This window comes from Monodon monoceros, unplaced genomic scaffold (assembly GCF_005190385.1).
Source record: "Monodon monoceros isolate NGI ecotype Baffin Bay Population unplaced genomic scaffold, NGI_Narwhal_1 Super_Scaffold_22, whole genome shotgun sequence".
Classification (NCBI taxonomy): Eukaryota; Metazoa; Chordata; class Mammalia; order Artiodactyla; family Monodontidae; genus Monodon; species Monodon monoceros.
This window is the reverse complement of record NW_021703779.1, coordinates 93,955,965-94,017,305: the sequence shown is the minus strand read 5'-3', so window position 1 is coordinate 94,017,305 and position 61,341 is coordinate 93,955,965. Positions and strand designations below refer to the sequence as shown.

Here is a 61,341-nt window from a genome sequence, read left to right as displayed (position 1 = left end):
CCTGCGCGTCCAGAGCCTGTGCTCTGCAGCAGGAGAGGCCACAGCAGTGAGAGGCCCGCGTACAGCAAAAAAAAAAAAAAAAAAAAACGAAAAATAAATACCAAACTCTAGTTAATGATATGTATGTTCAAGTTTTTAATGGGGAAGAATGATGTCTACAATTTACTTTGAAATGCACCAAAAAGATGGATTAATTGATGGACAGAGAGATGGATGGAGGAAAAGATGGAGAAATGCATGCTAATGCAAGTATAGTTAACTGTTAACAACAGAATATAGGTGGTGGATATATGAATATTCATTTTAAAATTCAAATTTCATGTATGTCTAAACATTTTCAAAATAAAATGCTGGAAAATGCAAAATCAGCATTATGTGCTGAGAAGATCTTGGGCAGGGGTAGGTAGGTGAGGGGAGAGGAGTAAAGGGATCATTGTTCAATGATATATTATTAATAAAATAGAAAACCAAGGAAAAGCGTCAATGTTTTGCATGGCCTAAAGAGAAGAAAGAAGGGAGATGAAGATGAGGAATTTCACTGTAGACAGACTGAGTCTGAAATAAAAGTAAGAAAGCCAAGTGAAAATGTCTAGCAAGTAGGTAGAGGCCAAGGCCAGATAGATTCAGAAATCATTTACATAAAGTTGATAATCAAGTTTTAAGGAAGGGAAGAAGAACAGAATGGAGTTGAAGATCCTGGTGACTACCTTAGGGGCTGAAAAAACCCAAAATAGAATAGAAAAGCAGCTAGAAAAATTAAGGGAATGTTACCGAAAAAAAAAAAAGTATGAATAAGCTACAAACAACTTTCGACTACAATTCTCTTTTGAGATACACTGCTAAACTGAGGGGTAACAAAAAACTTCCAATGGAAAGCTACTCAGTTTAATTAAGGAAACAACACATGGCTGAAATCCAAGGCAGATCAGAGCCCCCCCACCCCAATTCCTCCCCCCCAAACCTTTTCCAATTCTTCAAAATTCAGTTGGAATCTTAAATATCAAGAATGCAACAATTTCATGCACTTGTGGTAGGCATTAAATAAAAGAAATGGAGAAAATTGTGTTATCAACTCCTGCTTTTCAAGAGAAATTATTGAGAGCAGATATCCAGTTGAGAATCTTCTTCAGGGCAGACATGTAGCTACCTTAGAAAAGCAGCGTGAGTCAGCTCAACCATACACTTCTTGATTATGCAGAAGATATTCTCAGCTTTCGGTTCCTTCCTTCCTTAGTCATTTACCTAGCATTATGCTCTCAAGTCAATTTCCATTTGGTCCACCACCCTACCCTCATTGGTCAACCAAAGAGAGATATGCTCTAAAATTTAAAATTAAAAGACCAAAAAAAAAACCAGACCTAAATAACCCTCACCCAAGTCTCAAAATCTACTTACCTTGAGGCAGATCACTGCCACATGGATCACAGGAATAAGGTGGAGGTAGTGATGGTAAGTTTGAAGTGTCTGTCACCTCAAGAGAAGAAGGAGGAGGAGGTGGTGGTGGAGGAGGTGGAGGTGGTAGAGTGGCAGCCACAGCAGGAATAGGAGCAGCCAGGTATGGATAGGATGCTGAAGCAATCACTAAAAAGGAAACAAAACAAAGTAGCAATGTACAGCTGTAACATCTTATAAGCAGTAGCTCGTCCTCTATTTCTTCTGTGTTCCCAATATGGTCAAGCAACTCTGAGTCTTATGGTTTGACTTAAAAACAAAAACTTAGGGCTTCCCAGGTGGCGCAGTGGTTGAGAGTCCGCCTGCCAATGCAGGGGACATGGGTTCGTGCCCCGGTCCAGGAAGATCCCATATGCCGCGGAGCGGCTGGGCCCGTGAGCCATGGCCGCTGAGCCTGTGCGTCCGGAGGCTGTGCTCCGCAACGGGAGAGGCCACAACAGTGAGAGGCCCGCGTACCGCAAAAAAAAATAGAAGGTAAATTGCACATATTCTTTTAGACATGCCAGTTGAAAAGTAGGAGTTCATTACAAGTTATTTTGAGTTAAGGAAATTACTTGACATTAAAAGGAAAAACAACTGTAAACTACAGAGGCTTGACTACCAAGATTTTGAACATCAGCTAACATGTACATAAATAAATACTACTAAAGCAAAATTTTTACTGAGCTTAATACAAAGTTAAGGATGTTTTCAGCCATCTGCCAAATCACAAGATGTAGAAGCTAATAAGAGAGACTAAATTGCACAGATTACAGATTTAAGCAGTCCTTGAAGGTTTCTACTTGGTAGCATCAGAGGAATATAGAGAACTCTAAATCCTAACAGTTCCGTTTCTAAGGACCTACAGAATCTAAAACAGACAGGCTAGATGAACTATCTTATCCCTTTAACTTTCTATAACTGTTACTATAGTTTAAAAACCACAGTCACTTAGGAGTTTCACAGTTTTTGACATAAGAAATTCAAATACAATTATGTTTAAATATCAATACATTCCTCTATGATGATAAAGGCAGCAATGTGGTTCCAACCTAGTGAATATAAATTATCTCCACATATACATACTATCTTACATAAATTTGTTAAATTTTTTGATACCAACCCTTCAAGTTTAATTGAACATTTTAGCTGACTTAGAAGTTCCAGTACTCAATTTTATCACTGTGTTGCCTGCATTATAATTTTACCCCTGAGAAGTATAGAAAGTTTGGGCTCATTGTTCAATAAAGGTTTAAATTTGGAGTTTTAGAACACTTAGTTTAGTAAAAGAACAGTCCACACAAGCTGAATTTGTTATTCTGGTAATTTAGCAAGAGGAATTTAAGGCCAAGCATTACAAGTAATCCACATTGCTTTCATTCACCAACAAAAATACTAACAACACATTTATTTATAGCCTTTATACAACTACAGGCTAATAGTAATAGGAAATCTAAACCTTAGGGTGATTTAAAACTTGATAACCAACTCTTTTGGGGTGATGAAACTGTTCTCTTGATTGTGGTGGTAGTTACACAATGTTATGCATTGTTAAAACTCATAGAACAGGGCACCAAAAAATAAATTTTACTGTATCTAAATTAAACAGTAAATTTTAAAAATTTGCTCAAATAACTTTCGAGTTTTGGAGTTTTGTCATGCATGTAGAAATCTCCACTTTTACAGTTTTAGAAGAGGATTTAATTTTTAGAACATTTCCAAATGCTCTAAAGATTCATGGATTTGTTTTCTATAAAATAATGGCTTCAACAAAGCCACACTCTTACTCCTTTTAAACTAGCACTCAAATCACACCATTTTTTTCAAAAACAACTGGAATAAGTTCAATTATCTAAAAATAGTAGAATGTGATTACGATTACAAGGTAAAAACCAAATACTAGACATAGAGGTAGCTAAGTAAGTTCTCCTGGGCCTGAGAGAATCAAGCACGGAAGAAATTTGGAGGTTACTTTGAACTCAACTTTTTTTTTTTGATAAATTACATTAAAATTAAGAATTTCTCTTCATCAAAAGGTACCACAGGAAAAATGAAAATATCAACAAAGTGAGAGAAAATATTTACAATACATATAACTGGTAACATATTAGTATCTAGGACAAACCTCCGGTTTCATTTGTCATGATTAACATATTGGGCGCAATAATTCTTTGTTGTGGAGGCTGTTTTAGCATCATCCCTGGCCTCAACTTATTAGATGCCAGTAGCTCTCCCCTGCCAAATTGTAGGACCACTGAAAATGTCTGCAGAAATTGTCAAATGTTTCCTAAGGGGCAAATTCTCCTCCAGCTGAGAATCACAGATCTAAACTAAGTGAAAAATGAAATAAGTCAGACAAAGACAGATACCCTACATCAGGGGTCCCCAACCGGTCGCGGCCTGTTAGGAACCGGGCTACAGCAGGAGGTGAGCAGTGGTCGAGCGAGCGAAGCTTCATCTGCCGCTCCCCATCGCTCCCCATCACTCGCGTTGCCGCCTGAAGCGCCCCCCCACCCTCACCCCCGTCTGTGGAAAAACTGTCTTCCGTGAAACCGGTCCCCGGTGCCAAAAACGTTGGGGGCCAATGCTCTACTCTACATTATCACTTATATGTGGAATCTAAAAAATAAAACAAATGATTATAAAAAAAAAAAGAAACAGATTCAGATATAGAGAACTAGTGGTTGGTTACCAGTGGGGAGTGTGAAGAGGGGCAAAAAAGGGGTAGGGGATTAAGAGATACAAACTACTATGTATAAAATAATCAACAAAGATATATTGTACAGCACAGGGAAATATAGCCATTATTTAGTAATTGAACTCAACTTTTTTTTTTTTTTTTTTTGCGGTACGCGGGCCTCTCACTGTTGTGGCCTCTCCCATTGCGGAGCACAGGCTCCGGACGCACAGGCTCAGCGGCCATGGCTCACGGGCCCAGCCGCTCGGCGGCATGTGGGATCTTCCTGGACCGGGGCGCGAACCCATGTCCCCTGCATCAGCAGGCGGACTCTCAATCACTGCGCCACCAGGGAAGCCCTCAACTTTCTTTTAAAATGCATATTATAATACGTTCCATAAGAAAAAGCTTTTAAAACTTCCAGTTGCTCTAGAGATGCGTGAGCATCTAATTCGCAGACTTAACAGGGCTCTATGGGCTTACCAGGTACAGTTCAAGTGATGGACCCAGAACAATGGAAGCAAACTTTTCTAAAAGTGAATGGAAACCAATGAAATTCATTCAGAAAGCTTATTTCCTTGTCCATGCAGCTGCAGTCTGCTTCAGGACATTTCAGAAGAGAACGTGAATATACATAGTAAGACTCAGCTTCTCTAGAGATCAAAGGGCAGGGCCAGTACTAAAGTGCAGTAAGGTGCAAAATTTAAAGGGCCACCAAATTAAAGCAAAAAAAAAATTCATGATGACTAAAATACCAAAATTATAAAAGATAGGATCTAAGCTTGCACTTGCATGACCACAAGAGTGAGTGCCTCACTCACCTCACCCTAAGCCTGGCCCACAGTTCCTATCTTTTAAAAAAACTTTGATACTTTGTTTATCATGGATTCTTTTTTGCATTAGTTTTGTTTATTTTAATAGTGCATTAAAGTATTATTTATCTTGAGCACTGTGGGGTTTTTTTTGATACTCCCTTAAATTTTGTACCCAGAGCAAGTAAGTCACTAGCTCTGGCCCTGGCAAAAGACTTGGAAACAGTTACCAAAAAACTCAGTTAACAGGATTTAATGCCTATGAAGACAATCATAATAAAAGCAATCATGGCATCTAGTTACCTGGCAGATAGGAAGTGACTTAAAGGAGGACGGGATGGGGCTGCCAGACAGACAAATGAATAACAATGAGAAACTTGAGCTTTATCTAGAGGACAGGAACGACAAAGAGCAACTAAAAAGTAGCCATTACTTATTAGAGTTATAGTTGAGGTTCACAAGTGGCTCAACAAAAAGTAAAATGAAGGCCGTATACATTTTTAGAAGTATCTACAAAAAAACATAAATCTGGCATTTAAAGGGTAATCTTTCAATGATTCTACATAAATGGGGTATTACAATGCTTGATTTCACCTGTCACTTGTTTTTTTAAGCTCAGACATCTGCTGGAAGCAGATAGCCAACATGTTCCCCTACAATTAGCACAAGTAGTAAAACCAGTATCTACATTAACATTTCCAATGAAAAATTTCTGTGGTCATTAATGAACATATATTGCATGTTTTGTTCCAGGCACAGTGGCTAAGTTCTTAATTTTTACATTATAAATAAAACAGATACAGAAAACAAATCAAACGAATTATTTTCAGGTGGACACTATCCAGGTTAAGAAAGAAAACTTTGCCAGCCATTTCAGAAAACTTCCATGCACTCCATCACAATCACCACCCTTACCCCCACCATAATCAACCACTATCCTGACTTTCATAGTAGTCACTTCTTTGTAGTTTTAAGTGTTTTGTCACCCAAATGTGCATCCCTACACAGTTTTTAAAAACTGTATCTTGAACCTCTTTTAATCTATAGGTCCTTTCTCCATCCCTGTCATTTCCTTTCAATTTGTCTTTTGAAGACCCCCTGACCTGTTGAGTTTCCCAGTCTGCATTTTGCTGATTACATGCTCATGGTGCATTTCAATGTGTTCTTGTATTTCCTGCAAATAGGCAGCTAGATCCAGAAGACTAGATCAGACTCAGGATCGATTCCTTTGGTAGTCTATAGGTAATGTCTCACTATCTTTGCAATCTTAGCAGCTACTGCTGTTTAATATGCATCCGTTCAGTAACGACTGCAAAATGATTACATTCTGCCACTTCTTTTTCACTGATTAGAATACTTATAGAAATATTTCCCCTCATCTACTATTTAGTTACCCCGTATTATAGTTCATATAAGAAAGGCAGGATAAATACTTGATTCTTTCACTTTACTGTCCCGTTTTCAAGAACGTAAACTGGTTTCCTAACATCCTCTTAAGACAACCAATTCTTTTTTCAGTTATGTATTCTTTTCAGATTATTTTCCATTATATGTTATTATTAGATATTGATCACAGTTCCCTGTGCTATACAGTAAATCCTTGTTTTTTAATCTATTTTATGTATAGTTGTTTATATATATATAGATAGATAGATAGTTGTTAATCCCAAGGGAACCAATTTTTAAAATATCATCGGAACTTTTAAATATATTTGACATGTTCCAAAATCTATTGCAATTATCATTGTTGAAGCTCAAACTGTTCTATCTTTGGCCAGTGGGAACCTCTTCAAGATGGCTCGTGAGTCCTTTTGACACGACCCCCAGTACCTGTTGATAGCTTCCTTGCTATCTAGCATGACAAGATGATCCAGGCTAATCTTGAACATTTCCTGCCCAGACCTGGAACCAGAAATTTCTCCATAAAGCTCTTTGTTTCTGTTTGAGTGAGAAGCAGCATTTCAACGTCACAAACTGAGTGCTAAAGATACTCATTGTTTCTGGGCCTTTTCAGTGGACAGAGCTAGGAAATACACAAATTTAAAGATAAAATACCTCAAGTTCATACTGATACTTCTAATTCAAATGTGATACCATAAAAGTTTCTCCTTAGCCTTTTTTAGTACATGTGTATTACCTTTCTTCCATACTAAGATCCCAGTTTGCAAGGACACAGAGGGATAAAACTGGAATATCCCATACTCATTTGTTTTAGCCAACATTATAGTCTCTGAATAACAATCTAAGTATCTAGATAAAAGAACCTGATGTGTTTATTGAAAGCATTAAAAAATGCTTGGCACATGGTCTCTCAATTCTCCCATTTTTAAAAATAGCTATACTGTACCTATATTGTTCAAATATAAGGCTTTACATAGTATATCATCAACCTCTCAGCCCTCATTTTGTGCTAAGTATATATTTAATACTTACAATCAGGTCTTAAGCTAATGTCTTTTATTGTTTTGGTGGTCTAAAAGTCAAAATCATTCTCCAATACACTCTGTTCCTCCAATACAACTTCCTGATGGCAGAAATATTCTGTATCTGTGCTGTCCAATACAGTAGCCACTAGCCACGTGTGGCTTTGAGCACCTGGAATGTGGTTAGTGTGACCGAGCAACTGAAGACTTATTTTACTTAACTGTAATTAATTAAAATTTAAAGTGTCATACGTGGCTAGCCATTACCTTACTTGACAGCGTATCTTTATTAGATTCTTCAAGAAGGGCTCATGCAAATAATATTCTCTGAATTCTTATACATTACCCTTTAAGCCTGAATATGTTTGGCTGGATATAAAATCTTTGGTTCACATATCCTCATTATCTTAAACGTTACTCCATTTTCTTGTAGCATGAAGCATTGCTGTCAAAGTTTGACGATTATCGTTTTATTTCCTTTATACTCCATAGGCTCTTTTTCTTTAAAGCCCAGTTGTTTTACTAGAATATCCTGGTGTTGGTTGCTCTGGCTCAATATTCTGCAGAGCACTGTTTCAGTATGTAGTTTTAAAGTTTTTTAATTTCAGGAAATTTTTCTGAATTATAGTTTTTAGTATTTATTCTTTTCCCTTACTTTGGTTTTCTTCTTTAGGAACTTCTATCAGTGTTGGATATCCTTTGCCTAACTTCAATATGTCACTTTTGAATCTTTCTCTTCGTTTTTTTTCATTTTAGATTTCCCCCCTTTCTTACATCTTTCTCTTAAAGCATTATCTGTTGTACATACTTGGTCATGTTCTTTATAGTTTAGTCTTCATTACCGAAATGACTTTCTTCCATTTCTAATGCTTTCCTGAGTTCTGTCACCTCATCCGACTTTTTCTAATCCTGATTTGTTATTTTTTAACATTTTGTGTTATTTTATTAATGTCTTTACCTCATTTTGAAATAGCTGTTGGTTTAGTTTAAGTTCTGTTTAGTGTGCACATTCTGACATGCTTTTACTGTCTAACAGGGATACTATTCTGTTTTCCTCTTAAAACACCTTTGTATGCAACCTTAGTGCTTTTCTTTCATTCATTTTTTTTAACATCTTTATTGGAGCAGAATTTCTTTACAATGGTGTGTTAGTTTCTGCTTTATAACAAAGTGAATCAGCTATACATATACATTCATTTTTATGTGAAATTATTTTTTATGAACTCTAGAACGAGACGAAATACAAGAAAGCTTTTCTAACTTCTTAGGGATCTCTATTGTTTTTGTAGTGTTTAAAAACATGACTGCTTTCTAGGATTCCTTGGCTCTGTTCTCTCAGCTTTAGTCTGGACCTGCTCTTTCCCTATCCTCATCAACTTTGATTCCACTCCCAGCAGTTTCTACCCAGTGAGGAATATTATCCTAAAAGGTAGCCCTGCCAGGTCAGTTTTCAGAGTTCTTAGGGGCAAAACTGTTCCAAGTCCTTTAGTCCCTTTACCATGTACCCAAAGCACTCACCTAGTATTGGAGAGGTCAAATCCCTTCCCAGTCTTAGCTGTTCCTTCCAAATTGGCTGCCCCACTGTCCAGTGAATTCTTATTAGTTCTTTTGGGGTTCTTCTGTTCTCAGGTCCATCAGACAACATCCCCGATGCTTCCGTCTTATTGCTCCCACATTGACCCTGACAGCATGCACGTCTTGTGACTGATGGTTTGTCCCTACCTGCTTAAATTTGGGGGTTCATGGGGAGACCTTGTCACCTAGTTTTGTTGTTAAACATTGTCCCATGGGTTTTGGTTTTGCTATTTCCATTTTTATTTGGGGACGCAGACTGAAAAGCTATGCTGTTGCTGCCACCACTTTCCCAGAATTCTGCTGAAAATTTTAAATTATATTAACCCAGTGGAATTTCACAACCACTTCATAAATTGGTACTATCAGTACCTCCAAGCTCACAGATAAGAAAGGTTCAATAATTTGTCCAAAATTACATAGCTAGTAAGTTGTAAAACCAAGATTCTAACCTGGATCTCTTAAATTCTAGAGCCAAACTTTTCAGGAATTAATTCTGTGAAGTGTGAAATACCTTTACCTTAATTTCTGTATAATAAAACTTAACTTGAAGTTTAAGAAACTAGTACAAGTCCTCTAAATTTTCAATGGGGTTAGCAAAACAACAGCTATGAAATCATACCAAAGCTAAATTTGCAAGAAAAAAAATTGAAATTTAATACTGGAGATTAAAGTAATCTTATCTAATCACTAGAATTGTTGTATGGGCATGTTCATGAATAGAAAAAGGCTTCCAAAGTAAGGAACCACTAATAACCTACCTGGCCTGCCTTGTGTAGGCGGAGATACAAATAGAGGCTGTATAGCATTCTGTGAGGAAATTGAAGCGGTACTACTAGCTTGATTAGCTGCTGCACAGTTCGGTAAGACTGGAGCTGGAACAATATTTGCACAGGAAGCTGCAACTGCTGCAGAATTCACCATCACCACCTGTAAGTGTGGAAGAAAGTTTAGAACTCTAAGTTTGGTTTCACAAACAATATTGGTCTCTTATCTGATCCTAAACTTCAGGAAATAGTATTCTAATAACTAAAACACCAAGAAGCCAATATTTATGTAAACCTAATACAGGAAGGTTATTTCTTTTAGAAGACCCCAGATGACTTCGAGAGATTTACTTTTTTATTTTAATATTTTTCTGGAAAGGTAATACATTAATATGATTCAAAAACCAAGTATAAAATTGTATACAATGAAAAGTTTCCTCCAACCCCTGTCCTCCATCTGCCTAGTTCCTCTCTCCACAAACAAGTAACCTCTGGGTTTCCTGAATACTATCCAGAAATTTATAGTACATATTTATTTTTACATGCATATATGTTTCCCCACACACACTTAAAAAAAAAAAACAAACAGAAAATGTTCTTTGCTTATTTTTTTTTTTTAACTTCGTGAGACTGCAACTTCTCTGATTAGGCCATGGCACCGAATACAGGGCTGTGCACAGAAAGATGTTCAATAAATGGTAACAGATTCTTCTTCATGAACACCCTGTCCTCACCGTAGTCTCCATTTTCTTATTACCCACTGCAATATGGCTGCTACCCTCTCTGGTTCTCAGAAACTGTATTCAAAGTCACAGTGGTCTCCATGGCAACAAATCATAGTAGACTCTTGTTAGTCCTTATGTTGCTTTACGGCTTGGCAGCAACTGACACTTGACTATTCCTTGAAACATTCTCTTCCTGGGGCTTCCATAATAATACACTCTCCTGCTTTTCCTCCCTCCTTGGCTATTCCTTCTCTACCCATTTTCTAAATGGTGATGCACAGGCTCTGTTCTAGATGCTGTTCTCAATCTCTTCCTTTTTCCAGGATGATCTTATTTACTCCTACGGTTTCAGTTACCTTTCTGATGCCAGCTTCCCATTCTGTAAGAAAGCTTTACATTTTAAGTTTCAGGAAATGGCACAGACTTGACAGGTAATTTATATTAACTCACTCATTATATAAGAGGTTCAGAGTAGACTGAGTAGTCCAATGCCAGCACACAGAACAGTGCCTGGAACACAGCAGATGCTCCATCAATTTATTAATAAATTTACTAATTATTGTGCCAGGCACCAGGAAGTACAATAACAATTAACATAAGAATATAAGCAGCTTCTTTGAAGTATGACGAAGGGCAGAGAACAAAAAGAAAAAATTCATTTTCTTCTGTTTAGGCCACTGCAACTGACTGTAAAATAAAACTATAAAGATTACCTTCTGGGGGTAGTTGTATGAGGTAACTGTATCATGAGGAGACATAGAACATGGTCTTCTATCCTGAAGAGACTTTAATGAATACAGAAGTACAAATAAGGGGAAATCAAGAAATTAAACAATACATCAATAAAAGATCTGCTTTGTTTCAACATCTCCTAAAGATAAGTGAAAGTGATCTGTCCTAAAAGTATTCAAATTTGGAGGTGACTACTATGATAATGCTCCAAAAGGTATCACTCTAGTGCCTGACTTAGGTGACTGTTCTATTTCCTAGCTACAGAAATCCTGATCATATCCAACTCTAGTCCCAATGTAGATACTAAAATGTAATGGAGAATTGTAATTTAAACACTTTCTCAGTGTCCTCTCTTGCCTTAAAAAGCTCAACATCAGTAGGGCCAGCAACAGTGTTGCTAAAAGAAAGCATTCCATCAAAAGGAACAGCTTGGGACAAGGGTGGATAACTGGTTGGTCAGCTGCATCCTACCTAAGCAGGATGTAGTATAATCCAAACGCCATTCCCCTTTGGCTCAAGACCTTGTCTTTGTGAAAGTAACAATGATTTTAAAAGGCTCAGAATTATGCATGACAGACTGTCATGACAGAAAAATAAACTAGCAGCAGAAGCTGGTAATAAGGACACAGAGGAAATCAGGTGAAATAATCACAGGAAACAAGAGGAACCACATTGGGACAAAGACAAGCCCAACTTAACATGGACCTAAGAGTGCATGTTTCGAAAGTCTGTGTTGAAGTACAGCCCAAGTACCGGCCAAAAAGCAAACTTTAGCCCTGGCTCAGAAGGCCCAGTGTGAATTCTAAACAATTCTAGAGAAGGATTTAGGTGAGAGTTGGGCGTGGAATTAAGAAGAAAAAATGTTCATAGTTTCCTAGAAGTTTTGTGCCTGGAAATCTTTAAGTCCTGCATTGCTCTTCTCCCCTCAGAATGCTGTGAAAAAATTACTTCGAAAAATTACTTAGAAACTTGGTGACTGGAGAGTGGGAGTGGAGCATGTCATGAAGAGATTGAAACCTACTGGGGATGTATGATAAAGTAAGTTCAGAACAAAAAGGAACACGTGACAAGTGAAATTAAAGGGACAGAAAGAAAGTGTCTACTCCTGTCATCCCTGAAGGCGAGATTTTTACTTGCTTTTTCAACTTGGGTGGCTATTTCAAGAAATGGTGTAAAAAGCATGTGATATGAGAATAGTAATGACAGAGTGAGAGGAAAAACTATTTCTCTAGCAGGGGCAAAGGAAGGAAAGGAGAAATAATGGGAAGAGAATTATATATCACAGTTTTCATCACCTTCCTAAGATGTATTGCCTAAACAGTAAAAACAAAAATTCAGTACATGAAGCTATCAAAGTTAAGATTAATCACAGAGAATAGAGGGTAGTCATTCAACTTCCTCACAAATATTCCAGCTCTCCTCCTAGGTACATGGGTAGGTTGCTCTTCCCGGCCTCATCTAATTAGGTATGGGCACGTGACTTGTTTGGACAATGAAATATGAGCAGAAATATTGAGAGCCAGTGTTTAATTTCCCTATCTTCAGCTCTGCCAAGGTGACTGTGAAAGTACATGTCCATCAGCCTGGGTTCCTGAGTGACTCTGATGAACAAAGGCCTGCTACCAACTTGCACTGGACCTATAACATTAGCAAGAACAGCTGTGTTAAGCCGCTGAGATTTTGGTGGACTGTTGCTGCAGCGTAACCTAGCTTGACCAAAACAGTAATTGGTAACTAAAATTAGGGTGCTGCTGTAACAAAAACCTAACTTGAGAAGGAGATTATGAATTTGTAGCTCTTAAGGGAAGAGGTTTGGAAAACAGAATGTTAGTTTTGTGTGTTGATTACTGCTGGCAGAGTTTAGCAAGGTATTTTAAGACAGATGTGTACAGAAAAGTAGTTTGTAGGCAGGAATGAAAGGGAATAGAGTCCTTGATACTAGGACTTGTAGGGTTTGGAGAGGCAACTGCTTCAACTCAAAACTCTAAAAGATAAAACTGATAAATGCTTTGAACAACAAAGAGAAGTTAAAACTCGGCCTTGAAGGAAGACTCAAATCATTGTTAAAATATGATTGCACTAAAGTATCTCAAAGCAAGAGTCCCATTAAGGATATAACACCCAATGAATCCTTGCAGTTGGACAAAATGGCTCATGGAAAAGTATTCAAAGGTATGGCTCTTTTCATCAATGCCTGATAAGCTAAAGGTATTTGCAATCAAGTAGAGACAGGGATAAGAATGCAAAGAATTATAGCAAATCTAAGTAGTATATTTATAAAAAAAGAATTGTCAGTATGGCTATTGGCAAATGAAACTAATAGGAATCAGAGAAGCTGCACAATAAATTACTCACATAGCCAAAGAAACCATGAGCAGAACTAAAACTATCCAACTGAGATAAAACCACCCTTGGGCCCTCAATTTTCAATGAGTAAGAAGCAGGCTGAGAAAGGTGCTCAGTTGCCAAGAGGGATTATTCTCCAATGCCTACTACTTCAAATATAGCCAAGGAAGGAAGGGCCTTGGAGTAATCAAGAGCCCCAGAAAACAATGAACCAGGGAGCCTCTCCAGGGAACAGTCCCCATGCCTAGGCTAGGCTGGGGGCCCTCAAAATGTCTGTCCAGCATGATGTCAGAATTGCTATGGGCCAGTAACTGTTTCTCCCATTTTCCCTGCATCTGAATGGGAAGTTCTACTGCAATTTTTCAGTCCCTGCTCTACCACTGGAAATTGGGTATGTAGGGGGTAAATAACTTTGTATATTTGGTTTAGGCCTCCAGATCAAGAGGAGCCACATCTGGACCCAATACAAAGAGTACTACACACTTCCCAGAAACCTTGGGCTCTGAGTTTAATCACACTGAAGGGGATTTTGGGGTTGCCTCTCCTGAGGTGGAAGGAAGTATTTTGCCTGTGGGAGTTTCCACTGAATGTTGTAATCCTTAGTGCTGTTTGTTAAAATATTTCCAACTTTTTGACTTCTAGGCACAGAGAAGTTAGAGCCTTCAAGAGAAACATGCTCTGGCCGATGATGAAAAAGAAATGGAGGGCTTCCCTGGTGGCGCAGTGGTTGGGAGTCCGCCTGCCGGTGCAGGGGACACGGGTTCGTGCCCTGGTCCGGGAGGATCCCGCGTGCCACAGAGCGGCTGGGCCCGTGAGCCATGGCCGCTGAGCCTGCGCGTCCGGAGCCAGTGCTCCGCAATGGGAGAGGCCACAGCAGTGAGAGGCCCGCGTACCGCAAAAAAAAAAAAAAAAAAAAGAAATGGAAAAGAAAGTGATATGTGTCATCTCCAGGTAGAAACTGTAAGAGCCAGTGCACCATTCACTACCTTTTGTTTCCTGCCTTAGCAATCATGGATGGAGCTTCCATCAGCTTAAGTCCCTAAGCAGAGCCCTCCTGCAGACCTCCACTACACATGTAGCATAACCAAGAAGTAAACTCTTGTTATATTAAGTACCTGAGATTTATGGCCCATTGTTACTGTTAGAAAGATCATGATAAAATCCTCTAAAAAAATCATCATCGCCAATGTTCAAATTTCCTCTTGTATCAACACATATTCGGAACATCTCTAGGATAATTTGTAGAAAGGGGTGTGATCTTGGATGAGTTAATTTCTGGGCCTCAATTTCTTCATCTACAAAATGGGAATGATACCCTAATACCTCATAGGATTGTTCTGATTTAAATACATTTATATGTATAGCACTCAGAACAGTGTTCTAGTACACAGGAGCTATATGTGTTTGTCATTATTATTAAATACCTACCAAGTTTGCTGTAGATTCAGTTGTGCTGTAAACACCTGAAGTTTCATAGTCTTGTTCTAGAGGATATAGACAAAGTAAGAATAATGAGCACTATTCTATAGTTTGAAATTTTATAAATAATGAATATCAGATTTTACCTAGATCTCACTGACCTGAAGGATAAATATATTCTTCATGATATCCCCCTAGAAAAAAAAGACAGAAAAAGTGTGTTTATGTAGGAATTCTTGCTCAGAGAACCAGATGGCCAGCACTTGCTTTTTCTCAAGTTTTATGGATATATGTTCAAAACTAAAATGTATACATCCTTGAAACAAGTGATTTGAGCTTTCATACTACTCAACAGATATTAAAGCCAGAGACTGGCTGTAAACAGTACAAATTTCTCCTTTGAAAATTCCCTTAGTTCTTAAGAGTTCAGACAGACGTGAAAAACCCACTTGTGTCCAATTCTGGTGGTAGAGTATGGTGATTAACTTCACTGACTCTGGAGTTAGGACTGTCTAGATTTGAATCCTAATTAACTATATCACTTTAGGCAGGTTATTTAATCTTTCTGTCTTAATTTCTTCACTGTAAAACAGGGTTAACAGTACCTAGCTCATAGTGGGGTGAAAAGAACATAGCATGATGCTTGGCATATAGTAAATGGTGATTATAAAGTAATCTGAGTATAATAACCAGTAGTTTGCTTAGGTGAACGTTAAAGGAATATGGCACGCTTCATCTGTTTTTCAGCCTGATTCAGGTAAATAATACATTTACAATCAGTTTGTTCTCAGAAGATGGCTTAGAGGACTGAAGTACTTTGCTCTAAGATTGCTACACCATTGAAATTCAGAGAAAGTCAATCTTCAACTGGACAGTTTTCCAGCAAATAACACCCCAAAGGTCAAAACTGGATTGATTCTTAAACATGTCACTTATCCAACACACATGCAGGTAACCCTCCAGACAACAGGATTTAAGGTGAGAATGAATATTTGGTTACTCTGAATATGCCACTATAGGTGAACAGTACATATGAAGATACCCACTGTGCTAAAAGGAAAAGTAAAAGGGTCATCCTGAGTAAAAGAGCAGAGAATACGCATACTCAGGCACAGGCATGCACACTAAGTTCTTAGAAATATCTATATTCTCCAACATAAGTAGCAGAAAGAATATCACAAGAAAATACGTTGACCAGTAAGTCAAATCATTCAGACTGCCTCTTACCTCCTTAATCCACCCAATTCCTCCAGAATTGTTTCAGTAGGCATATTTCATTTTACAGAAAAGTGGTAAAAAAATAAGCACACCCAATGATGAGAGGCACTCTAACAACTATAAAGGTCATGTATACATGCTTTAGAGTCAGATAAACCCAAATTCAAAATTGATCTCTGCCAGTCACAAAGGACCACATATTGCATGATTCCTTTTATATGAAATGTCCAGAATAGGCAAATCCATTAAGACAGAAAGCAGATTGATGGTTACCTACCACTAGGGGCAGGGGGAGGAGATGCTGGGGGGATAATGAGGAATGACGGCTAATGAGTACAGGGTTTCTTTTTCTAAAATTGATTGTGGTGATGTATGCAACTTTGTGACTATACTAAAAACCACTGAATTGCACTTTAAACATTGAATTGTACACGTTAGGTTAACTGTATAGTATGTAGATTATATCTAAATAAAACTGTTATAAAAAAGATTAAATCTCTGCCACTTACCAAAGGTATGACTTTGGCCATGTCCTTTACCCTTTGAACCTCAATTTCCTCATATAAAAAATAAAGAAGGGCTTCCCTGGTGGGAAGAATTGGTTAAGAATCCCCCTGCCAATGCAGGGGACAAGGGTTCGAGCCCTGGTCCAGGAAGATCCCACATGCTGCAGAGCAACTAAGCCCGTGCGCCCCAACTACTGAGCCTGCACTCTAGAGCCCGCGCGCGCCAACTACTGAGCCTGCACTCTAGAGCCCGCGCGCCCCAACTACCGAAGCCCGCACACCTAGAGCCCGTGCTCCACAAGAGAAGCCACCGCAATGAGAAACCCATGCACCATAACAAAGAGTAGCCCCAGCTCGCTGCAACTAGAGAAAGCCCGCACGCAGCAACAAAGACCCAATGCAGCCAAAAATAAATAAAAATAAATTAAAAATTTTTTAATAAAAAAATAATAAAGATACCACATTCCTCAGAGTGATAAAATATTATATTAAATTGTAAATATAGTTGCTTAGTACAGCACACGGCCATTAGAACTCAATGAATAGTAATGTTTATAGATCAAGTAGATTTCTTTGGGCAACGAAATTATTTCACAGCAGTCTTGTAAAATAAGAGTCACATGAAAAGCCTAAAACAGTTATACAAATGGTGAGGACAACATGAATAGTTCCTCACTAATAAGGAACAGATATTTTCCATACTGAAATCTCACCAAATCAAAACTCACTGAAGACCTATGCAGAGAGCTGAAAGTTTTAACAACGTAGTGGCCTACAGAAATATTAGTCTGTCTTTCTGAAAAATACCAAGACATCTTCAAAAACCTAGCAAGCTCTGATACAAGAACTGATAACTCTTTCAAAATGAGTTGCCAGACAGAGTGAGACCACCCCCCCAAACCAAAACTTTAGCCCTGTTGTGCTAATACCACAAGAATCATCTTTTAAAAAAATATTTAACTGGAACTGACTCACCATTGTCATTCTGGCCATCACCTTCCTCTGAATTCAGAGCCTGTTTGCCTGAGCTATGTCCTCGCCTTGCAACATGGTATCTCGAAGTAGCAGGAACCATTGTAGAGGGCCCTCCATGATTCTGTACCAAAGAGATACACACATACACATGCAGTTCTCCCTATATAGTCAGAGAAAGAGCTATAAATATTTTAAATTTACTTTAGAATCAAAAATATGTGAGGAAATAATGATCAAGAAAACAGAACATTTTAGCCCATACTTATATAGGCAAGATTATTTGTCCACCTCTACTCCTCCTCTATAAGAACAGCTTAAAAACACATTCTCTGCAATTTTTAAAAGCTCTAGGATGAAAACTCATGTTTTCCAGGAGGGGCTTTATTTGGTCATTTGTAAAACAGCTAAAATGTATCCATATTACCTTCACTTAAAAAAGTACAATAAAAAAAGTAAATAGCTTTTTGAGTAAAATTTTGACCTACTTACAGGTAAAGTTGGATAAGCAGTCTCATCCCCTTCTTCAACTTCATAAAAAGTAATGGTTTCTTCCAAGCCCCTGGGTATCTGTCCATTCTCTGGAACAAAGCTAAACTGGCACTCCTTATTCATACAATGCATCTGGCGGTGACTACGTCTAAAGGAACTTTAGTTTGCAGAATGAGAAGGGGAAAAAAAGGTAAAATATGGTAGTAACTTGTTTCTAATTTCTAAATAACAGTTCAAACATCTCAATGTTGACACTTTAAATTTTAGTCCATATATTTACTGCACAGCAACAAAGTCAGACTCACTCACTTTCTCTTTCAATACTTAAAATTCACTTACCGAGATCTATAAGAGAAGTTATCATAGCTCTGGCAGCACCTTTTACCTGGGCCAGGGTAGAAAGCAACTTTAGGGCTTGCCATGTTGTGCCTGTTTATAAAGCGAGGTGAATCTCTAAGAATAAAGGGGGGAAAAAACCAGAACTCTTTATTTACTAGTGCTTGAGTAGTCAGTCTTTGTAGTTAAATAGAACTAACATATCCTTCTAAAAATGACCAAATAGAAAGAGCTTTGCTTTCCTCACTACTGACATTAGGCCTATTTATTTTTTTAAATTGCAGTATAGTTGCTTGACAATGTTGTATTAATTTCTGCTGTACAGCAAAGTGATTCAGTTATACATATACATACATTCTTTTTTTATATTCTTTCCCATTATGGTTTGGCCTATTCGTTATTGACAGACACAGTGCCATATACATGGCACTTAGCTTGATGGCATTCTATCTTCTAGGATCTCTTCAACTGCTCCATCATATTTTCCTAGACTATGAGAATACAAATCTTCAATCAATTTGACAAGAATTTAAGTATACATCAGTTCCATCCGTTACGCTCCCTTCAGGCAGAGATTATAAAAGAAATCTAAACTATTAAGATATTTCTCAATTCTACTGTAATTCTGCCCAGGAATTATTTCCAATGTCTAAACAGAGATGTACATTATCTTCAAAGTCAGTTAAGACCTACCTGGGCATCCCATATCCCCGACCTTGTCCCTGAGATGAATGTTGAGGATGAAAATGTTCATTAGACGTAACACCGCCAGCTGTCTGTGAGTAGTGCATTGGAGAATCATGCCCATAACGCATACTGTGCTGAAGCCTGGGTGGGAGGAGGGGGTCTCCCCTGCTGTAAGCCATAGTCATATAAACCTCTTTCCCTCTAATTTTCTTGAACATCTTCCTCCGTTGCTTCATGTCCATCTCTGACATAGCTTTCAAGCAAACAAAGAAGCAATAAGCTTCAAAACCAAAGCAAAAGGTCCAGTGTCTCCCACAAATGTCTAAGACTCTCAGATGTTTTACTTAGGAAAACCATATGAATACAGGGAAGGAACTTCTGTATTTTCAAAGGATGTACTAGGTCTTTCATTCAGAAGGGCAAAACCAGCAAGTAACTTCTGTATCAATGGACATCTCAGCACTACCTTTAGTATAGGCAACTTTGGTCATCAAAACATAGAGTCAGTCATCCAGTCATCTACGTTACTGTTATCCAAAAAATTATATCTATTAATAGACATATTAATACGGCTGCTTCCAGCTTCTCTGGCTGCTTCTATGAGGTGTTTTCCTAGTTCTTTGAGAAATCTTTTCCTTCAAGTTTTAGAATTTAAAATCCACTCCACCTTAAGCTTAAACAAAGTCACCTTAACAGTAGTTCTCAGCCAGGGACAATTTTGCCCCTCCCTTTCTTGAAGCACATTTGGCAATGTCTGGAGACATTTTTGGTTGTCATAACTTGGAGAAGGATGCTGCTGGCATCTAGTAGATAGAGACCAGGGATGCTAAGCATCCTACAATGCACAGGAGAGCTCCCTACAACGAAGTATTATCCATCCTAAAAAGTCAGTAGTGCTGAAGTTGAGAAACTCTAACCCAGAATAAGACTTAATGTTCCAGCTTTTTTTTTTTTTTAAGTGCAATGTAGGTAAATACAAGAGGAAAATAATAAAACCTTCAGCATACAAACCCATTTCTGGGACACAGCCCCAGGAAATTTTCTGGTAACCTCTTCCTTTCCTACTGGGTATAACATTCCCGGCAGGACCAGGTGTCACTTGTGTAACTGGTTTTAGGTTAGCCAGTGGAACAACATACCTTAAACGTAAAGATACCACCATTAAGCCATTGCAACACAGACTTAATTGCCATTTGATACATATACCTGATCCCTCCTGCTTCATTTTCAAGTGTTTTCTACTTAAACCTGTTAACACTAGCTTCCTCATTGAGGTTTTCTTTTTATGTTAAAAAACCTAAGAGCAGTTTGTACAATTTCACAGCTGTCTGTAGCACATATCATGCTCAGGAGGAAAGACTGTGGTAGACTAATTTACAAATATTTGTTGCCTCTCCTTGAAGAAGGATTATATTTTCTCACCCCATTGACTTTAGGCTTAGTTATGTAACCTATTTTGGCCAGGAAAATTTGAGCAGATGCTTTAAAAACCAGCACACAGTTTGTCATGTTTTCATTTCTTCCCTGCCTGTGATCCTGGCAGCATATGTCTGGATAGAGCCGTTGTCAACCTGGGTCCCCTTTGCTGACCTACTATGAACATGCTAAATGAGCAAGAAATGAACTTTTAAGTTGCCAAGAGTCTTTGGTTGTTAGGGCAGCATTACCTACTTTAATGGTTCTCAAAGTGGACCAACAGCATTAGCATCACCTGGAAACTTGTTAGAAGTCCAAATTCTTGGGCCCCACCACAAACTTACTAAATCAAACTTTGGGGGTGGAGCTCATCAATCTGTATTTTAACAAGCTCTCCTGGTAATTCTGGGGTATGTTAAAGTTTGAGAACAGATGGACTAGCCTATCTTGATATTGGCAGAGGCTCAGTTAGCAAACTAGCTTTCCAGTTAGTATAGTTTTATATCAGAATTCTGTTGTACTTAGTATTTCTAATAAGTTGGCTACTACCCAGGATTTTGAAACTTATGCATAGGTATACTGAAATTTCACACTTCACCATATGCTTTTACAACTCACGATAAGTCATCTTAGGCCAGTACCAGATATAACTTTGGTTCTCTTACTAGCATCCTGGTAATTCTCAATATTACAAAAAGGCATCAAAAGCCAAAGATTTTAGTAATTCAACAAATTATTATATCCTTACTTTTCTGCCAATTCTTCAATGAAGACTGTTACAGAATTGCTTTCATTTCCAACTTCCTGAATATGAGCATTATAATATCTTCCGCCTGATTCCAAATGAACCTGAAAGAGGGGAAGAAACAGTAAGAAAACATCTAGTCTCGAGTCAGATCTGGCTTTTGCCAAACAAAAACACTACTTCTCCTCCCAAGTGAAGTTCAGTATTTACTTATTAAAGCAGTTGATAATCAACACTGCCAGTCCAGTTCAATGGAGGCTGCACAGGCTGAAACAGTGTTACATCTAATCACAAGTTTGTAATTAAAATTTAACCAAACATTAAAAAAATCCTAGCATTTTGTAAATTAGTTGTTGAACTCATATTAATGACTAAAACCACAATCTCAGAAAAACAAATTACTGATTCTTTAAAGAAGGAACTAACCTGACATTTGTCTCCCAAATAGTACTGTCTCCCAGCATACTCCATATAATCAGATTTTTGAAGTTCTATGAAAAGAAAATGAAGATTCAAGCTGAACCGAACTGGTTCCTTTGCTGTTTTACATCATTTCATTTTCTTATTTACTTTTACCACAGTGTTTTTGACAATGCTACCACTGTAAGCTAAAATCTGGAGGGAAAACGTCCTAAAGGGTCATTCCATCACTCTTGATGGGTTATTCTTGTGGTCAATCTAAGGAGACCTGCCAGAATAGTTCTGTGCTATAAAACACAAACAGGTGGAAATTGGGAGGTTGTAATCTTAGAGTTGGTCATATACCAACAAGGTACAGTTTGAAAGTAACACACTTCAATTTTTTTAAAAAAGGAAAAAAAACCCACTGTGTAGCTTCTTCAAAGCAATACAGTTTACCCTTGAACAGCACGGGTTTAAACTGCATGTATCCACTCATATGCGGATTTTTTTCAATAGTACTACAAGTTCCAAGGTTGTTGAATCTGAGGATGTAGAACTGAGGATACAGAGGAACTGGGAATACTGAAGGCTGACTACAAATTATATCTGGATTTTCAACTGCTTAGGGGGTCAGCAGCCCTAACCCCCACATTGTTCAAGGATCAACTGTGTTTTCATTGTGTTCCACAAGGTATTAACCTCATTCTAGATTATTAACTATACCTAGGTTCACCACCAAGGTTCAAGGAGTTGAATATGAAACATTAAAGGCTACCTTGATGGCAGAACTTTAAGACCTACTTTGATCAACTTAGTTATCTTATAAGGGGAGAGAAACAATTACTTATTTCAAGGGTTGGCAAATTTTCTCTGTAAAGAGCCATATAGTAAATATTTTACAGTTTCTGGGCCATGGGCTTCCCTGGTGGCGCAGTGGTTGAGAGTCCGCCTGCCGATGCAGGGGACGCGGGTTCGTATCCTGGTCTGGGAAGATCCCACATGCCGTGGAGTGGCTGGGCCCATGAGCCATGGCCACTGAGCCTGCGCGTCCAGAGCCTGTGCTCCGCAACGGGGGAGGCCACAACAGTTAGAGGCCCATGTACCGCAAAAAGAATAAAATAAAATTTAAAAAAATAAAAATAAATAAAGTTTGTGGGCCATACAGACTCTTGCAATTATTCAAGTCTGTCATAAAACTTTATGGACACTTAAAATTGAATTTCATATAATTTTCATGTATCACAATACACTGTTCTTTTAATTTTTCCCTGACACTTAAAATATAAAAACCATTCTTAGCTCACAGACCATACAAAAACAGGTGGCAGACTAGATTTGATTCACAGGTCATAGTTTGCCAACACCTGATCTATTCATCTATCAGTGAGGGCAGTCTTGACACATTAAACTTAAGATGAACTTATTTCCACTTACAAGTTTCTGGTACTCTTAAAGTTATCTAAAGACACACAGTCTTTGCACAGTTGAAGTCCCTGATGAACATCAGACTCTAAAAGATCCCTCCCCAGTTCTAAACCTATTTGTTTCCTCCTTTGGATGTAAATCATGTATTGAGTAGGCTAAAAAGTACCATATAAACATATTAAAGTGGGTTTTTTTATAGCAGTGGTTTGAAAACACCTCTTATTAAAAAAATTTGCAAAATTATTCTCCTAGATCTGTCAGGATTCAAAAATATCCTGTTGATGTTTCATTACCTTTTCTGCTGTCCAGCCAAACATCAAATTCTACATTACGATAGATTTCTGGATCCAGGGCTTTGAGCACCTTATAAGGGAAGAGCATCTTTGACGGATTTTCTGGAGTCTAAAACAAAAATAATCATGCTACAAACTCACCATCCTTAAGTCTTCATTCTATGAAGAAGGAAGAAATAAGGTTCTTTTCTTCCTTTTTTAAAACTATGTACATATAGGCCTTTCCTTCTTTATTAAAAGAAATAGGACTTCCCTGGTGGCATAGTGGTTAAGAATCCACCTGCCAATGCAGAGGACATGGGTTCGAGCCCTGGTCCGGGAAGATCCCACATGCATCGGAGCAGCTAAGCACGTGCACCACAACTACTGAAGCCCGCACACCTGGAGCCCATGCTCCGCAACAAGAGAAGCCCCAGCAATGAGAAGACTGAGCACCTCAATGAAGAGTAGCCCCGCTCACCACAACTAGAGAAAGCCCGCGCACTGCAACGAAGACCCAACATAGCCTAAATAAATAAATAAACCTTCATTAAAAAAAAAAGAAAAGCCACAATAAATTTTACTGTATTTTTTAAAAATCAGGAGTCTAAATAAGCAATATGCAGAAATCTAAAAGGTTATAGGTGGCAGAAGGGAAATACTGTCTAAAGCAGCCAGTAACTCAGGAGATACATAAATCAATGCAACACAGACCAGAATTAAAGATTCAGTCAGGGCTATTCAACAAGTCTCATCTTAATATGCATACAGAGGTGCAAGTGTTTCTGTACCCTAGACACCTAGACAAATCTGAAAAGGTTACTTCATTTTGGTCAAAATCTGCTACAATTTCCAAAAGAATTATCTTTTTCTTCTGCTTTCCTAGAATTTCATGGTATTCCATACTGTTTCCAAATTACCAGCACTTGGGGGCATACACAGAGATTGTTCTAGTAGTATTTGCCCTATTTAGCTAGTCTCAAACTGAAGGTCTGCTTGATATTAGACCTATACAGGTGGTAAAATTCCTCCTGTTTCTCCAACTAGGATTACTACCTATTTTCTGAGTAAAATAGGAATAAACCTTACTCTCTTTAATGACAAAAAGAAACCTCAGCATCAGAAGACTGATTACAAACTAAATATCTACTGGGTTTCTAATATTACTTTAACTTGAAAACAACAGCTTCTGAAATTTCTCAAGTGTTCAGAGTTAGCTTTGAAAAAAATTTACAATTCCATAGGAACAAAAATTCAGAGAACATTAAGCACACATTTTACATTTCAGATCAAGACTTACACGAAGGAAAACATCAGCTCTTCCCCCACCCCATATAACTAAAATGGACCATCTGACATTAACTAGTTTAAGTTATGATACTGCAAGCCAAGATTATGAAAATTCTTTGCCCTAGAAGATCTCAAACCTTTGCTTCTTCTGTTCCTTGATTGTACCCCTCTGGTATATTTTCAACATTGCAGCAGGCACCCCACTCTTCAGTCCTAATTGAAAAGATTTAGAACAAAGAGCTTTATATAAATGCAGTAGCTAAGTCGTAAGTCTAATGACTATACCACCATCTAGTGGTAAAGTAGCTCAGTTCTAAAAATGAGGCAAATACATTTTCATCCCAGCATTTACATTTATGCTTCCTTTTTTTAAGTACGTGCTACAAATACCTCCTATATATTTCATACCTCCTGTGGGGACACAATCTTAAGATGGTCACTATGATCCCCACCTCCTGGTGTTCACACTCTTGTATGATTTCCCTCCAAGTTTGCGTCTAACCAATAGACAGGATGTATATCATTACACTATATAAGAATGTAGTGCCTGTCTTGCTGATCTCTCTCTCTTGCTGACTACAAGGAAGCAAGCAGACATGTTCACCAACCCCATGTGGCAAGGGGCTGAGGGTTATTCTGGCTGACAGCCAGCAAAAAGCTGAAGTTCTCAGTCCTACAGCTGCAAGGAATTGAATACTACCAAGAACCATGTGGATCCTTCCCCAAAGCTCCAGATGAGAACTCAATCTTGGCTAAAACCCTCATTACATTCTTGTGAGATCCTAAGCAGAAGACCCAGATAAGCTGTGCCCAGATTCCTAACCCACATAAATTATGAGATAAGAATGTTGTTTTAAGCTGCCAAGTTTGTGGAAATATTGTCATGCAGCAACAGATAACTAATACACCCTGCCTTCCTACTACTTTAGTTTCTGTAAGCCTCAAGTTCTTAATACAAATAATCAGTGCAGAATGAAGCAACTTCTACCCTGATATATATGGTTGCCACCACCCCCCCGCCGCATTCCTTAATACAGTCATCCCTCGGCATCCATGAGGGATTGGGTCCAGGACCCCTGGTAGATATAAAAATCCTCAAGTTTCTCAAGTCCCTCACAGTCAGCCTTCCACCACCCCAGGTTCTGCATGTGGATCGGGAGGGCCGATTGTAAGTTTTAAAAAACCCTCTTTATCCAAAAAAAAAAAAAAAAAACAGCATTAAACATTCAAGAAATAGAACTGCAAGACAACAAAAAGACAAGGTTATATCTGACTAGCACCAAGCCTATCTGAATTTCCAGACAGAAGAATCAGGGAGAAATATAAGACAACATCTACTTTATTATCTCAAAGTTTTTGACTAAATCTGTTCAATAATAGCTGCTTCCTCAGAGGCCACAATGTATACTCCTAGTGAGTACCAAAGGCAGACACTAGAAGCTCCTAAAACTCCCCTTTAGCCTGATTCTTTTCTAGTAGCTGGATGTGTGTGTCAAGTAACCACTTTGAACCTCAGTTACCATCTACAAAATGATGGTGCTGGTTTAGAATCAGGTTTTTTTCCCTCAAAGTGTGGTCCATGGCCTACCTCTATCAGAATACTTGGGTGTACTTGTTTAAAAAGTAGATCCCTGGCCCTACTCTGACCTCCAATTTTGAAGGGAGGCCCCCAAATCTGCCTTTCTAACAAGCGCCCTAAGTAATTCATATATAAGTTTGAGAATCATGTGATTATAGTTCCAAAGTCTCTTCTAGCAATTAAAAAACTGATTCTGGAGTCAGACTTGAGATATGTGTCAGGAGGGGGAAATTTCCCCCCTACCCGTCTTGAGTTCTTGTGGCTGGACTAATAATAAAATTGACACAAGACAGGTTAATAGGAGAAAAACAAAAAAACTGATTCTGACTTGGACCAAACCCCCAAAGCCTGAGCATTTCGCAATGCAACATATCTTTTGGTAAAACTTCTCTTCCCCCATTAAAAAACGTATATCCCTGTACATACAAGCATATATACATACATACATGTGTGTGTATATACAGTTGGCCCCTTCATTTCAGCAGGTTCCACATCCACAGATTCAACCAGCCACGGATGGAATTGGTTGAATCTGTGGGCGCAGAACCCATGGATATGGAAAGGGTCAACTGCACATACTACACTGTTTTATACAAGGGACTTGAGCATCAAGCATTTTGGTGTTTGCAGGGGTCCTGGCACCAATCCTCCACAAATGTCAAGAGATGACTGTGTATAAATATACTAAGTCATAAGCTTGCCAGGTCCCTTCCACTTTCAAATGATACACAGAAACATGATGATCTTGTAGTTGACATCCCCTTTCCCTTTATTACCTATCCTGAGTTGAACTCTTGTAGTCAATACGGACATCCCCACTGCTAGTCACAGCACTGTTCCTGTTCTTCTTGGAACCACTTCGAAACAACTTAACTGCAGTCTTCAACTCTTCTTCATCCACAACAAACACATCTTTATAGAGAATTTCATACAATACAGCTAAAGGAAAAAATGACCAAAACTCCAATTGTCAAAATAAGAATTTTTATAACAATGTGAAAATAGCTATAACCCAGTATATGAATTCAATAGGTACCAACAAAGTTTTAAAAGAGCTATTTATGGTGGGCCACTCAATTTAAAGATCGGCAACAAATCATCTGAAAGCACACCCAAACATTTATAAAGCCTTCACATGCCTTGACAAACAGCTGCACTTGACTGAAATTGTTTTGAGTACACTGAATCGTAATGACCATTACTTGAACAGCAGAGTAGAATCTGAAGAAAAGAAAAACACATAGAACAATTAAGTGAATGTTAGATATCTTACAACCATGAAATACTTCAAATTAAGTTGCTAATCAGAAATTGATAAACTAAATTTGCTTTTTTAAAAAAGTGACTTTCAGATTCTACATATGTGATATCATACAGTATTTGTCTTTCTCTGTTTGACTTATTTCACTTAGCATACATGTCAATCAAATCTCAATAAGGCTGGGGAAAAAGTGAGTTTAAAATCCAAATACAGATAAATGAAAGCTGTATTCCACAAACAGATTTTCTTGACAGTGAGTTTTTTTTTTAATTTTTTTAATAAGCGAAAAGAATCTGAAAAAAATATATTATGTACAACTAAATTACCCCACTGCACACCTGCAATTAACACAACACTGCAAACTAACCACACTTCAATTTTAAAAAGAAGACAGTTTTCCAAAATGGTTGTGCAATTTATACTTATACTAGCAGTATATTAGAGTTTTAGTTACTCCAGGTTCTTGACACAATTTTCCATCCTTTTTTATTTTTGTTAATTGTTTGGAGTTGTTTTTGTAGTTCTTTTTTGTTCCTTTCTTCTTCTTCTGCTCTCTTACGAGTTGATAACTTTCTTTAGTGTTACATTTGGATTCTTTTCTCTATTATGTGTGTGTATCTATTACAGATTTCTAGTTTGTGGTTAGCATGAGATTTATATATAGCAATCTCTCTCTATATATATATATATATTTACACATGATTATTTTAAACTGCTGATCTCTTAATTTCAAATGCATTTTATCAACCCTGTATTTTTACTCTCCTTCCCTCATGATTACTGTTTTTGACATCATATTTTACATCTTTTTTGTGTATCCCTTAATGCTTATTGTGGATATAGATATTTTACTACTTTTGTCTTTTAACCTTCTTACCATCTTTGTATGTGGTTGACTTCCAAAAAGATGTGGTACATATATACAATGGAATATTACTCAGCCATAAAAAAGAATGAAATAATGCCATTTGCAGCAACATGAATGGACCTAGAGATTATCGTGCTAAGGGAGGTAAGACAGTGACTTTTAAATGTCAAGATTAAAATCACTGCTAAGGCAACACTGTGAGCCTCAATCACATTCCTGATAATATACCAAACAAGTCCCGATTTACGAATTTGCAAAAGATGGGAACTTTTACAAATTGAGCAAATGGAATAGGAAGCCTAACACAAGTCAAACGACCCAGCTGAACTTCTAAAAATGGAGAAAACAGGTCAAATACCCCAAATTAGACTATGGGGGGAGGAATTTCATTCAATTTATTCAAAATGTTATCCACTATATTGAATAGCAATATATCAATATGCTATATAGGAGCCTTCCTTAAAGAACTGAGGCACTGAGATGGCTATAAAATGAGTTAATCTCTTAGCTGATTCCTTCAATATCTAGTTTTCTCAAACAACATTCAGAGGTGAGGCTTACTAACCAAATTATTTCAGTAAAAATGCTCCCTGGCTCCATGTGATGAAATCTGTTTATATAACAGGTCCAAAACCTTTTTGAATTTTTCTTCAAAAACCTCTGTCTTGTGTAAAGGATGTAATCCCTAGTGATTAAAAGTCTATTTCATTTTGAAGCCATCTCTGGAAACAACCTGAGGTACTAAAGACAATTCTCTGTGATCTATGAGAGGATAGTGCCACCAAGTTTCTTTGGCAGAAAATTATCCTAAGCACTCTTTTTTCTACTTTCCTACACTACCCTGGGCTAACTTCTCCCAATGAACAAGTTCTCTGACCGCAGGTCTATTATTCTTCCCTAGTCTTTTTTTGCAATCACAACTCTATCAGTATAATCCATTTCAAAGTACTGAGAGGGAGTATCAAGCTAAAGTAACCCACAATAAAGTTTAAGTTGCAAAGTTTCACCCACCCCCAAGGGGTATTTGCATTTAAGAGGAGTTCATTAATCTAAAAGAACAGTGAGCAGATTTTGAGCTGAGAAGGCTTTTGTACTTTGGACTAGAAGAACTGGGAACTCCAACAAAGAAAGGTTAATAACCAGGGGCAGTTAGTAAGGATTCGTTAAAGGAACCCAGCTAACCAGAACTGATGACTAAATAAGCAGGAAAGAAAACAAAGATGAGTATACAATTTCTCTATTGAAGTGGCAAGAAGTTCTATTTTGATTGGAAGAGGCAAAACTAAGCATGACGGCTTTCATGTTCCTGGTGGTATCTCAACATAAAATAATAATTTTCTCATACATACTTGTGGGTGGTGTGTTTGTTGGGGGTGGGAAGGTAGGATGTAATGGCAGTAAACTAGTTAAAAATGAGGCAGATCTAGATTACTGATGGGGATAAATATCTGAAAAGAACAAGTGACAGAATGTTAAGTATGAGTCCATCTACATAAAAGCTAATAAATGAATAAATACATAGAGAATGAAATTGGGATACCCACCCAAACTTAATAGCTGTTACTTTGAAGCACATGAGATTGAAAAGCATGAACAGAAACTTGACTTTTCACTCTACATTTCCAGATACACGTTTCATTTTGTTTTAAATATAGTGTTTTTCTATTCTTTCTAGATAGAACAAATTGGCTGAGTGAAAATGGCTAGTTTCCAGTAGCATTCACTTTGACACTGGATAACTATGTAAAATGCAGAATTAAGTCAGCTAAAAAGGTGAAAGGTACTAGGGTGAACATTAGGTATTTATTTCTTCAAAAATGTGCTCTAAAATATATTTTATGCAAAGCTTATTAATAATGTTCACTGCTTTTAATAAAGTCATTTTTGAAAATACAAACAATTCAAATATAAATCTTAGGAGCCTGAACTGATACAGCAACTAAGTTTTAGGCAAAGCAAGGTGTCACACAACAAAAGTACCCTGCTGCCACCTGGCTCTTCCATACTTAAATTTCAATATAAACTAACATTCGCTTTGTACATTCCCAAATCAGACATATATACAGTATCCTGTGCAATGCAAATACCCAACTGCTGTTAAGTGTTAGCTCTATATATATGTATGGATGAGACTTACACATGATATTCTCATGGCTGCACACACTAAAAAGGTCTTACATTTTTGTATTCTTATGGTTCCCAATGGGTGATGTTTTCCCCTTAATTAGCTCAAAAATATCTCTGTAAAATGTATACGACTCATTTGAAAACAGAGCTGTATAATTATAGGAACTAGGTGGTAGGAATATGGATGTTCACTATACAAATCTTATAATTTCTCTCTGTATGAAAATTTTCAGAATAAAATGTTGGAGAAAAAAATTAACTGCAGGTTTAAAGGTTCCTGGTAAAGATCTAACTGTCTAAATCTCATCTCAGACAATGCTGTGTACAGTTGCTAAAACACAACAGCTAACACGCCTCTTCCTCAAACAAGTCTGATTATGTCACACCTTTGCTTAAAAACTCTGAATTGAGTGTTTAGGGACAATTATACTAATGTCTGAATTTACTTTGAAAGACATCAAAACTTAAGATGGATTGATGAATGGATAGAGGGGTGGTTAGATATGTGACAAAACAAGGATATTAAATATTAGCAGTGGACTAAGTGGTGGGCTTATGGATGCTCAATGTAAAATTCTTTTAGCTTTTCTGTATGTTTGAAAAACCTTCATAATAAAATATTGGAAAAAAGCTTCAATTGACTATTCTGTACAATGAAAAGCCAAATTATTGGCACAGCCTACTACATCCCTCTAGCCATCTTTTCAGCACTGTCTTCCCCCCATCCAGCTACTTGGCCTCAAAGGGTCTCTTGCTTCTATGCCTTTGCATATAGTGTTTCCTCTGAAGAGACTGCCCTTTATACTTGTTAGACTCATTTTTTTTAATACTCCACTTAAATGTCACAACCACCATGAAACTTTCTAAACTCCCTAAAGCACAGTGAAGGGCTTTTTCTTATATGCTCTTTGCATATAGTTGTATTGTAAGACATATCACTTCACTGTAGTTATTTACATGTCTGTCTTCATAGCCTCTTGAGCCCTTAGAGGGCAAGGATTTTGCTGTATTAATTGTGGTATCCCCAAAACATAGTAAACTGCCTGGTACACTACAGGGGCTTAATGTTTACTGAACAAATTGGCAGTGCCATCAGTAAAATAATTAACATGCCCCAATTTATACTTACGTTCTAAGTTATCTCTTGCATCCTATTCAGTCTTTTCTATTCCTAATGCCACTTGCCTAGTTCAGGCCTTCTGTCTAGATTACTGTAATATTCTAACAGTTCTACCAGTATCTAGTCTTATCTTACCATCAAAATGCTGCCTGAATTTTGCTCCATGGTATGAAACAAGACAAAACTCAAATACTGTGTAATCTACATTCACTAATCAAATCATCTGGATAGAAGGCTTTTCTTAAAAACTTTTTGGAAGAAAAACTGTATGCTAAAAAACAATCTGTGTACCTGCTGAGAGTTCTCAACCAACTAAACAACCTCCTACTATTTTCCAAGCACCTTACTAGACAGTAGTAGCACATTGTCCCTGCACTTAAAAAACTTTCAGACTAATGAGAGAAACAGACATGAAAACATATACAAGGTGATAAACACTATACTTACCTGGGTGATGCTAGGGGAACAAAAAGGGAGGAAATAACTCCAGGGGAGGTGGTAAAGTTTCAAAGGAATTAACATTTGAGATACAAAGGAAAAGAGCATGAAAGTTGGACTCTCTGGACACATGATGTACTAAGGTTGAAGGACAATGAAGCTGGAAAGAAGGTTTGGGACCCTCTAGGTTACTGAATGTCTAGCTTCAGAGTTTGATCCTTATCTTCTAGTCAATGGAGAGTCAATTAGGGTTTTGGGTGTTTTTTTTCCTATTACAGAGGAGTGACAAGATCAGGTTTGTTCAGAAAGATAGCTAACAATACTTAGGCTGACTAACTGGAGAGGAAAAGGCTAGTTGTAGAAAAGCTTGGCTTTTAGACTGTGCTTATTTTTTCATTAATTAGGTTTAAAAGGATGATTTCTTAATGATAAGCTGGCAGCATCACTCAATTTTTTATTTTAGTAAACATTCACTTATCTTCTTACCTTGTCTTCATAGCCATTATCTGTGACATGAGTTGGAGGCCTGCCAGGATAGCGATAAAGAATGAAATCCCGACTACATGGGTAGAAAACAAAGATGGATGAGAAGAGATAATTTAGTATATGCAAGAAATAGTTATAAGAACAAAGATTTGTGCTTTTAAACTGCCTACCTTATTCATCTAAAATAACCTAAATGTTTAAGAGGATAAATATTAATTCAACATAGACAGCTAACTGTCCCTAAAGTCCTATGCATTTTTAAAATGTATCTTAATTTGAGGAAAGGAGGAATAAAGAAGATAAATTGCCAATTGTATGAATGTAAGTTTTGGAGGCTCCCATTTATTTAAAGCAGGTGTTGGCAAATTTTTCTTGGTAAAAGACCAGATAACAAACATATGGTTTTTGCAGGCCATATGATCTGCTCAACTTTGACTTTGTAGCCTGAAAGCAACCATAGACAATGCATAAACAAATGTACGTGAAAGCTTTATTTATGGACACTGAAATTGAATTTCATATAATTTTCATATGCCATGAAATATTATTCTTTTGATGTTTTTAACCATTTAAAAATTTTTAAAAAGCTTAGCCAAGAGCCATACAAAATAACAAAAAGCAGGCCAATTTAAAAGGTTGTCCCTGATTTAAAAGCAACAACTGATTAGCTGCCTGCTCGATGCCTCTTCTGTACTACTTCTTGCTGGATTTAGTGAGGGATGAGCAGACTGCAAAACAGTAACTTGAACAAGTCCCCATACAAGAGGGTTCTGATTCTATCAAGGTATATGCTACCTCACCATCCTAAGAACTGTGAAGGAGTCTGCAGATCCAACTCCTTAAATGAACAAGATTCCCACTAGCCTCTAACCCACGTTATATAACCTACAGCTTTCAGAAATGCCACTTTCGCAGTTTTAAAGACCAAAACAGAACTTCCAAAGCAGTAGAGCAGTGTTTTTCAAATTTTTCCACCATTACTGCCTCTCTAAAGAGCCTTTAAAAAAAATACGTTTCTTAATTTCCCTATAAAATTTTAATACTACAGATATACTGTATATCTGTTTTCATACTGTGACCCTTTGAAGGATCATAAACCAATGTAATATCTAATATTTGTTGTCCTCAGGAAACAATTTCTACCCTCTTGGAAGTGATATTGCCCCAATGAGCACACATGCACAAAAGGCACAAAGTTAAATACACAAAAATTCTAAGATAAGTATTCCGACTTTCTACAGGAATAGTACTAGCAGTTCTTAAAGCCCTTTATTCTTCCATTCAAACGGACACAAATGTAGAAGTTCTCCACCCTAAAATTACACCATTGACTTTGCTTAGACCACTTCATTTGACTATCAATACATCAAATCTCAAATATTCCCAATCCTAAAGGGACTTTATTAGAAACCTTACACACACACACACACACTTTCTCTCTCTTAAAAAAAAAAAGAGATCCAACTTACTTATAAATTAGAGAAAGAGCTCTTATTTCCAGATGGCCAGCACTTTCCTAAACATAAACGGTGCATAAAGTTTTTAAAAGCATTCTGTATCTAGGAGGTAAAAGTTTTTGCAAGTTCAACAATTGTTTTTTTAGATGCTTAGCACTGTTGTAGGTGAAGAATTTGTACAACACACTATAACTTGCTTTGAGGCTTGGGATACTGTGATAGTTACTTATTAACATAAACTTATTCTGAGAAAAAATTGGACCTAAAGATCTTCTTAGTTAGCTATTAAGTAACAAGGACAGGAATATGGGAGATTTAAAAGACACAATAAAAATGTAATTAGTGTAAGAATACGAAGTTGGCAGGGTATTTAGTAAATGTGTTAAGTCCAGAACTATGGAATTAATTTAATCACATAAAATTATTTTTAATATGTTTAGGAATCTTACTCCCACATAAAAGAAGGATAACTACAAATCAGGGGAATTGTTTAATAAAAAAAATAATGACCTCCTAGTAACATTCATTGCCACCCCCTCCCCCATTAAAGTGAAAAGGCTTGGGTTAGTCCTGTTCCCAAGTAGTGTATACTCTTTCACTAGTCTATAGATGATAAAATTGTTAACACACAATTTTCAATATTCAACACAAAACTACAGGTCAATTCCCAGCCTCTAAACTTTTGCAAGAACTATTTGATTCAACACAGCTGGCTACTTAAGAAAATAGACTGGGCCTAGCTAAAGTGACACAGCTGAATGATATTTAGGCTACTATTCCAAATACTCTGAAAAGATTAAACCCCCATATTTGATCTTACCTTGGGATCTCCCAACCGTTCCAGGTATTTCTCAAAAGATCCCTCCACATACTTCAAAAATAAAACAAACTTGACTTAACCAAATACATAGCATTACTGAAATCTGATTATATTGCTGTTGTTCAGCTGAACAATTATGGTATTAAATGACTACTTTGCACAGCACCTCAAGAAGATTTGTACATACACAAAAGTTGAGTGGAGAAAAGCTGGACTATAAGACTATCTCAGGAACTGGTCCTGGCTTATCCACATACCAGTGCATTTCATCAAACAGTATGCCTTTGGAGTTTCTTTTGAAATGCCAACTTAAGTAACGACAATTTTCATAAATCAAGCAAGCACAATAATTATAAGGATTTCAAATTTGACAGCAAACATGCATTTACAAAGTTAAACTGAGGAACTTTAAAAGGAATTTCACTAGTTTCAAACAAAGCACAGGCAACAAGGGAACTTTCTGGGTGATGGAAATATTTTGTATCTTGACTGCAGTGGCAGTTGCTTGACTATATTATTGCCAAAACTTAAAACACTAAACTTAAAATGGTGAATTTTATGATACGTAAAATATACCTCAATAAAAATTAAACTCAGGAAATATAATATACATTTAGTTCCATGCATGTATATCACTAGACTTAAAAAACCATGTTAATTTTTCTCAGTTCCCTTTTTAAACAGTTTTGAGGCAAAACTTACATACAATAAGCACACATATTTAAATGGCACAAATAAGTTGACTTACGTACGCACCCATGAAACAATCATGACAATCGTGATAGTGAATATATCCATCACCCCCGTAAGTTTCCTTGTGCCCCTCTATAACTTCACTAACCCCCAAGCTACCACTGATCTGCTTTCTGTCACTACATATTGACTTGTATTTTCTAGAGTTTTATATAAAGGAAATCATACAGTATGTACTTTTTTGGGGAGGTCTGGCTTCTTTCACTCTGCATAATTAATCTGAGATTCATCCATGTGGTTTTAAAATTTTACAGACATCTTTGTTACTCAAAATGTGGTCCTTGAACAACAGCAAGCATCACTCAGGAATTTAACTGCTGAAATCTGGGGCCCCAGCTCAGATCTAGTGAATCAGAATTGTTTTTTTAACAAGATCCCCAGGTGATTTGTATGCACAAAAATACTTGAGATGCACTGCTTTACACCATGGTCTTGCATTTGAAGTAATTTCACAAATAATCCTTTCCCCAGGTGTGGTGACCGCTAATTAACTTCAAGGTAATAAGCTTTAAAATCAAGAAGGCTTCATATACTTTTAAAATTCACAGAAACCTGTTGAGAAAATTAAGAGTAAACCTCGAACAGCAGGCAAATACCCATAATATAGTCAGGAGAACAAATAGTACTGGAAGGGCTAGGAATGTTTAAACAAAAACAAAAACAAACAAACAAAAAAAACAACAGCCACAGGAAAGGGCGCACTTCAAATCAGACCTCGATAAAACCTTATTTTGTTAACAAGAATTCAAATACTTCAACGTATACGAAGATGCCTTCTAAAAGTTGTTTTAAAGTTAATCATTAGTGGCAGAGCTCCAATTACCAGTTTGTCACATGAAAAAGACATGTTCAGGAATAAGTTGTTTCCTTAGAGTTAAGTTTTACAAGATTCTTCAAATTGACTGGCTGACGATCACTGTGCATAGAATTAAGAAAGAACACAAGGGGTTCCCATTTATACAAATTTAAAAATACACATTTAAAAATATTAACATAGCCAAACCCCTTGTGAACTGATTACTTGTTTAAGAAAACTGTGATATGGATAACAGTCACAATGTGACTTTTTGGGTGTGGGGGGGAATAAATAGTGGGAAGGATAAAGATTAACTTTCTTAATTTTTAATTAAAGTACAAAACAATCTAATTCTGGGAGGAGATTCAGAAGCATGCTACTAGCTAGGAGGAAGGAAGCCAACTGAAAATTAAATATTTGCTATTGAGAGGAGATTGCGGGATATAATATTCATACGTAGGTACTCAAAATTCATTTCCTACCTGCTACGTATTCTATGAGCAACTCTCCCTTGGGTATGTATTCTACTTACAGACTCAAAAGTTTGTTGATTTTCTCTCATATATGAGACACAAGCCTTCCTGATTTCCAAGTGATGGACCTGGCTGCAAAACAACTAAAAAGAAGAGAAAGACCAGCTCACTGTCAGCAGTTATTTGAAACAGAAGCTTCTAAGTTAAGACTATGAACTGGACACTCAAGTCCTCCCCTTATCCAGAACATATGTAGGAAACTGGGAAATTAAGTCCTGATCTTACTAAAATCTGTTTTTGTCATCTTTAGCGATACAGAAGAGGTATGATTCTGTCATGCCCCCCCTTTCTACTATTATAAATTTTTCCTTAGGCATAAAATTTAGAGGAAGAAGGTGCTGCTTATAAAGGATCAAGATACATTTCAAAGTTTTCTTTAACCCCGTTACTTTACCTCTTACATTCCAAAGTGGCATTTAGAAAACAGAGAAGATAGCAAAGGCACAGGAATATATTTGAACTAATCAGCAAAAGCATGCACCAAGCTAATAAGTAGAGAGACCCTGATGTTTTAAATAGGGAAAAGGGAATTTCTGTTTTGTTTGGGTGGGCTACAGGTCTTCTAGCTACAGAACTGTGCCAAATCTCAAACTCCAAAAACTCAGCATAGAGAAGATTTATTTGTTTTCCTTTTACCTGCTCCGAAATAGCCCGAAAGAGGCAAGAGGCATCCTTGGCAGTCAGCTTTCGAAACAGCCCTAAGCTGCCTAAGTATTCATCCATTGATGCCTCATTCAGAGACTTCTGGCCGCAGTACTTTTTCCATCCTTTATGCATTGTGCACAGGGGGTGGAGTTGGGGAGGGGGAGAAAGTAACACAGGTGTGGCAAGAAGGAAAAAGAAAAAGAAGGGTGCAGGTAGGAATGGGTAGCAGTGACAGGGCTTGCTTATGCAGGTATCCAGAAAGCAGCCCAAAGTCTAGGCACGAGAAGGCAGTTGGAGTCAGCGCTGCACAATCTTGGCACTTCTCAGGAGCAGGAGAAGCAAAGGGCTGGCCCAGGATAAGTCGGGACCCTGTGAAAAGAAGAGGAAGAGCCGATGCTCCTAGGAATAGAGAACTTGACTTGAGAAGGAGACGTGGGAGCGAGAAGGAACTTGCAGAGCTACCTTGTTGGGGAAGGGTGGGATTAACCCAACCAGCCCAAGGTTGAGAGAAGTATGCACAAGCAGCTGAGCTTCGGGACCAAAAGGAAGCCGAGTCTGCAGCTTAACTCAAGGCAACTGCTGCACGAGGTTGCAAAGGGACTGCAATAAGGCTCAGGTGTGAATGATGCAGCCCAACCCATATTACATTGCTTTAAGATCTCTGCCCGAATTTTCAACCAGTCTCTGCCCAAGTTCCCTGCTCCCATCATAGTTTCATGTAGATGAGAGGGAAAAAAAATCTGAACATAATTAACTAAGTAAGCTTTTGTGTTAAGACTATCTTAAGAAACAAAGAAAATGGGGGGGAGAGGGGGACTCCCTTGATCTAAAAGGGCAGAGGTCACAGTTCAAGCAAAGTAAAGGGCCAAAGCAAGTTATCTGGATATTTCAGGTATGATGTTTAAGTAATCTCATTTATTTCTCCTAAATAATAATAACCCTCTGCTGGGACCACAGAAATTAAATCCATTAGTTATGCTAGAAAACACTGATACAATTCTTGACTAATGTCTCCAAACTACCGTACAACATTTACAGAAAGACAAATTGCAAAAAGTGTCTTTCTCTGAAAATGCAAACAATGAAAATTTAAAATGAAGCTTAATGGAAGAAATATCTTACCCACAAACTTGCTAATAGGCTACATTTAAAATGCTGTGGCACCACACTAGAGGTGTTGGACATGAGAGGCATGTTTCAATGTTTGGGGCACTTTTCTGGAAAAACTGCTCTTAATTCTGAGAAAACCAAAGTAAATACGACTGTACTTTTTGTAAGGTTCAAAAACAGCACTGGTCACTTGTATTACTTGATTCCACTGTCAAGTGTTATTTAAACGCCAAAATCCAATTCCGTTCTTACTTTTTCTAAGTGTTTTAAGAAATAAATAGATCTAAAGCTGGCTTTGGAGAAGCTGCAAAATTAAGCTGCTTTCAGAATTGTTTTTCTGGTATCTGTGGCTCCAGTAGTAATCATGACTGCCTCCAACAGGAAAAGCATCAATAATCAATTTTACAATTTAGGAATGAAATAAAAGCATGGTAGAAAAAATAAAATCTTGACTTTCTTTAGCATGCCAATTTGAAATTACCTTGACTAATTTATTTTTCAAAGAAACCAAAACACTGGTGCAGAAGTTCTGAAACATGGTTTGGGAAGAGGGATCACCATCTTTGTTTAAGACCATAAATTCACTGAGAAAAACTGAATTATAGTGAAAAAGTTAATTCATTTTTGGCATTTTTTACTTGTAGAGAAAAATATAAATTCTTCATATTTATTGCTATTTATACTAAAAATATGGTATATAAAGCTTCAATCAATATTAACCCATACACTTCATTTTGAAACAGGGAATAGAAGAAGGGAAAACTGGGAGAGGGAGAGAGAATCAGAAAATAGGTGAAAGAGCAGGAAACAAAGAGAAGAAAAATTAGAGGCAGGAAGACAAAGAGAGATAGAGGAAAGGGAAAGTAAACACACAAAGAAAACACAGAAAGAGACCCATACAAATTCAGTCAATTGATTTTTGACAAAGGTGCAGGAGCAGCTCAATAGAGAAAAGATAGTGTTTTTATCAAATGCTGCTGGAACACCTGACATCCATATGCAAAATAAGAACAATGATCCTCAACCTATACCTCACATCTTCTACAATAATTAACTCAAAATGGATCAAAGATCTAAATGTAGAACAAAACTTCAAAACTTTTAGATGAAAGCATAGGAGAAAATCTTCAAGACCTTGAGTTGGGAAAAGAGAACTTAGATATGATATAATAAAAGAAAAATTGATTAATTGGACTTTATCAAAATTCAGAACTTTTGCTCTGCAAATGACACTATTAGAGTGAAAACACAAGCCACAGACTGGAAGATACACGTCTGACAAAAAAACTTTGTATCAAAAATATATAAAAGAACTCAAAAGTCAACAATAAGAAAAGAACAATACAATTTAAAAATGGGCAAAGATCTGACTACACATTTCACCAAAGATATAGGAGCGCCTAATAAGCACGTAAGAAGGTGTTTAACGTCATTAGGAAAATGCAAATTAAAACCACAATGAGGGCTTCCCTGGTGGCGCAGTGGTTGAGCATCCGCCTGCCGATGCAGGGTATACGGGTTCGTGCCCCGATCTGGGAAGATCCCACATGCCGCGGAGCGGCTGGGCCCGTGAGCCATGGCCGCTGGGCCTGCGCGTCCGGAGCCTGTGCTCCGCAACGGGAGAGGCCACAACAGTGAGAGGCCCGCGTACCGCAAAAAAAAAAAAAAAAAACAACAACCACAATGAGACATCACTACACACCTACTAGGGTGGCTATGATAAATAGTACAGACAATAACAAGTGTTAGCAAGGACGTGGAGAAACTGGATCCTAAGTAAAAGCAGCCAGATGCAAAAGGGGCATGATTCCAAAAGATATGATTCCATCTATATGAAATATACCAAAAGAACAAATCTACAGAGAAAGAAAGCAGGTTAGTGGTTGCCTAGGGTTGAGATGGGAATAGGTACTAAATGCAAACAGGCACAAAGGATCTTTTTGATGGATAAAAATGTTATAAAACTCTTTTGTGGTGACATTTGCACAACTTTGCATAATCACTAAGAATTACTGAACTGTACACTTAAAACTGGTGATCTTTTAATAGCTTTATAACATAGTTCACATACCATACAATTCACTCACTTAAAAGGTGAATTTCAATGGTTTTTTAGTATATTTACAGTTGTATATCCATCACAATTTTACATTACCCCAAAATGAAACCCCACATCCCACAACCATCAGCCTCCAATCCTTCTATCCCCACCAACTCCATGCAACCACCAATTTACTTTCTGTCTCTACATATTTGCCTATTCCGCACACTTCAAATAAATGGAATACAATATACAGTTCTGTATAACTGACTTCTTTCACTTAGCATGATGTTTTCAAGAAGCACCTATGTATCAGTATTTCAATCCTTTGTATAGTTAAGGCAGATTTTATTTATCCATTCATCCGTTGACAGACATTTGGGTTGTTTCCACTTTTTGACTATCATGACTAAGGCTGTTATAAACATTCATGTCCAAGTTTTCGTTTGGACATTTCTATTCTCTTGGGTAATACCCAGGAATGGAGTTGCTGGATCACATGGTAACTCTATGTTTAACCATTTGAGGAACTGTCACCACTTTCCACAGCAGCTGCACTATTTTCATTCTCATCAGTAGTCTATGAGGGTTCCCGATTCACATCCTATCAACACTTACTGTCCATCTCTTAGATTACAGCCATCCTATGTGGGTATGAAGTGGTATCTTGTTGTGGTTTTGTTTTGCATTCCCCTGATGGCTAATAATGTTGAGCATCTCTTCACGTGCCTATTGGTCACGTGTATATCTTTAATGAGATACTACTACATACATCTTAGAATGACTAAAATAAATTTTTTTTAATGACAATACCAAGTGTTGACAAAGATGCAGAGCAACTGAAACTCTCCTATATTGCTGGTAGGAATATAAAATAGTACAGCCACTCTGGAAAAATAGTTTAGCAGATTCTTATAAAATAAAAAAGAGTTGCCATATGACACAGCAACCCCACTTCTGGGTAAATATCCAAGAGAAATGAAAACTTAAGTTCACACAAAAACCTGTACATGAATATTTATAGCAGCTTTATTCATAATCATGATTCCTCCCAAACTGGAAACAATCCAAACATCCTTCAACTGGTGAATGGACAAACTGTGGTACATCCATACAACAGAATACTCCTCAACAATAAAAAATAATGAATTATGGATATATACAAGAACATATGTGAATTGCAGATGCATTGTGCTAAGCAAAAGGAGAGATTCAGAAGGCTACATACTGTATGACTGCATTTATATGACATACTGGAAAAGACAAAACTATAGGAAGGAAAAACAGATTGGTTGCTGCCAGTAGTTAGCATTGTAGGAAAGGGTTGACTACAAAGGGATGACAGGAGCGGATTTATGGGTGTGGTGGAAGAGTTCTGTATCTTGATTGTAGTGGTGGTTACACGATTATGCATTTGTCAAAATTTATAGAACTGTACATGAAAAATGCTAATTTTGCTGTATTTAAATTTAAAAATAAATAAAAAAAATAGTAGAAGGAACAGAATTTACAGTTGAGGAGCTCACAAAACAGACAAGGTTGGAGAGAAAAAACAAGAAAATTAGAGGATCAATTCAGGAAAGCCAATATCTAACTAACAGGAGTCTCAAAATGAGATGAAGAAAGCGGAGAGGAAGAAATAATGATGATGATGTATGGAAAATTCTAGCACTGCAGGATATGACTGTCTATATTTAGATTGAAAAGGTCCATGAAGTAGCCAGAAAAATGAAAGCAAAAAAGATGATCTGCAATGCATATAACAACATTCTAAAGCTTTCTGAGAGGAAAAACAGGTCTTAAACAAAAGATCACACATATGCATAGCAATAAACTTCTCATCAGAAGAACTAGAAGCTAGAAAACAATGAAGTTCAATATTTGAGGGGAAATTATTTCCAACCTTGAACTCTATACACCAAGCTATCAATCAGATGGAAGAGTAGAAGGCATTTTCAAACTTGAAAGATTTAAAAAAATGTGCCTTACTGTCAGAAAGCTAGTGGAGGATATCTGAAACCAAAACAAAGAAGTCAAACCACAAAAGGGGGTGGGGCACATAGAATCCTGGAAACAGAAGATTCAACACAAGAGAAGCAAAAGGAATTTTTAAGATAAGGATAAAGGGGAAATCCCAGGAGGACAGACTTTAAGCAGGACTAGATAGAGAACAACCAGTTCAGGTAAAAGAAAAGAGAACTCCAGCACAGACATAGTAAAACATAAATAATAATAAAAGTCATAGATAACCTAGCATATTTAAACATACTAGGAAAGATGGCCACCTCTGTTGGAGTTTGGGAATAGTTCTATAGAAAACTGAGCAAATGAAAAAACAGAAATGAGGTAAACAGTTTTATAGAAATGTAATCAATCAACACTTACTACATGGCTCATATGTGAATACTGTACTCAAAGAATCATAATAATGTCAACACTGAAAACAGATCTCACCATAACTGATAAACTAAATTTGTTTTTGTTTTTTAAATTTAAATATCACCTATAGACTTCCCACTGTGGAAGCAAGGGAGGAGGGAGATAAAGCCTCTCTTCCGCAGTAGGAAGTCTACAGATGATATTTAAATTTAAAAAACAAGTTCGAAAATATCACTTATAAAACATATAAAATAATGTAATATGGTTACCTACAGGAAGCAGGATTAGAGATGGGGAGGAATGGGACATAGAACTGCTGTTTCTTGTTATAAGCCTTGTAGAACTAGTTAAAATTTTATATATTTACATGTATTAAGAAATAATAAAATTAAAAATTCAATAAAGTGAGCAAGAAACAGACTGGCATAATAAACTGGGAAAATAAATGATAAGTAAAATGTTACAGCTAAAAGGGACCTCTTATTTTACAGATGAAGAAACGGGTTTCAAATAATTATAAGACTTACCCAAGTTTTCACATCCAATTGGCAATAGTACTAGAACTAGAACTATATATTGTCTCCTGATTCTTGCATAATTATTATAAAGAGGAACTGCATACTAAAGAAGAAAAGATATGAACAAGGACTCAGAGATGGTTAAGTACAAGTCATGTTCCCCAAATTAGTACAACAGGACTTTTTAAAAAAGACCTGTGGGACAATACTAGAATTCATCCTGTATATAACAGAAAGCAATTTCATAGTATTTAATAGTGTCCTTTGAAATATCTATTGCATTGAAATCCAAACTGGCTATTTTTCCACAGCAAACTACTCCAATCCTGCAAACCTCTAGAACAGTGGTTGGTTCTTAAGTGAAGGGCTTGAAAAAAGATTACCCCATGCCCAGAAATTCTGATTCAGCCAGGTCTGGGGTGGGTCCCAAGAATTTGCATTTCTAACAAGTTCTCAGGAGATGCTGATGCTGCTAGCCCAGGACCACACTTTGGGAACCAGTGCTCTAGAACAAGGTGTTCCACAAGTTATTAAGTATTCCTAAGAAGAGAGTTTCAAGGCCACCTACCATAATCCTGTCTTTGAGGTTCATATGCCCATTAGCAATACTGAAGGAGTCAAGAAATGCTAAAGTTACCTGCTTAACTTTGACCTGGTCTTTCCCGTAAGAGGAAAAATGGTTTAGGAAAAGGCCAAGTCAAAGTTAAACAGGTAACTTTAGCATTCAAGTTACTAATGGTTTTTAATGCGCTACAGCTACTGCTTTCAAATTTTCAAAGTTTGAGAAATGTTACTCCAGGAATTTTTCTGTGGTCTAAATCTAAGGTTGTTGGAATAATTACATAAGATACTGCATGTCAAGTGCGTAGCACATAAGTGTTTAAGTATTGACTGCTGTTAACTGCTACCTGCCAAATAAAGTGGTTCACTAAGAAATTATTCTTTGGTCAAAAAAAGAAAAAAATATGGTAAGAACCAGAACAATTTCACCTAAATTCTTGAAAATAATGGGAAGAAAAATAATTGCCTTAAAGACATTTTAAGCACAGTACTGTGGGTACAGATTAAAATAAAACAAATGGAAGAAAATAAAAATAATTTAAAATAATTATCATTTGACCTGTCATAAAATTGACATGCTTTAATTTTACAACTACTTTCCATACTGTAATTCAACTTGAAAATGGGATTTGTTGTTTTAACTGGAATTGCCTATTTCTTCTTTCACTGATGAAGTAGGGAAATTCTTTGAAGTACAACATATAAATACTGATAGTTTTAATTCTAAGATAACACTCCTTCATGTTTCAACCAATTATATGAGGTGTATGTCGGGAATTTTTTTTTAACAGCATACATTGTCTGTGACATATATGGTATAGTTGCAAATGTATAATTGTAAATGTATAAAAATGATGCTTCTGAGTTATTTTAATTTCTAAGAGACAATATGGTACCATGAAAAGAATATTATGAACTTTGCTATGCCACTTTAATCTCTGCATCAGTTTCCTTACCTGTAAAATAAAGGAGATGGGCTGTATGATCTCTAAGCTCTCCTTCCAGTCTAAGGAACGGTGATTCTCTGTGATTCAATGGTGGGTAACAGATTTGCCCTCCCTTTAGATGATCAAATTTGTGATCAACATTAACCATAAAAATAGCTTATAGGGGGATTAACATATCATCCTGGCGAATTGTGAGGCTGAATGGCCCACATAAAAATGAATGATAAATCTTACCTTATCAAATGAAATAAATAGACCTAGGTTTTTAAAGGTAACAAAATTTGTAACTATATGTGGTGATGGATGTTAACTAAACTTATTGTGGTAACCATTTTTCACTATATACATACATCAAATCATTATGATATACAAGTTAAACAATGTTACATGTCAATTATATCTCAACAAAGCTGAAAAACTTAACAATAGATACATGTATATAAGGACTTGTAACAACCTGCTGAAAAGGCAATTAGTATTTTTTTAAAAACATAATACTAAATCATTTAACTATTTTTAGTACCAAATAACATGGGGGCAATGGGGGAAATTGCTCTGCAACTCTACAGAACCTTTTTAAGGTCTTTCATTACTGAAAAATATAATGGTAAACTGTCTTTTTTTAAAACATGTTTTAACAGCACTCTGAAACTAGAACCTGTCACTTCCTTTCACGGTGAACATTTAAACAGAACTAGCAAAGCAAGGTTAATGAGGAAAAGAAATACAATGGTTCCAAAACAAAATTTGGCCAATATGGCCCTATTCAACCTCAAGGAGACAATAAAGAAAAAGAACTGATTTCCCAGAGCAGTTATCCTTGCTCAGATATGCAAAACAGAAGAAACATTACCAAGAACCACTTGCTTTCATTTCCCTCTCTTCCCTACTTCCACCTGAAGCATTCTAATACAGATTAGAAAAAAAGGAAAACAGTATTCTTTAAAAATATATCATCTTGACACAGAAATACTGAAGGTTGCTTTCTGTTGTTTTTTTTTTTAAGCTACTTGCACTGTCCAATCTGTCTACAGACAGACAGGGGATTGAAGAAAGGGAGAATAAAAACCAGAACATTCTTTTCTTTGTTTTGATGCACTGAAAAGACTCGGGCACTTAAACCTCTAAGTAAACTTCAATTCTCTAACTACAACCCCAACTAGAGACTGAATATGAATTTAAATATGAAATTCAATGAAGATTTTGCTTTCTGTATCATTTAGGACTATATACTGTGAATTCTAGGAAAATGTCTCTAAGCCTATTCCTACTTCTTAAAACAAAAACTCTAACCAAGAGAAAATGTCTTATTTCAACATTTTTTATTTTCAAACATGCCACACAATTGCTTTTATGTCTTAGAAATCACCTATGAGGAAAGCTAGTTTTACTAATTCACAAATGGAAAAACTGAAATCCAGAAAATTACTTAGGCTGAAAATTTAGGAATGGTTTTCACTCCTAAATTTGGGGAGTGTATTATCCACCCACTTCATACAGTAGTGGAAAAACCACCACCATGTTCTGGACAAAAGGGGAAATGAACAGTAACAAAGACGCAATATATGGCCTCTCACAGACATCATTCTAACAGTGACTATCAGTTCAGCAAATACTTTAGAAGCACACTTAACAGTAAATGAGTAAATTACAACACTGTATTGCTTTACCAGATAGCCCAATGTAATATATCCTAAAATAATTACTACAAACGAAAATAATTTTCATTTAGTTTCTTTTATCAATTAGAAACAGTACTACACAAGACATTATGGATTATAGATACTGAGTTAAAGTATTAAGTTAGTGTCAAAATGTGTTGTCTGGCATGTTTTAAACGAAGAGAAAAATTTATAATTTGTGTTGTATTATAAAAACTGGAAATTACTAAACTTAAATGTATTTAATCAGAGGGTTTAATTATAAAGGAGTCTAATAGTTACCATCAAATATTAATGAACAATGACCAAGGAATTACTGAAGTTGGCCTCCGTCTAGGGATTCTTAACCTGGGGCGGCCTCAAGGTACCTGTAAATTCCCTGAAATTCATAGCAAAATATGTATATGTGTGAGTAGAGAGAGAAGCAATAGTTTTAAGTATTTTGAAGGGTTTCATGACCCCCAAAAAGCTTAAGAACTACTGCCTCAGAAAGCAGGGCTGTAGCCATCAAAATAAAATCATGACACTGGAATTCCCTGGCAGTCCAGTGGTTAAGACTCCGCACTTCCACGCAGGGCACATGGGGAGGACATAAAAAAAGGAAAATTCATGACAGAGTGTCAATCATAATAGATAATTTCAGCCAGGATACAGTAAAAATTCATAAAGACAATAAGGATCTAGAAGTGAAATACTAAAATAGATGAGACATGATGGTATAAAAACCCCTCAAAATATTTTTTAAGAATCAATATCAACGTCAAGAAACATGTATTTTACTTTCCCATTTGAAGCTAGATTGTTTTGCTCACCTTTTATCTAGCCACCAACAAAAATCATAAGAATTCAAAGAACTATGCAAGACTGTGCTAGAATATTCATGTAAGGAATTAACCATTTAACAAGGAGTTAAGTGTGATTTGGTGGTTATCCTAAACCTTTCTCCATGTAATCTTTTACTGGAAAACACTATAGCTACTGCTGTTTATAAACCTCTGATTTTTAACACCATGCTTGTCCGAAAATCCCCAACAGGTACCGTTCTTTGACAGACCCTTAAATACCATTAGAACATTACATAGATCAGCACTACTATGTTTTAGATGCCATTCCTAGAAATGCTTGATCCTACAAACTTCACCATATAATGCGATGGTCACATCTTTCTCTTGAACAAGAGACATACTAGATATTTTGAAGTCAAGTCAAAGAGGGTAGGAAATGAATGTGTGCATGACAATGTTTCCTAGACCCAATACCTAACCAAGATGAGAAAAGAATACTAAGTTACAGAAGTGCATTTATCATTTACGGATAGCCAACTGTTTTTCAGGCAGAGGATACACGAATGTATAGTTCCTCCTCAACTATACTTAAGAGTTCCTCCAGAGCAGGAATCATGTCTTGAGTCCTGCTGATATAAAAAGTAGATTCTTATCATGCACTTATGTTTAAAAAAAAAAAACTAAGAGAACAAATAAATGGGCTTGAGCCATTTAGGAAGTAAAGCTGAGAGTACCTGGTGACCAATCATATATAAAGGGTTGGAGCTGTAAGAGTTAAAGCCTGGAAGACTGACTAAATGGTGACACCATTAACAGAGATAAGGATCTCAGAAGGACGAAAAGGAGAAATATGATTTTAGTTTGGGGCATATCAAGTTTAGGGTGCTTAAGAGAATTAACAGAGTGACATGACCTATAAGCAACTGGAAATACCATGCAGAAGCTCAAATCACAGTTGGGGGATGGATAGGGGAGTCAATAGTAGAAACCCTGGGAGTGATGAAAATACCCAGAAAAAATATACGAGGAGGACCAAAAATAGAGCCCCAAACACAAACATTTACAGAGAAAACAAAGGAGCTGGTAAGTAAGTTGCAAACAGGTAACCGACTGGGAGTTTCTCCACAGGGGTTTTATGAGTAGTGATCAGTATGCTTTTAAATAGCAATGTAAAAACTGAAATAGGTTACATACCCATGGCTACCATACAATCTAAATTTTTTGGAATAGTCCCCTGATTTCAAATATACAGTCCTCCTGTCCCCATAAATGATGGAAACATACTGGAATTCAGTGTTCCAATTACAATTCCCAGACCATCTTTTGGATACTTCAGTAGCGTAACTCCTTTTTTTTTTTTTCCCCCCGGGTACGCGGGCCTCTCACTGTTGTGGCCTCTCCCGTTGCGGAGCACAGGCTCCAGACGCACAGGCTCAGCGGCCATGGCTCACGGGCCCAGCCGCTCGGTGGCATGTGGGATCTTCCCGGACCGGGGCATGAACCCTTGTCCCCTGCATCGGCAGGTGGACTCTCAACCACTGCGCCACCAGGGAAGCCCAGTGTCAACTCCTTTTTCACATTATGCTCTGAACTCAGTTTCCTCATCTGCAAAATGCAACAACAGTAACTATTTCATAGAGTTATACTGTAAAGAGTGAGTGAGTTCATTTGTGTAAAATGTTTCAAACAGTACATGACACACACTAAGCAGGCAAGGGTGTTAACTGTTACTGTTATTTTTCATTCCCCACTCCCCCATAAAAATACGGTACCAACTGTTCAGCAGAAAACTGATTACCACACAGCTATCAGGACCACCGTGTCCAAATCTTTCCCAAAAATACAATTTCAAGTAATCTGGCCATACATCCCATTTCTCAGACCACATGAAGACTGCTGGTCATCTCTGATAATTTCCTATTTTTAATAAATCACAGGGAATAAGTGCTTATACTATAATAAAGAACCAAGAAAAATATCTATATTACTGCTAGTCATTCCTGACATCCTTAGTCTTGGAAAATTTCCTCAAATTATCAAAGTGGTATACATTTTTATATTGCCCTTTGTGTCCACATGATTTGCCTTTAAAAGCATACAAAGCAGTGCTCTAATACAGGTTCTTGGTGTCTAGAATCACTTGATAATACTTTTTGAGATGACTACTTTTCAATGTTACAGAACCGTGCATCAAGTTCATCAGCTGTACTATCTTACCTAACACCAAATCCTACTCTTCCCTTCCAAATTATAAGCACGTAGTCATCTAAAATCCTTACTTCCCAAGCATACTATAACTTCACATCACTTTTCACCTACTCCAACATCAATCAACTTTCTATTACCTGTCCACCTTTGCACATACCAATGATGTGAATTTCTCAAAATACTAAACTTTCTCTTTCACTTCCTCATCCCTGGATATCTAAATACCTCTCAACAGAAAACTGCTACATAAACTGCACTGCACTTATACACTGATTTCAAACATCTGAAGCCCTGTCAGGTAATGAAACTAAACAAATTTTATTGGGTAAATATTTCAAATAGAATTTTGATTACCATGAATTTTTTCTTAAGGACCAATTAGAAATACCCTTCTAATTGGGCAATTAATTTATCCTAGCCTCTTTCCTCATCTGTAAAATGAATGGTTTGCACTAGGTATTTTTAAAATTCTCTACCAATTCCCAAAATCTACAATTCTTTGTCTTAAAGCCTTTATTTGTTCAATCTAGTATCAATGCTATACCGTGGCATTTTGCTAGATTCCAAAAACTCAGGAATCACCAGTTTCTAAGTCCCAGCTAAGGTTGCAATACACCAAAGGAAAACCCAATTTAGTGAACTGTGAAATTCCTTCTAAAATAATTAAACTTCTGGAAATGAAGAAAATCTCCCTTGGAAGGGATTAAAGTAACTAAAATAAATACTAGGCAAACAAATATAAAGAAACAAAAAGCTTACAACATATATTATGGTATGGTAGAAAGAGCACAGGACTGGGAGTCAAGAAGTTGCTTCTAGTGGCAGCTCTGCCAAAGGCTGTTATTTTAGACAAGTTGTAACCTCTGGCCTTCTTCCTCATCTGTGAAATGAAGGGATTGGACTACATGATCTTGAGGATTCCTGCCAAATCAAAATGGTTCTAAGATATCCTTTGCTTTTTAAACCCCACAAGTGATATAAAATTTTACAAAGGTATAGTCAAGAGATGTCACTACACACAACTGACACCACTGGCTTAAGCCTCTGCTAAATGAAATAATGGAATCTGGGTTATGTGCTCTTGTGGGAAAGAAGCAGAGGATTTGGGGCCCTATGCTGCTCTTTAGTTGTCTAATGTTTGAGTAGACCCTTTCATTTGTTTCTGATTCTCTATGGTTAATCCTTCATGACATAAGATAATTAAAGACTGAGTGATCAACATAAATTTTAAGCCACATTTTTTCTCAAACTAGAGAAACATATTTAAAAGAGAGGCCAGAAAAGTGAAATTCTCTCTATGGATTTGAATAGGGCCTTTCCTACAGCATTAGGTTAACATTAATATACAATTATGATTATGGTGCTATGAATTCTCAACTGTGTATATTACTCACTTTTTAGGTTATTCTCAGCAAAATTTAATCCAAGTTGGTATCCTCCTGCTACCCGGAGTACTTCTCAGCCACCACCTTCTACCATTAGTAAGAATTTATTTTAATATTAGCCTAAGTAAAACACAATCAGGAAAATAAATCTACAGAAACATTATATAATGCATCCCAAGTAAAATGTTTAGAATATTCAACATTTTGGGATAATGCAATCAAAAATGAATCTTTATAGTGAATGCTCTATGTTTATGGATGAATTATATCTAAACTTTCTACCAGAAAACTATCAATACTTATGGGTAATCTAGTTTATTTTATAGATCTTGAAACCACTTACCATAATCAGAATTTCATAAAGTATCTATTTTGAGTTATGTGAATTTTAAAACCATATATTTAGGCCATTACACACATCAGATCATTTATTCATTTGTAAAACTAACTTTATAAGGGCATAAATTCCTCTATGATGCTACAGTAAATGTTTCCACACCACTGTGAGGGGGGTCCTTAAAAAATAACAGCAAGTCCTATTGGCACAAGTGCTTTTTGATTTACTCTTCTCAAACCAGTAAAGCTTTGACATTGGGCAAGTTTATTTTTGTCACTTTCTATTCATATTTTACAGGAAAACAGTGAACACATCCACTCCACTCTATTCTTCAGGATAACAGTAGTTTCTCGAAGTACAACAGATCAACTGACTTGCTAGTTAATCTTTTTAAGGTAATTATTGAGCTTTTTATTTCACAGAACACAATCCATCATTTTTTTTTTTTTTTTTTAATTTGGTTCCTTGGATTATGAAGCTAAAGATTCTGACTCAAATTTTCTTTACAAGTTTGTTACTGTTTCATTTTTTACTCTAATATCAAATTAACTACATTTGAGGTTTTTGTCAAAGTTTTCATATTTAATTCATTTTTTTCATGATTCCAAATCCATTTGGGATTCTAGAATAAAACGTGTGAATGCTCACTACATATTTCTTTTACTAAAACATGAAGAATAGGGAAAAATCTAATAAATTTGTGAAATTGCAATTAGAATCTGGACCCAAATGCTAACATTCACACCATAAAATTTTCTATACATTCTACAGATGTAGGAGACTTATTAATTTATATTATTCTACAAATATATACTCTATATTTAATTTGATTTAACCACATTCCATAAGTTGAATTTGAGGGGTGTTTTTAAAGCTTTGAGAGTTTAGTGTTTATTTTTGTAATCCAACAACTTTATCCAAAAATGCAGAAAATTTTTCTGGCTGGCCAGGAGGAAAACATTTCAGTGTTGAAAAGTCCATTGACTGTAACAGCCCAGGAAGCATGCTAAAACAAAAGAAGAAAAATATTAGGTAATATGGGAGAAAATTCCATAATTCAATGCTGCCCACTTGATGACTGAATCTAACTTCCAAGAACATTGTGATGGTTCTCAACCTGTATATGTGAATTTCAATGTATTTTAATATTATAGGTATACACAATAATAATAAAATAATACAAAGTGCATTACATGTCAATAGCAATTCAACATTTTATCTTTTACATCAACTGAAATATTTCAGAAATGTTATTTCATGAAAGATGTGGTCACATGGCTTTGGAACACTTCTCATGACTGGGCAGATATAACTTGAAGCAAACTCAATTTATGAAAACAGAATAAATGAAACCAAAAGTAACAGCTGCAAGACAAGAACAATAAGCTGGGGAGACTACTAGACCATGCATGAAGATTGTGAAATAATTTTTGCTAGTAATTTACTACCATAAATCCATATATAACTAAGCAACATACAATCGCTATGCACGTTGGAAATAAGGTTCAGACCCACAACATAAAACTATTACTTCAGAAATTTAATTAAACCAGCCACTTAAATTAGAACAGACAATCATCCAGCCTACATTTGGGGCAAATAAATGATATACCTAAAATAAAAATACAACCAATTATTGATTCTCCTTATGGCATCCACGTGTGCAACTTTCTTGAAATTAATACAAGAAAAAAAGAATTCTAAAACTGAAAAAAATTAATAAATTGGAGATTTGTACAGCTCCTTTTTCAGCCTGAGTAGAGAGTGAGGATGTGTCTATGAAATCAATGCTTTCCCCTTTTTAATGTACTAACATAAAAATCGAAGCTGATTTAATGTTTAGAATGAAAATACTCATCAAAAGTGTCTGAAAAAATTGACTTGCATAAACCAAGGAAGATGAACATTGATTCCTCTTCAAAAATGGTATTAACCCCTAACAATCTCAACTACCTAAGGACAGATATGCCCATTATCTGAAGCCCACATAATTCTGATTATCTAGCTTCTCCCCTGACTCACAATATTTTAAGAATGGCTTCTATATTACAAAGCCACCCTGACATTCCCTCTCCTCCATCATTATAGGGATTAGGACACCAACCATTGCTCCTGGAACAATCAATGAATCTGTCTCCTCTCAATGAGAATAGGAAACTTTGTTTTTGTTCACTGATGATGCCAAGTACCTAGAATAATGCCTGGCACACAGTATGTGCCCAATAAATAATGAATAAACAAGTATTTACTGAGTGCCTAAGACACAGAAGCAGTAAAATTAAAGCTTATGTTCTAACCAGTTTTTTCTAAGGTTTATTTTCAAATTAATTTCAATTTATTATAACATAAGAAATATGCATTTTGTAATACTTCTATGAGGTCTTTTCTTTTTAAAACATCAAATTAGGATAGCTTTTAAAGTCCAACAATTGGGAATTACTGACCTGACCCTTTGGCAAGCTTCTAGTGTCTGAAGAAAAATTAATAGAAAACCAGCAATTTTCTTCATCCTTCTATTGTGATGTTGATCAGTTCTTGCTGAATTCTAATATACTTCTAGAAAATAATACTCCTTACCATAAAGCAATTCCTCTGCTTAAAATACTCCCATGGCTTCTTATTAAACACAGAATAAAATCAGAACTCTTCTGTGAACTATCCCCACCCAGCTTCATCTTCATACTACATTCTCTCCCTTGCTTACTGTACTCCTGCCACACTAACCCTCTGTTCCTCAAACACACCAAACTCCAAGCTCATTCCCAACTTAGGGCCTTTGCAATTGCTGCTGTTCCTTCTGCCTCTAGAGCTTCACATGACTGGCTCTTCCTGGTTATTCAGGTCTCAGCTCAAATGTCATATACCCAGTTATGCCTTCCCCGACCATTCTAATTAGTTTTCACCCCAGCTATCACATCACCCTGTCCTATTTTCTTCATAACACATTTCACCATATGAAATTATCTCGACTGCTTATTTATGAACTGTTTACTGTCTATTTCCCACCACTAGAACATAAGCACCATGAAAGCAGGGACTTTACGTCATGTTTAGCACTGTTATCCACAGCACCAAAAACAATGCCTGCCATGTATTAGATATAGTTGAATGAATGAATGAGTAAATTTAATTTAGGGATTCCAGTGGATTTACTGAAGGCAAAACCTTAATTAAAAATAAGCAAATGCCTTCCTTAAATAATGAAAAATAATGAACACAAAAGTTTATATTCTCAGAGACCTGCACACCCAGATGAATACACACAGATACGTGCACACACACACATTCAGATATTCACATGCAATGAAATAAGCATAGACACGGAAAGAAATACAACACAGATATCACAAAGTAGAAGACAAATGAGCAGGTTTTACAGGTGAGAAAATCAAAATGTTTGCTAAGTGGGAGAAGGTAAGAGATCAAAGATACAGGCGGGTTAGGCAGGTGGGTAAGAATAGCTAGGAAGGAATTAAGAGGTCAAATAATCAGTCTCTAGTATACCTGCAGGTACAGTAGAAGAGATGCCCGTCTTTGTGTAGCTGCTTTGCCAATTCCACCTGATGATTGTTCATCAACTTTTCATTTATAACCACTATGAGTGGCTTTCTTTCTTCCAGAGTCTCCAAACAGCTTCCTGCACCTACAAAAATATACCAAATTTGTTAACACAGTTTAAAAAAAAGTTACAGTGATTCACCAGGCCTTATAACTAGAACTCAAAAGATGAAAAATTTAGCTGGCAACACTACAAATCAAGCCTTTTAATTATACATCTAAAATGACAAAAAACAGTTATGAGTGGTCTCTAGTGTTACAAACCTGACTTGAAAAACACATTCTTTATCACTGCCAACAATATCAGTGCTTTGTAACTTGCCCTCTAGTAGTATGCCCTGGGCATGGGCCTTGAATCCAAATAAGATTCAGGTTCAACATACTGTACATGAAGCCATACTGCACTTCTATTCAAACACAAGTAAGCAAGCCTTCAGTAGTGACAAGCACCAATAAAGGAAAACTTTGACCACTCCTTATGAGTCTGCTTGTCAAAAGAGTCAAGGATAAATCTCCACAAACATGCATATATACAATATTTGGGTCAATTCAACTTTTAACTCTAAACTCATTTAGATAGTTTAAATGGGAGCGAGGAGACTGCTAAGTGAGCAGACAAATCCTTTTTGGGTAGACGATACCAGCACCAGACTGTTATCTGTCTGCCGCTTACTGACTGGACAAATTACTTAACCTTTTAATAGAAATGTAAAAAATCTTCCAAAGCCAAATTCTCAATGACCAATCCGACCAATTAGCTGGCTGAACGTTCCTGCAGACCTAAGCCCAGATACTAATTCCCACTGACAACTCTTGACACATGTCATTGGATAACTTATTTTGCCTGTGTTTAGGGTTTCTGTAAACCCTAAAGTTTACAGTTCTGTAAACTGTAAAGCTGGCCTTCAGTGATTGATTTCCCATTTTTCTATCACCCAGAATTATAAATTCTCTCCAATAATGTTCCCGACTGCTATATTGCAATCAGTATTTTATTCAAAATGGCTACCGGTGAGTTACCCTAGTGATTTTATTTTACATCAGAAAGGTTCGAGTTTCTGTTCTTATTTGTTGTCTACCAAAAACCAAACCGGACAGTTCTACGGCACTTTACCGGCGTGACTAATAACAAGATCTGCTTTCTGAAGGTCTTCTTTCAATGAATCCTTGTATCTGTAAACATCCAGAATAAATGACTCCGTGCTGAATGGTTCAGGTACCACCTTTCCTCTACCTATTTGTAGGACAAGTCGGTTGTAACCAAGGCTCTGGATTATCTGAAACGGGAAAAAAGAAAAAGCGGGCCTTTTAAACAGGCTACTGTAAAAACAGTAATATCGACAACAAACCACCCAATCAGAGCACAAGCTGCCGAATAAATAGTCGAACTGGAGCCCGTTAGTTTTTCAAATGGCTCCTTTTCCCCCCCGTCCCGGGCCTCGACTTGGCACCTCACTAGCCCTAAGGGATCTAAACGCCCCAGCTCATCCCGTCGTGACAGAAATGGCCCAACAAGAACTTGGAGACCAACGCAAAGACTCTGAAAAAGGCGTCGCAAACTAGGGAGGGAGAGCAAGGAACAGCGTCGCCGTAGCACACGGCTGGGGCTGCGCGAACCACGAGCCCTAAGGAGAGGGCGCGCTAGGGGGATGCCGCGCCGCGCGTGGACGCCGGCCGCGAGGGTGCCTGAGCCGGAGGTAAGGCACGGCGGCCTCGGCCCGAGCGCGGCGGGGCAGGGCCGGGGCAGGGCGCCGAGCGGACCGGCCGGGTCGGGCAGGGCAGAGCCCGACGGAGCGCGTCGACCGCGCGGCCCCAAGGGGCCAGCGAGGCGGGCACAGGCACGGGCCCGGGAGGCGGGCCGGAGCCACGGCTCGGAGAGGCGGAGCCGCTGGGAGGAGAGGCTAAGCCGGAGGATGGAGAGGCGGAGGCGGAGAATCCGCGGAGAAAATCCGGGAGAAAGGAGGAGCCGGAGAAAGGACGGGGAGGAGCGGCCCGGCAAGACTGTAGGGAACAGGAAGAGGAGGCGGAGGACCCTAAGCACCGGGGGAGCTGGAGGAAGGCCCAGTCAGGCGCGGGGAGGAGCCGGCTGATGGGCGGCGGCACCAGAGATTGAGCTGCCAGGGATTCTTCCCGAGTGCAACAGTCAGGCAAGGTTACCGAGGTTAGCGGTCAGGCTGGTGGCGGCGAGCGGCGAGCTCAGCGCGGGGAGCCCAGCCGCCGCTCGCCCGCCTCCCGCTCGCCTCCCGCTCGCCTTCCCCACTCACTTGCAAACTGTCGGGCGCCGACACACATGCAATAAGGTCGTCAAAGCTGGTGGTCCCTACAGTAACAAACACGCACTTCATCGCGCGTGACCCACAACCACGAATATCAAGGCCCGGACGTGACGTAGCGGACACCACGTGGACGCCGCAACCGCGCTAGGTGCGGGAGGCGGAAGTCGGGCGTGGCCGCCAGGGGGCAGCAGCCACCTGAACTGTGTCGCCGGGGATGAGTTGGGAGCAAAGAATGCTCCTGGCCTATGTGCGGGGCACTGTTGTAAGCCCTTTGCGTGTAGAAGCTCATGGGACCCTCACAGTTAAGAAGGTGGGCAATTGACAAATTTATTTTTTTCAAAAGTGGGGTTTAAAAAATAATCATGAAGCCTCACACCCTTGTGTTTGCATCCTTGCTCGGGTACCACAGCTCTTTTAATGATATAGAAGTTTGGGATTCTTTAGCCAAGATACATTTGAGAGATGGTTTTACTTCAAGTCTGTTGAGGGCATCTGAAAAAAAAGTGCCTTTTAAAAATCACTCATTAGCCTGGGCTCTTCTTCCAACTGTGGTTCTCAAGAAACCAGAGCCCTACAGAGTCTTGGAAGCTGCAGAGAAACAGTAAGCTCCATTAGCAAGCATTGTGTGTAAAATAGAGGCTTTTTTTTAACATCTTTATTGGAGTATAATTGCTTTACAATGGTGTGTCAGCCTCAGCCTTACAACAAAATAAATCAGTTATACATATGTTCCCATATCTCTTCCCTCCTGCGTCTCCCTCCCTCCCACCCTCCCTATGGTGGTCACAAAGCCCCGAGCTGATCTCCCTGTGCTATGTGGCTGCTTCCCACTAGCTACTGATTTTACGTTTGGTAGTGTATATATGTCCATGCCACTCTCTCACTTTGTCACAGCCTACCCTTCCCCCTCCCCATATCCTCAAGTCCATTCTCTAAGAAAAAAAAAAAAAAAGAGGCTTTAAGGCCTGAAGCCTACATCTCTGTCATTGAACCCATCCATTGAACCATTTAAAACGTAGAATTACCATAAATTTAAATTATAATAAAATGTAAAATTATACATTAGCATGAATAAATACCACATATATATTATACTTAGGCAATCAGGTAAGGGAGAGGCGATTTCTCAAGACTCCTCTTCTTTGTCCTACCACCATTACTAAGATCATTGCCTGCTTTATCTCATTCTAATGTTTTCTGTATTTCCTACCTAAAATTTCAGTTTAGCTAATATGGATGTTTTGCTCTGCCTGGTTAAATACAGAAGGGAAGGTATGAGAAGAAACTCTTAACACGAGAAGGATTAGAGGTGAATTAAGCCTAGAACATGGGCTAAAAAAACCTATTAAGCCTATTTCTAACAAGACTGTTTCTCTAAATCTTGTAGCTTGAGTACATGTCTTTTTGAGGGGTGGTATGCTCTACCCCTTTCTTGATACCAAATTTCATGAATTAATAAAACTAGTTTCATAATAACAATAAATGTAGAAAGATCATGGTTAAATAGTAAAATATAAGCATATTTTCTGCCCAATAAGAGGAATAAAGTATGAATATTTATTGGAATATAAAGACAAAAAATATTCCAAAATATTCTGTAATTCAGAAAGATCTTGTGTCTATGATATCTTTTCCTATATCTGGAAGATATAAATTAAAGGAGCACGGTTCTGATGAGCTCATAGAGAGAATAAGCACATACAGAAATTGAATAGTCTTAAATTTCCAGAAAATAAGAAAATTGAATATCTAATGAAACTGAGCCCCGCTAAAACAGCTTCCTTACCGAGTTAATGATTAATCTCTCTATTCAAAACTTTTTTCCCTTTCTTGTGCCCTCTGACCTCAATCCTATGCTAACTGAACACTAACCAACCAGAGTCAGGTGACTAAAATTGCTGTTGTTGTAGATATCATCATTACCTTAAAAACTCGGGCTGTTTCTCCAGGGCAAGATGAGCTCACAGACCCCTGAGCCATGGACCACATGGCCAGAGAATCCTAAACCAGAGACATCTTGACTCATGAAATCATGCTTAAGAAATGTCACAAGACAGTGATTAATTCCAGTTTCTTTGTTCTTCCCCTTCAAAACATCTCCAACTCAGAGACCAAGATGGAGTGAATCTGAGACTTGTATCCCACTCCCTTGCTTGGTGCCCTGCAAATAAACCCTTACTTTGCTGCAAACTCCCACTGTCAGAGTTTGGCTTTCTGTGGCATGGGCACACAAGCCCTTGCTTGGTTACATTAATACTTTAAATGTTCTAGACTTTACTAAAACATCTTCTTGCAGAAATTGATCCAGAAACGATTTAAGAACCCAAGATTACATAATTGATATAAAATTTTGGTAATTAAGTCTTTTCTCTGTTTTGTCAGTGTTAAGTATGCATTTTATTTTACTTGGGTGTGTTTTCCCTAAACTTACACAGGCTTACTTATCAAATAAGTTAACATTTCTAAAAATGTTTATGATTATGAAAAATGTAAATTTCTTTTCAACTACATTAAATCAGCATTCTGACAAACTTTATTTCAACAGTAACTATGCTTCCTGGTATGCCAGCTTGAAGATAATTTCCAGGATCTTTAAGCACCTTTTAAAAAAGTGTGTACTGGGCTTATTGGTGGCGCAGTGGTTGGGAGTCCGCCTGCCGGTGCAGGGGACACGGTGTTCGTGCCCCGGTCCGGGAAGATCCCACGTGCCGCGGAGCGGCTGGGCCCGTGAGCCATGGCCGCTGGGCCTGCGCGTCCGGAGCCTGTGCTCCGCAACGGGAGAGGCCGCAGCAGTGAGAGGCCCGCGTACCGCAAAAAAAAAAAAAAAAAAAAGTTTAGAGTACTGCGTCAGTTTAGATGGGGTTGCTTCCTTTATTTAGTAATTAATGCTTCCACCTACGATTTGAAAGATTATTCTTTACCTTACATGTAATCTGCCTAAATAGCAAAGATTCTGTGTCTTACAAGAATAATCTTCTATCACTTATGTTGTCTTTTTGTGTCCCTGATTATTTAAGGGGAAAATACCCATAGAACGCAACTCTTCACTTACATTGTGTTACATTGTGTAACATTGTGTTACATTGTGTAACATTGTGTTACATTGTATTTTTTTAATGCATTATTTGTACTTGGATTAAATAGGAAGGGAAGCATTGTTTCTCAGTCACTCATGATCCTACCTAATCAAGTGACCAGATCTCCTCTGACAACCCTTAATTTTGTCTTCCCAAAATCAGTTCCTAAATTTAGGACACATAAAATAAAATTTTCAGAATATATTACATACATAAAACTAAAACCTTTATGTGTAAAACCTCTAAGACTTCTCAGAGGGCCTTTGGAATCACAAAGATTTGCGCTGCCACTTTACAAAAAAAGATACTGGAAATAATTAGGTTTGTTTAATTTGTTACTATAGTAAAGTTGCATGGGAAAAGTTGTCAGATCAGAAGGGACATTCAGCCTTTCCTAAATTACGTTTGTTTGGTAAAATATTAGTATAAAAATTTCAGAAATTGCATGCTTTACGGGAAGTCCCCAGCGATTTGTCAGTGCCCTCCATGATGGATGTGCCCTCCATAATACTGTTTTACCTTCAGGAATAACCCTCATCAAAACTCCTAGGAAATAGTTACGTACTGGACTCCAATACGGCTCCTCTATTTTGATAGAATTGGCAATAGTAATAAATTAACCACAGCCATTAAATCTCTTAATGTTCTTGTTTTACTCTAAAGCTTACCCGAAGATTCTACTACAGGCTAGAATTTGTATCTTCAACAAAGAAGAACAATCTCAGAGCCTCATGGAAAAGGACTGTACCAGGTACTTCACATGATTGCCACTTCAAAGAATAGACTTCTGAGTTGACATCACTTAGATAACTTTCAGAGGGCACCAGTGGACTGAGGCAAGATTTCCAGGACTCTTTCTAATCCAATGAAAGGCTCAGAACACTACAGAGTCTGATAACCAGGAAGGATGTACTAGGCAATGCCCAGCCTTCTGTAAGCTACCCAGTAAT

At 37.4% G+C, this 61,341-nt stretch overlaps 1 protein-coding gene across 1 annotated transcript; it reads right to left on the bottom strand.

Annotated features, from left to right (window-relative positions):
* Positions 1–1,212: 1,212 nt before the first annotated feature.
* ALG13 (ALG13 UDP-N-acetylglucosaminyltransferase subunit) lies at positions 1,213–57,588 on the bottom strand. The gene is given in 26 exon segments (XM_029240215.1): positions 1,213–1,581; positions 9,677–9,845; positions 11,121–11,192; positions 14,914–14,969; positions 15,066–15,098; positions 17,604–17,724; positions 18,093–18,249; positions 18,432–18,545; positions 19,122–19,368; positions 20,127–20,254; positions 21,280–21,380; positions 21,703–21,767; positions 23,397–23,505; positions 24,803–24,878; positions 27,021–27,183; positions 27,384–27,465; positions 32,545–32,617; positions 34,014–34,060; positions 34,822–34,872; positions 36,903–36,986; positions 37,540–37,681; positions 37,683–38,109; positions 52,377–52,486; positions 54,985–55,123; positions 56,153–56,315; positions 57,303–57,588. Coding segments are annotated over 26 exon segments (3,204 nt in total). The 5' UTR covers positions 57,384–57,588; the 3' UTR covers positions 1,213–1,387.
* Positions 57,589–61,341: the final 3,753 nt, after the last annotated feature.